Below are 72089 nucleotides of genomic sequence, written 5' to 3' on the forward strand. Positions count from 1 at the left end.
GGTTTTTAGCAAAAAATTGTTTTAAGACTAAAGAACAAAACGGCACCGTTTGGTGTGGGTTGGGGTCTGCGCGTTTTCACCCTAAATGGGTAATTTCTGCGATTTCCCCTTGGTGTTTTCACATTGTTCCAAAATTTATTTTTTTATTTTTTGATTTTTCCCGGTTTAATTTGAATTTGTTCACTTTAGTCTATGCCAATACACAGTGTTTTGGGAAGTTGGGTTATTGCCAATCTGGTCCCCCATGTCATTCGCGTGTGGCATTTTCGTCCCTAATTTTGCTTTTAATCCCATTTGCTACCTGCTAACTCTATTTCAATCATAATGTGACCCTTTTTTTTACTCAATTTATCACCTTTTTGTATTATTATTTTATTATTACTATTTTTGTTTTATTCCCGTTATTAATATGTACATTAATTCTCATTTGTCTTCTTACATACGTATATTACTTTGCAATATATATATTTTTTATATGCTGCCAATTTCCACATGAAATTCACCTTTATAAATAGACACATTTTTACAATATTTTATATTTTAATTTCAAAAACATATTTTTTTTGTAAATATATTCCTATTTCTTTATAGAGTATATATATTCTTGAAATTTATAAATGCATGCATATATTTTACATGCGTGTTCATATATATTTTTTTCTTTTTATCTTTTAACTTTTATATACTTTATATTTTATATATATACTTAATACATTTTTATTCTGTAAATATATACACACATACATACTTTTATACTTTTATTTTATTTTCATGATTTTCAAACACATATATACATGCATTTTTTATTAGTTTTTTGTTGGATATATTCCAGTCCTTCTTTTTATATGTATACTTGTATATGTGTATTAAATATATGCTTACACAGATTCTCAAATTTATTTATATATTGTGCTTGTATATATATTTTGTAAATACATGTACATATATATTTTAAATTAAGGTATTTGTTTCATGTCATCATACATTAACTTTTTAACATGCCTTTTAGAGAATATATATTGTGGTTGCGTCAAAGCATTAAAATCACCATATTTTACAAATTTCCAAAATATTTGGCATTCATGATTCTCGAGAAAGATCGTGTCCTAACTTACTGGATTGCGATTATTTTTCGATGAATTTAGAAAGCCAAGTATTTGTTTTGGAATAAATCCACAAATTTCAAATAAAAGCTTATTCTCGGGAATTCAAAAATGTTGGGTCCTAACTTACTAGTCATGACATTTAATTATCTCGAAATAAGAATTTCAAAAACAAAAGACAATATTCGGTATTTTGAAAATTTAAAAATATTGTGCCCTAACTTATTGGGTGTGATGTTTTATTTCTTTGAAATAAGAATATTTTATTATTTTGATTCGTTTGCGAGTTAAAAGTTCTCTTTTAAAATCTTTTCAAATTTTCGACACCAAGATATTAAATAATCAATTTGGTACCAATTTTGGGCGTTACGAGGGTGCTAACCTTTCCTCGTACGTAACTGACTCCTGAACCCGTTTTCTTGAATTTCGTAGACCAAAATTGTTTTTAAGGTGAGCCGATCACACCTCAATAAAGGATCGATGGTGAATCCATTTTGTTTTTTTTCTAAAGTCGACAACTAAAAATTTTGCTTTTAAAAGACGGTTTCGACAACATGTATCAAAAAGACATATATAACGACAACCTTTGAATTCCACTGAGTCGACACATTATAGCTCACTTTTTCCTGATTCTTAAAAATTATGTCCTTCCATACTTTCAGAACTAAAGTGAAATGGAGCTAGCATTATCATCCAACCCTTCTCAAATATTTCAAAGAAATCATTGGCAATCAACTAGGTTGTTTCAAATTTGAAAGGATGTTTATCTTTAGGTGGCATACAACTAATAGTAGTGTTAAAAAGCATATGATGATGATCAAAATAGAGACGCGGATGTTGAATACATTTAATTTACGAAAATCACTCAAAGCTAGAGTATTAATAAGTACTCAATCAAGTCGTTCTTGTAGTGTAATTTTGCTATTAATCCTCCCTACCCACATGAATCATGAACACATACAACTTGCATCTAGAAAATTACATTAATTCCACCTCTTCTAAAATTGAATCATATGATCCAAACAATCTCCATTACCGCCACAATATTTATCAAGGGTCGCGAAGTTATTAAAACCTCCTAACACCATCCATGGAAATGATACACGTGAAGAAAATTCTACGAGGCTACCCTATAATCTCCTTTTAGCTTCATTAGTTGGTTACACTTAAATAAAAGAGGTTACACAATCCTTTGAATCCTTCTTCATTAGACATTGCATAGCTTGTTTGGTTGACGTCATATCCTCCACTTCAATTAAATGCACATAATTTCCTCTTCAATAATATACAAGTACATGAATTCGCTTTAGTGTCAAGCAAGTAAAGCACATTCAGATTCTCACAGCTTAACAGATCTTTATAATTCTACAAAAAAATCATTATAACCAACTTCTCTATAAGTCCACACTATGGCTTTTATTTATGACTAGCATGAATTACAATGTTTTCCAAGTTAACGAGCTCTGAATTTTGTATTTTTTCCTCGATATTTTTGCATGTAAAGCAAAATATAAGTAAATATTGGCTCACTGATTATCTTACATTTAACTAATAATAAGCAGAATTACGTGGTAAGATTAGTTCCTTATGCTTCAGTAATAAAAAGTCTCATGTATGTTATGTTATGCACACATATAAGTATCTGTTTCCCAATAGGTTTGGTGATCGATATCAAGTGAATCCTAGTCCAAGATTCTAACTTCCAAACATGTCCAGATTCAAGAAAATCAACATCAGGCTGTGTCTTTATCTTGGGTGTTAGGTTCATAGTATGGAGAAGTGTCAAGCAAAGTTATACAGTTGAATCCATTATGGAAGTCGAATATGTGGCTACTTCTGAGGCAACAAAAAAAAGCAATATGGCTTTGAACATTCCTTACGGATCTTGAAATCGTTCTTGGTATAGAAAAAACTATTACACTATATTGTGATAACATTGCAGCAATATCTAACACCAAGAAAACTTTAAACCATAAGAGGATAAAACACATTAATAGAAAGTATCACACAATAAGGGAGACAGTAGCAGATTGAATTATGGATGTAATCAAAGTTGCTTCTGAGGATAACCTTGCGAAGCAGTTTACTAAGATTCTAGTAGCTAGGTGTAACGACCGATTTATAGTGGTATTGGAATATGCGACTTCATAAACCCATTTTCATAAACTTAGTTCGTAAATATAAAATAGGAATGTTTACAAAATTAATATAGAAACATATTGAAGAATGGTCGAGAAATTTTATCCAATCGCTATAGAATTTAATTAACAAAAGGCTCAATGACCTAAATAGAAATTAACCAAATATCCAAAATGACAATTAAACCATTCTTTAAGTATAATTTAGTGGATGATGATGTGAGAAATCACTTGTGTTGATTAGCATTATAATTATGCTTGGCTTAAGCTTAATTAAGTTGAATTAAACAAGATTAATTAAGTCCTAATCATAGTATATAAGTTAAATTAGTTGAGAGAATAGTGTCATCTTCTCCATTTCATGTTTGTCCCATCCAATGAAGAAGAAAAATAAAAGAGAATAGCTATCAAACCCTTCAACCATTTGACTATTGCTTAAGCATGAAATCCAAGTTCTTTTCTTGTAATTTTTATAGATTTGTGGTAATAGGCGCGTGATAGATAGCTCATGTACCAATTTGATGTGCTTGTGACGTTCATAATGTGTTATAATTTAATCCTGAGTAAATGATGGACTTTGTATGTGTGACTCATATAATTTTATGTATGTAAAAGCCTGAGTTCAAATAGATAAGAAAACAAAAGCTGGTGCCTTTTATAGTATATAACATCATTCACTATATTGTAATTTATAGCCCAATTAATAGGTAAATGATATTCTCTCATCGGCACTACACGATAGATAAAAAGTAAACATGGTCATGGGTCGTTTGTCTTTGTGATAAATGACTTGATTACTATTTGATAGTAATTAACTTTTTGTTAAAGATGAAATGGTTACCATGAGAAAAAATAGGATCATATTAGGAGAATTTATTTATCCCAAAGAGATTAAAAAAATCTTATTAGGGTAACACACTTATTACAAGGTCATTGGACGAGCAATCATTAAGTCGCTTTCGTAATGGTATGTAATAAGGGAGAGCTTAGTCACAATACTATAGTGAAATGACTTCCTGACTAAATAAGTTTATGATTAATAAGCGAAAATTTGGATCTTAATTATAATTTATTTGAGTCCTAATTATATATGTCCAATCAGTCTCTCCACTAGCTCATTGAAACCATAAATGAATTCATATAGAACCAAATGAACATAAATGAATGTAAATGAAGAAATTGGAGAAATGAGGCACATTCACAAATGAATGCGTTTTTCTTTTTACTAAGTATAGAAAATGATTTAAGAATTAATTTAAGGTTTTCAAATTATTTATTTAATTATAATTAATTAAATAATTGAATTTTGAAAATAAAATCAAATTAATTAGTCATTATGACTCCATTGAATATAGAAATTAATTCTTTTAAGGTAAACACTACACCAGAACAGGTTTTTAGCGGCGTTTTTTTAGGCCTTTAGCGGCGCTTCTTAACGCCACTAAATCCATTTCCGGCGCTTGAAGAAGCGCCACAAAAAATGCCGCTAACGACAACGTCGCTAACTTTTGCGGCGCTTATAGAAAAAACGCCGCTAACGATCATTTTCTTTAGCGGCACTAAGGAAATACACGCCACTAAAGATCATGTTCTTTAGCGGCGCTTTAGAAGAAAACGCCTCTAAAAGTAGTGTTCTTTAGCGGCGCTTGTTCAAAAACGCCGCTAAAAGTAGTGTTCTTTAGCGGCGCTTGTTTCACAAATGCCACTATTTTGATATGACTTTTAGCGGCGTTTTTTTAAAAAACGCCACTAATTTTGGGATTTTTTTAAAATAAAATATTTTATTTTTTCAGCCCTCCTGCAATAACAAATCAAAAGCAACCAGACCTAAACTAACCAAAAACAATAAATTTATATAATATTTCAAATTAAATGAATAAAATAATATTAATTGATATAAATAAAAGTGAATTTCAGACTTTTCTTTACAAAAATGTTAAAAGTATTTATGCAACATACACTATGACGGCGGAAGTTGCGACTGCTGAAATATCTTCATCATAATCTGAAGCTGCTATTGAAGTTCGTCGTACTTTTTGCTCTGCTCTGCTTCTCTCGATGCCGCATCTTTTTGAAGTCGTAGCTGTAGTTCTTCATATTTCTTTTGAACCTCTGTTTCTATCGTTGCTTCTCTCGCTGCTTCTCTCGCTGCGGCCTCTGCTTCTCTCACTGTAGCCTCTGCTTCCCTCGCTGCCGCCTGTGCTTTAAGTTGTTGCTGAAGTTCTTCATATTTCCTTTGAACCTCAAATGTGGTCGCTTGCATCTGAGTCATCTGGTCTTTTAACCTCTGAACTTCAGCTTGAGATTGACTTCCCGAAGCCATGTATTGGTGCGAGTTGGATCCAAAATATTGGGTTGGGCTGATAAAAGATCCTTGAAATCAAACCCGACCATACTTTTCAGGACCCAAAACTTCAGTAATAATCCGGTTATCAATGTCTTCAAGATGAACAGAACTATCACTAGAAGCAATCGCTTCGTACTCCGTCTTTTTTTCCTTTAGTTTTTCCTAATAAATAAATCACATAGTTAGGTATGCAATATATAGTAAAAAAACAAATGCAATATAACAATAGTCGTATTACAAGCAATGAATTAAACCATTAGAAAATAAACACTATAAATAACTAAAACAAGTGAAATCGTATTAAGTAAACGTACCATAATTTCACCAGCTTCAGGAGTCATAGCAGATCCATCTTTCTTCTTATGTGTAAATTCAAAAAGTTGAAGGCGTCCAACTTTTTGACCGGATGACCGTTCCTACAATATAGTAGTAAAAATATTATTTAATAGAAAGTTATACATATTTGAGAATTAAAAAATTAAAAATACCTCCGCCTCAGCTACACATGCAAAACTTCTCGACCCGGCAGTGTGAGTGAATTTTTGTTGCTGCTGGCTGCTTTTTCCAACTCGTTCACGATCCTACGTTATAAAATTTTTAGTACGTAAATAGTAAATACTATAAACCAAAATAATTACAATAGTTTGGAAGTATGTCGTACCTCACCTTTCTGAGAATGCCAAAATCTAACCGCATCTTCCCATTGGTACCTCAACATACTCGGCGGGACATTTTGCAATTTCTCATCGAGGGTTGTTTTTGTCTTATAATAATTTTTCTTCAAAGTACTTTTATTGTCTCTCCATCTTTTTCCTAATGCCTTCTTTACATAAGTATCCGAGACCTCTAAAGCAAACCTCGCCTACAAAAAACACAAGTTAATAAAGTAAATATAAATGAAACTATTTCCCAAGCATTACAGATGACATTAACATTTTGTTACCTTAATATTATCGAGGGCTTGGTTTTTGTTGCTATCGGGCATTTGACGCCATGACTCGTAGTTGATAGGCAACATATTCCCATTTCGTGCTAAAATGCCCATGTATCCTACTAGAAGCCGAGCTTCTGATCCAACAGGCTAACCAAAATTGTTTCTGCATACCTTGACACGTTTGACTGGATCTAACTCGTATAACTCTCTAAGTATCGTACGTCCTCGACCTCTATGCGTCCCACCATTTTCAGCTACAAATGGTATATTATAATATAAGAATTTGAAAAAATAAATCAATTATAAGTCAACACACATGTAATTAATGTAAGTTACTTTGAACTTCCGTAGGATCCTCGTGTGTAATCGGAACATTCAAAGATCCAATTGCTGTCTGTTGTTCAGTACTATTTGTTTCTGTCGAGTTTGGATTATTTTGAACAATGCTTTCCCTTATAATTTTTCTTCTAGGCATTTTATCTGCAATACACATAAAATGTAATTAAACTTAATAACTAATTACAACAATAACAGCACATATAAAATAGTTGAAATATATAATAAGACCAAGATTTAATACTAATGTAAGTTACATATAATTAAACAATCGTAAAATCTTACTACATCATTATTCGTAAATATTTTCATCCGTATCCTGACGAACCCATTGAAATTGTGCACTAGTACTAGGGATATTATCGTTTAAGTTTTGTTCTGGAAATGGCAAAGTTTCTGATCTGTCGTCGATGTTATCTCTACTACCACTGGCCATGTCAAACAAGTCTCTAGGGATGTTACGGAGTACAACGTACCAACCCTCATCAGTTGGATCTTTTGAGTAAAAAACTTGTTTGACTTGACTTGAGAATACATACAGCTCATCTATCAGTTGTTGTCCTGTGTGAATCAATCGGTCAAAGTTCACCATTGTAAAACCAAATTGATCTTGCTTGATTCCACGAGCTGTATTAACATCGGCCCAATCACCTCAAAATAAGACAACTTTCCATTTGCCGTAGTAATTCAACTCAATTATGTCAGTAAGCTGTCCGAAATATTCCACATTTCCCTCGACAGGATTATTGTCCCTAGCGCTAGCATAACTTGTAATTGCAGAATTAACAACTATTCCACAATTTTGCGTTCTCCTCAGCCTCTCGCGATATTTTGTATGAAATCTGAATCCGTTGATGAGGAACGCACTATATCTTTTAACCACTCGATTTGGACCTTGGGAGAGCCATTTAACTTCGTCGTTTATGCTCTTCCCATTCCAAACCTATTGAATGGAAAGTAAACTAAGTAATTAAAAATGTTATGAGAAAGCATTATAATTTGTAAGCGACAGCTCCAACTACAAACTGTTTGGCTTAACCATTCATAAAAAGATTCTGTAAACAACTTATTGATATCTCGATGTTGTGTTCTTCGGTTGCGCGAACGAGATCTCAATATTTGTTTGTACTCACTATGTTAAAAAAATGTGATCTTTGTTAGAAGATAAACAATTTTTAGTTTGATAAATATTTATAAAATTTGTTGAACTTACTTCCGTAAAGGTTCCAATGATTCGTGGTGAAACAGAACATATCGATGTGCTTGTACCCACGATAAATTATCTAATTCCGCAATTTCAACTTTGCCAATTGGTTGTCCAAAACTTTGGAACAAATAAGTATCGGCTAAGTTATAGTCCGTGAGTCCAGCATTCCTATTTGGTCTATTCAACCTTGTTTTGACATCTTCCAAATATCTTGAGCAGAAGGTCATACATTCCTCTGCCAAGTAGCCTTCAGCAATCGATCCTTCTGGATATCGCTTGTTGCGGCAGTAAGACTTTAATTTGGATAGGAACCTAAACACAATATACAACATTATCAAAAGTTGTAACTAAAGGCATAGAGGTGAATGAAGGAAAATTTTAAAAATATTTCTTTAACACCTTTCTATGGGATACATCCATCGATAGAAAACGGGTCCGCCAAGAATTGCTTCGTACGGGAGATGAATTATCAAGTGAACCATAATGGTGAAAAAGGAAGGTGGGAAGATTTTCTCCATGTTGCATAAAGTCAAAGCGGCTCGATCCTTTACCTTCTAAAGTTCTTGAACATCCAAAACTTTGCCACAAATGGCTTTCATTATGTTGGATAGTTCAATGATACAAGACGTCACCTTCTTGGACATACAACATCGTAGAGCAACTGGCATTAAATCTTGCATCAAGATGTAATAGTCATGTGATTTTAGTGAATATAATCTTCGATCTTTAACACTAACACATCGAGATATATTTGATGCATACGCATCCGAAACCTTTATATCCTTCAACACCATGCAAAACAGTTCTTTCTCCGCCTTGGATATTGAGAAAATAGAAGGCGGCAACAGATATTTCCCATTCGGAAGTGGATTGGGATGAAGATCAGGTCGAATTCCCATTTGGACTAAATCAAGTCGACTCTGAAGATTGTCTTTTGATTTTCTGTCGACGTTCAAAATTGTACCCACAATGTTCTCGCAGACATTTTTCTCAATGTGCTTAACATCAAGATTGTTTCGTAAAAGGTGATGCTCCCAATAAGGCAACTCAAAAAAAATACTTCTTTTTTTTCCACAAGTTCGCCTCATTAGGATCGTCCTCTTCGTCAGAGCTTTCATCGGCTTCATCATTTGATCTTCTGTTTCTCTGCTTGTTTGGCGGTCGGTTCATCTTCCCATAAATGAAATTCATATCTTCCAACATGAACAAGATTTCAGAGCCACTAGTCTGGGAAGGAGCTTCTCTGAACTCTTCAGTGCCGTCAAATACAGAACTCTGAAATCTAAATCTATGATTTTTCGGTAACCAACGACGATGCCCCATATAAGAGAACTTCTTCCCATTGTACAACCATTGCGAGCATGTTTGTGCAGCACAACAAGGACACGCATAACGACCCTTAGTACTCCAACCGGATAAATTGGCATAAGCGGGAAAGTCATTAATGGTCCACATCAAAGCTGCACGTAAATTAAAGTTCTCCTTTCTCAACACATCGTATGTCTCAACACCAGCCCATAATTGTTTTAACTCTTCAATAAGTGGCTGTAAATAAATGTCGATATCATTCTCAGGCCCTTTCTCTCCACGGATAATCATAGATACGATAAGGGAAGATTGCTTCATGCAAATCCACGGAGGCAGATTGTAAAGAACAAGCACTACTGGCCAAGTACTATAGTCAGTGCTCATGATCTTGAAAGGATTAAATCCATCAGATGCTAGCCCAAGCCTCACACTCCTAAGATCGCTTGCAAAGCTTGGAAATTTATTGTCAAATGCTTTCCAAGCTAAAGAATCTGCCGGATGCCTTAGTAATCCATCATCGGTTCGTCCATCATGGTGCCACGTCATTGACTCTGCCGTCTTCGACGACATGAAAAGCCTTTGAAGCCTTGGTATCAACAGAAAATACCGCAAAATCTTAACTGACTTCTTCCTCGACTGTGCATCATTTTCATCGTCGTTCCCATCTTCTGTGTTTCTATTTATCCAACGAGATTGGCCGCTTACATGACAGCACTGTTGGTTTTTCCGATCGCCCCAATACAACATGCAGTCATTTGGGCAACTATGGATTTTGTTGTACCCAATGCCTAAATATTTTATCATTTTCTTGATATCTTTGCATGACTGAGGGATTTTTGCAAACGGAAACATTTGTCTCAAAAACTCTAATAGCATTGTCAACGAGTTTCTGGTCCACCCTCCCAAACACTTTAATTGAAAAAGACGAACACAAAAGGACATTTTTGAAAATTTTGATCCCTCATATAGCTCTTCGTTCATGTTATTAAGTAGCGCGTAGAAATTTGCCGCTTCTCCATTCGGCGCTTCATGACGTACACTACTTCCCTGTTCGGTACAAGCATTTCCACCAATATTACAATCATCAGAGGTCACAAAGTCCGCTGGGAACGACTGCACACCATGATTGTGCATATTAAATGCATCCCGCAACATACCTTCCATGTCATCCCCTCTATCAGACTGATTGTAAGTAGTATCAGGATAGGTTACATCCATCCTTGAAGAGGAAGTACTAGGCGGGCATTCTCCATGAAATAACCATTGTTTATAACCCCGAACAAACCCATCAACAATTAGATGCTCATAAACAACCTCACGATAATGCCAGTTTATGTTGACACAATTTTTACAAGGGCAAAGAATCATGTTCTCTTGGCTTGCATATTGAAATGCAAAATTCAAAAACGTCTGTACTCCATTTCGATAGCCGTTGCTTACCCTTGACAAATTCATCCAAGAACGGTCCATTTCTTAATTCTTGAAGTCTGACATTGACAATAAATTGCACGGGTTTAGGATTTAGGAATAAGTTATTTATTATGTAAGTTATGTAAGTTGTGTAAGTTATGTAAGCTGTGTAAGTTGTGTATTATGAAACTTATGTAAGTTGTGTATTATGTAAGTTATGTCAGTTGTGTATTATGAAACTTATGTAAGTTATGTCTTATGTAAGTTATGTAAATTATGTATTATGTAAGTTATGTCAGTTGTGTATTATGTAAATTATGTATTATGTAAGTTATGTAATTTGTGTATTATGTAACTTATTTAATTTATGTAAGTATGTATTATTATGTAATTTATTATGTAGGATATTATCTAAGTTATGTAAGTTTTTTTTTTGGTGTATCATGTAACTTATTTAATTTATGTACGGTATGTGTTATTATGTAAGTTCTTTATTATGTTTGTTATGTAGTTATGTATTATGTAGGATATATAAGCTTATATATAATTATTTAGAAAACTTAAAAATTTAATACTAATAAATTTAATATTTAAACAATATTTATAATTATTTAGAAAACTTTTAAATTTTATAGGTTATATTAAAGCAATATTTATAATAGTAATATAGATATTAAAACAATATTTATAATTATTTATAAATTTAATAGTAATAAATTTAATACTAATATAGAAACCTTATAAATTTAGAAAACTTATATAGATATTAAAACAATATTTATAATTATTTAGAAAATGTTATCATTACAAAAAATTGAAATATAGGTTATACGTCCATATTAATATATGTAATATATAAAAAGAATTTAAATTTACTGCGTTTTTGGCATGAATGATTTCGTTTTTTGCACGAACGGTCCAAATCATATTCCTTTCAAAGTTGCTGCTGGAAAATATTAACATGCTAAATGGACTATGACAATTATGTGTTCATTTTCTAAGCATTGCAAATTGTTACCAATTAATTAAAATATTTCATTTCAAATATTAAAACTGAATTCATAAATGAATCAGATTACAAACCATAAATGAGTAGTTTATAAACCAAATTCATAGTTTACAAACCACAAACCGAATAGATAGTAATTGGTAACACGAATTCTAGAACACATTGACCCATTTTCAATCGGCTAATTAAATTTTAGGTTTTTTTACTAATGTGTCACTTATATAATCACAAATTGCAATAAGAATTTGCCGGAAAAACAATTTTAACAAACAAACAAAGATGATATATTTTCGGGTTACAATCAGACTAAAAAACAACATGGCCTAATAAATTTCAACTTAAAAATCATCTTCATTACCTGGACATGTTTAAAGCAAAATTATAAATTACGAGAACAGTTATATAATCACCAACCAATATCAAATAAAAAAAAATCTAACAAATACGAGAACACCCAATCTATAAAATACGCAGCATTGATTTAAATACCCAGATGCAATTGCCGATTGCCAAGTTTAAAGCAAAATTAAAAATCCCCTAATCTTCTTGTCTATGAATTCAATAGTTTAACGCAAATCAAATTTTGAACCCCCAAATCAGTAACTTACCCTTGCAGCAGATGAACAACTCCCCAAGCCTTAATCCTCCACTAGAATAGTTGCTCTGTGACCTTGAACAAAATAATCCAAAATATTAATATCGAAAACATGCACCCGATTCAAAAAGGTAACAAATATTGCGGAATAATGGGCTTTAATCCGAAGAAATATAACCTTAATCGAATAGAAGAAACACTGAATAGAAGAAGTAGATGATTGCAAAAGCGGGTTATAGAGCAACCGCTAGAGTGGAGCCGACTGCAATGACAGCGGGTTTTCTGAAAAAACGCCACTAACATAACTCCTTTTGCGGCGTTTTTACTAAAACGCCACTAAAAAATCAGACAAAACGACACAGTTTTACTATCTTTCAATAAATATTTGTGGCGTTTTCACGCAAAACGCCACTACTGGTTAAACTTATTTTCAAATTATTTAAAATAATACTATTTCACTTTTTTCTATTTTTAACATATATTTTCCAATGTTTTTAGCATATCCCTTAAATGTGGAAAAAGAAATTTAAACCCTAAACCATAGGCCCCTAACTTTAACCCGTAACCTTTAAACTTTAAACTCTTAAACCCTAAACTACAAACTTACACTCTAAACCCGTAACCTTACACTCAAAACCATGCATTGTAAGCCTTAAATTATAAACTACAACCCGTTAACCAGAAGCATCAAGCCTTAAAATACTAATTAATCCCAAACCCCAAAACTTAAACCCCAAACTACTAACCATAAACCCAAGACACCAAAACCTACATCATAAACCCTAAACTCAAAACTCTAATATTCACAAAATAATAAACTTTATACAATGATTAACCTTAAAACCCTAAACTATATACGATAAACTTTTTAACTTATAATAATCACTAAACCTTAATCATCAAACTCTCAAACCCTAAACTGAAAATACTAAACCTATATCGTAGACCTTAAACCCTAAACTATAATCTAAAAATACTAAACATTATATAATGAACTTTAATAACCTAAACCTAAACCAAATATGATAAACTAAATATATAATAACCTACATTATATAATACATGGTTAAGACCAAATTACTGTTAACATATTTTGCGGCGCTTTCAGGAAAGCGCCACTAATTTTAGTATACATCACGACAAAAACGTTGCGTTTTGTTTAAGATATTTTGCTTTTTTGCGGCGTTTTAACGTCAGCGCCACTAATTGAAGTATATATCGAGACCAAAACGGTGCATTTTGGTTCAGATATTTTGCGGCGTTTTCCTATAAGCGCCACTAAATGTAACATAGCTTAAGACAAAACACTGCGTTTTGTTAAGATACGTTGCGGCGCTTTGGATCAAGCGCCGCTGAAGCTATTCTTTAACGACGTTTTCTAGTAAGCGCCACTAATATAAGTATACATCAAAATTAAAACTACGCGTTTTAGTTAAGATATTTTTGCGGCGTTTTAACGTCAGCGCCACTAATTGAAGTATACATCGAGACCAAAACGGTGCGTTTTGGTTCAGATATTTTGCGGCGTTTTCCTATAAGCGCCACTAAATGTAACATAGCTTGAGACCAAACACTGCGTTTTGTTAAGATACGTTACGGCGCTAAAGCTATTCTTTAACGGCGTTTTCTAGTAAGCGCCACTAATATAATCAAAATTAAAACTACGCGTTTTAGTTAAGATATTTTTGCGGCGTTTTAACGTCAGCGCCACTAATTGAAGTATACATCGAGACCAAAACGATGCGTTTTGGTTCAGATTTTTGCGGCGTTTTCCTATAAGCGCCACTAAATGTAACATAGCTTAAGACCAAACACTGCGTTTTGTTAAGATACGTTGCCGCGCTTTGGCTCAAGCGCCGCTAAAGCTATTCTTTAACGGCGTTTTCTAGTAAGCGCCAGTAATATAAATATACATCAAAATTAAAACTACGCGTTTTAGTAAAGATATTTTACGGCGCTTTTTACGAAACGCCGCTAATACGGTGCTTTAGCGGCGCATATCACAAAGCGCCACTAAATCTAGGATACATCAACACCAAAAACGATGCGTTTTGGTTAAGATATTTTGCGGCGCATATCGTAAAACGCCGCTAAGACGCTTTCGGGGCCTTTTTTTTAGAAGCGCCACTAATTCTAGGATACATCAACACTAAAAACGATGCGTTTTGGTTAGGAGAAATTACGGCGCGTTGTTGTAAAGCGCCGCTAAGACACTTTAGCGGCGTGTTTTTTGAAGCGCCACTAATTCTTGCATACATAAAGACGAAAACGTTGCGTTTTGGATAGGAAATTTTGCGGCGCGTGGTTGTAAACGCCGCTAATGATGTTCTTTTACGGTGTTTAGTTCACTGCGCCGCTAATACTCGATTTTTAGCGGCATTTGTCATGCAAACGCCACAAAATATGCCGCTAAAAGCATATTTTAGTGTAGTGAAAGTTGTCATGACTTCTACGGAATTAGAATTGGGTTGAGAAAATTATTTAATTGAGAAATTAATTTAGTTAATTAAATTAATCAAATAAATTATATTTATTTTGGGAAATGGGAAACAAATCTTGGGTTTGATTAAATTATAAAGTACTAGGTCAAAAGTATAGAAAATACGTATAAATTGGACCCAATACATGAGAGGCCCAACCCATCTCTCAGTTAAACAGGGAAAGTGTTTTCTATTTAAATCATATTATTTGTTTAAACTTTATTCAAATGGTATTCTCTTATCTCTCTCTATAAATAGATACCTTTGGTATAGGAAAATATGTTTGATTGATACATTATTATTCTACTGAAAAACAGGGTAAATTTATTCCTAAGCATAAATTCTATTTTTCAGAATAACAAACTTTTTCAGTTTATAGAGAGAAATTACTTCCCCATTGAAAGTAATAATTCAATTTCTTGTTCTATGTTTGGTTCGTGTTGCTTAAGTCCACATTCGACGCAATTCAAGAAACGAGGATAGTGGAGAAGATCATTTAGTTGAAAGCTGAGAATGATTCAAATCCGTCTTGCACAAAGCACATGTATATTTCGGTAAAATTTTATTGCTATAAATATCTCAAACCATCTCAGCTTAAAATTTTTTTTAAACTTCTGTTGTTTTAAAAATCATTTTCTTAATTGACTTTTTCAATAGTTTGTGGGTCATGCCGGGTTAGGTATGAGTCATATTTATGTATGATATTAATACACATTAAACTTGTTCAAGTTTGGGCGCCTTGAAATATGAGCCTCAAATTTTCCCAAGTTCATCCATTTTTGTAAATGGCTAACCCAAGCACATTTTAGGTCTGTCCTTCAATTTTTTTAAATATTTGTACTATTTTGAATTATTAAATATTAAATATAAACAACTTAATATTTTTTTATACTTATATTAAATCTTTTATTGAGTTAATGTTGGTGTCACAGGTCAATCGGGCATCGACTTAGTTATGAAATCACTAAATTAGTGTCATATATTCAAATTAAGTATAATTTTATGAGAGCATTTTTGTCTTTTTTTTTTATAATAAGTCAATAAAATTTTGATCACATAAAGATTTGAACCCGAAACATCATGCATAAAAAGCAATTATTTTTACCATTGTAACCAAAGCTTTAATTAATTTTGAGATAATACCACATTCGGCACCTATACTTTCATAAAATGCCTAATATGATACCTATACTTTGAAAATGTATAATGTTGTACTTAAACTATTAATGTGTTATTTATTATAGTATATGTACTTTCATAAAAAAATCTAATGTGGTACATATACTTTGAAAAGGTCAAATGTGATTCTGGAACTACCACATATGTTTTATTATGGTAATGGTATAAACACCGTTAGTAAATTGCTAAACCAACCAATTAAAATTTGATACGCAATTTGTTTTTCAAATCATCAATTCTATATGAATAATATAACATTATGTAAAAAACTAAATAAAATAAATAAATTTATTAAAATAACTAAACATATTGTTAATAATAAAAAGAAGTAAATACTAAATTTATATAAGTAAAAATATCATATTCTCCATGTAAGTAAATGTCCATCTTCTCCAAAGAGTTTTCCATTAAAAATAATATTTTTATTTGATTTGTAAATAATGTATTTTATTATCCATGAAGATAAGTACTTTCCCTATTCTTTCATGTAAGTTTAATATTTAATTTTGTTTTATTTAATTTTCACATAATGTTATATTATCTGTATGAACTTGATGGTTTGAAAAAAAAATTCTACGTGTCAAGCTTCATTTGTTGTTTAACAATTCATTAACAATGTTAACATCATATACCATAAGAAAACACATTAATAATTCTAGTACCACATCCTGAGGCGAATCTAAGGGGGTGGTATGGGCCCCGGTCCCCTTAAAATGGGAAATTATAATTTAGGCCCTCTAAAATTTTTAAATAGTTTAAATTAGTAAAGGTAAAATCACACTTTGGCCTCCCTAAAATTATAAAAATTAAATTAAATTTTTTAAAAATTATAAAGATATAGACTATAAAAAATTAAAATTTTATTCGGCCCCTAAAAGATTATTCTGGCTTCGCTCCTGACCACATAAGATATTTTATGAGAGTACAAGTACCATGATTCGGATACCATATTTAACATTATGTTACATAAATTATTTTCACTCAAATACGGGTATATCATAAACTAATAAAATTATAAATTATTTTATGTGTTATAAATTTAGAAAACGAGTTGGACTCAAACTTATTTATTTTAAATCAACTTAATATTTTTTATTAAAATTTTAGACAAACTTTGAAGGGTTGAACATCACAACTAACAAGCATGCATGTGTATGTTGTCATAAATCATGCCCAGCACTACAACAACTTGTGTTTAAAATTTCATGTCACAACCTATGCTTAGTGGGAAGTCTGGTAACCTGGAAATAAATGAGGGCTTTGGAATTGACAGTTGACACCCAACTACCTTAACCCACCAGCTGATCTCCTGCAGCTCCTGTTTAATTACTACTCATTTTTTTTCTTTATTTCTTATTTTATTTTTAATTAATTTTCAACTGAAAAAAGAGAAACCTACGGTTGAGCGCTTCACAGTGAAGAGAAGGGAGCGAGTCAAAAGTAACCCCAAGGCAACCACATCAAACTCGAATCAGTCACCGCCAATCACATACTGCCACGCCTTGTTTTCTCCCGATCTTATTCGGCCTTCTTTACATTCCCCTCACAGCCCAGTTAATTCGTACAGCCGTTATCAATTTTCCCTCGATTTTTTTTTTTGCTTTTTTACTTTCCATTTCTTCAAACAAAATCCCCCGTCTCTCTCTGAATCTCTCTCCTGAAAAGCAAATTAGGCCAAAAGAAAGCCGTTCTAAGAAACGATGTCGTCTTCGTCGTCGTTCAGGAAGTCCTCGTGCCTTTCACGGAGATTCTCGGGATCGAGATCATTGGCCAAAACGGCAGCGCTAGCAACGGTCTCGCCAACGGTGAACCAGTCGGAGATTTCTTCTTCTTCGTCGTCGTCGTCGCAGCCTACGCCGCTGGCGGAGGCGGAGGCGGAGGCGGAGGAGGAAGGGCAATCGTGGTCGACGATGCTGCCGGAGTTGCTAGGTGAGATCATGGAGCGCGTGGAGGCGAGTGAAGATCGGTGGCCTCAGAGGCAAAACGTCGTCACATGCGCCTGCGTTTGTAAGAAATGGAGAGAAGCTATGAGAGAGATCGTTAGGGCTTCTTCCCCCGGAAGCGGCAAAATCACTTTTCCTTCATGTCTTAAACAGGTAATTTAAAATTTTCTTTTATTCTTTTTCCAATTTTTGTTTTAGTTCTTTTTTAATTGAATTTTATATATAATCTCGTAACATGTTAAAAGTTTAAAATTTAAATTTTATATATTTAAACTTTGTAGCCACTACCTCTCATTAATAAGAATCAAGCATTACAAACTCATGGATATCGCAAGGATACTCCATGTCGAAAGGATAGAGTACACTTTTTGTTTTAAATGTTCAGAATTGGTGAAAATTTTGTTTTCTTTTGCTCATTTGTTTGGATTTTAATATTTGCGGGTGAAGTTTCTTACATTTGGATATTTCTGATTGATGCATTTTGTTCATATAATTTAATTTAGGAATTCATTTTTTTGCTTCTTCTGTGTATTGGGAAATTTCAGGGAAATGTAAGTTACTTTGGGGGGGGAGGGGGGTGTACAAATTTGATACAAATGACATTCCTAACATCTATTGGTGATTGGGAACTAAAATTCGGTGAAATTTTAGTCATGTATTGTCATTTTTTAGCTTTTAACATGATTTGCTTCTAATAGAAAGGAAATTTTCTTTTCTGTTATGAGAAAATTATCCTTTTGAGGGCAAGGATTGTTTTCTGGGCAGTTCAGAATTCTGGGATTGTCACTCCCAATCATGAGAATGTGACTTGTTTTCAATTACACAAATGAAATTTGAAAACAAAACAAATCATTTAGAATTTATCTCCTTGTGATCTTTAAGTGTGTTTCTTCGCTTATTGCTGTTAGTTTGAGCTGTAGTTTTTAGAAATCAAGTTGCTTCGAGGGTGCCGGTAATGGCGCTAAAATGTATTCAGAATTTAGCTCTGTCAGTCGACTAATTTGTTACATCTTTTGTGATTGATGGTTCTTTTCCCTTCTGCTTATGCAGCCTGGTCCAAGTGATTTTCCAAACCATTGTATTATAAAGCGGTGCAAAAAGAACTCAACATTCTACCTTTTTCTTTCTCTTACGCCATGTAAGTGATCTTTTCTTTTTTCTTTCACAAAGAAAATAGGATGGCAACATGTTGATTAATTGGTTTGCTGAATTATTCATACGCCAATAATAAAGTTGAAAAAGAAAAGTGGACTAAAAGTTGAAAGGGGCATAATCTACTTTGCCTAAACTTCTAAATTGACTTTTGACTTTTATCTAGGTAGTGCATTTCTGTCTTCTGACCTTTTACCTTTGCCTAAGTCAGCATGACTTGTTCTTAAACTTGAAAATCTCCAGAAATTTGAACAAAGACCATCCATCTGCTTAATTGTTATTGTTTTATTACTTAGTTTGATATCTGGTGTCTTTTCTTTTTAAAGCTTTACGCCTTACCATAGCTTTGGCCGAACTGAATACGCCAACCTTAAGTCTGCAAGCAATTGTTTTTCCTCAAAAATATTGTTGGCAGTTGAAAAGCTATCTAAGTTTGTTGCCATCTGCATAGAAACTATGGCACATCTTTTCCTTGTGATATTAGTTCTTGAGACCATGTAGAAGGGTTCTATTGTTTTAAGCCAATCTATTTCCTTATTTGTGGTCATCACGCAACTGGATTACGTTAGTGGTTGAAATCTGCCTTATTGAATATTTTTCCTGATTTTTGGCAGCCTTCACCGACAAGGGGAAATTTCTATTGGCAGCAAGAAGATATCGACATGGTGTTCATATTGAGTATATTATATCCCTTGATGCAGATGACTTATCTCAAAGCAGTAATGCCTATGTCGGGAAGTTAAGGTAGGAGACTCGTATGATGTTTTGGTCAGGTATTTTATGTTTTGATCCTTCACTTTCTGGAACTCTGTTGACAGAATCTGCACTTTGAATTTTGGGTATATCTTTTAAGGTTCTTAAGAATACAGCTATTAAGTGTCACCAGAGCAATTTAGAAAATGATCTGAAGAGAGAAGCTGTAGTATTTGGTTTTTAGGTTAGATACAGTCGAATTTGAGAGGGCATGTAGAAGACTGCTTATTTGGTGGGAATAGCAGTCTTATCTTATGATGCGATTACTGTTTCCTTTGTCATGTTATAGTAAAAATAGAATACTTCAGAGTTCCTTTTATAGCTTTTAGCTGACACTCACATGCAAATTTAAAATCTTTGCAGTTCGGATTTTCTAGGCACCAACTTTACGATCTATGATAGTCAACCCCCGCACAGTGGTGCCAAGCCTTCAAGCAGCAGAACAAGTCGCAGATTTGCAAGTAAGCGAATCAGCCCCCAAGTTCCAGCTGGCAATTTTGAGGTGGGAAAAGTGTCTTACAAGTTCAATCTCTTGAAATCAAGAGGTCCAAGGAGGATGGTTTGCTCAGTGAAATGCGCTTTGCCAGAAGAAAGGGCTTACAAGCATTTAGATGACTCCAAAGCGAAAATAGCTGAGGGAGCTGCACCTGGTCTTGCAATTTTGAAGAACAAAGCTCCAAGATGGCATGAACATTTACAGTGCTGGTGTTTGAATTTCCACGGTCGGGTTACAGTTGCATCTGTGAAAAACTTTCAGCTGGCTGCAACTGTAGATCCAAGTCAACCAGGAGGGAAAGGAGATGAAGAAAAGGTTCTCCTCCAGTTTGGTAAAGTTGGGGATGATACATTCACCATGGATTACAGGTCACCCTTGTCCCCCTATCTTGCATTTGCCATCTGCCTTACAAGCTTTGGTACAAAGTTGGCTTGCGAATGAGTTTATTTTGATGCGTTTATATCTATATCAAGTTGTATTACATGTTTAATATAATTATTTCTGCATGATTTCTACTTGCAAAAGGTTTGGACAACCTTTGTTCAGTGATACAAAGCAAATGATGTACATGTTCCCATTGTATCTATATCATTTTCTGAAATTATTGGCTGCAAAACGCATCTTATGTTAGCACTGTGTAGTTTACATAAAGAGCAGTTTATTTTGTCTTGAAATCATCCTACAATATATTTCCATGCATAAAATTCCAATTGCAACAAGTTAAAATGTCATTTGCTGGTGTTTTTAAGTTTGCTGAAATCTTCATCTGTTTATTGTTGGAGTGTTTTAGAAATAATACGAAATTGACCAAAAGCAAACACAAGCAGCACAGAGAATCCCATGTTACAGTCGAGAACACACACAAACTTCATTTCATAAGCAGTGGCAGACAAAGTCATCACACAAAGTCAAAAACAGTGTTCTTACAAGCGACCCATAATAACGGCATAAAACATTCATTTACATCACCAAGTTTTAGGACTCAAGATTCTGGGCGATATTCAAGTTCTGTTTGCTCTTTCTACGAGACTCTCGCTCACTCACTTCTTCCCTCGCAGCTTTGCACCAAGAGCCCTCTCCAGTTTACCAATTATTTGTTGATTAGGGATGGCTTTTCCGGATTCATACTCCTGTATAATCTGGGGCTTCTCATTGATCATCTGTGGGATGACAAAATGACATAGTTAAAGAACTGAAAATATATAAGTCAAGACTCATCATACTCTTTAGTCTTGGGGAATACGCATGAAAATATATACACATGAATACAAGGAGGAGACCTGAGCAAGTTGAGCCTGGGTAAGTTTCTTATCCATTCGAGCTTGCATGATGGCTTTCTTTAGCTCAGTTGGCACTCGGTCATCTGTTCATGAGTTTAAACATCAATGAAAATTTACAATGGAATTATCCTCGAAGACCAAGTACCATACAAGTTGAAAACTGGTGAAATCATAAGCAGTAAGAGCTGCAGGTAGGATTATTATACATCAAAGATATAAGTTTTCCAAATGATCGAAAACCAGGTTTGGGGGTATATCATAATAGCCAATTATGTAAACATAAATGCATCTTGCTTGATATGGAAGAGATCACCAAATTGTGTAATCAGGTAAACCAAGGTTGCTGTAAAGGAGAATTACAAAAGCAATATGTAGATACAATCATAGAAACCACAATTGATCTTCCATGGTAAAGGAGAGCATAGGTTATTCAACTTGCAAATGACCAAAAAAATCCAACACTTGTCACAGAAGAGATGACTGAAATGTGTAATCAGGTAAACCAAGGTTTCCATACAGGCAAATTACAAAAACAATACTAAGCATAATTGATCTACCATAGTAAGGGAGATATGGTGCATAGGTGATTCAACTTCCATATGACAAAAACAATCCAACATGCTCTGACGTTGTTTGATACAAAGGACATATTAGAGAGAGGACCATTCTCAGGGATGATGAAAGGGAGAATATGTATGTACAAGCAAAGCCATTTCTTTAGTTACTATACCAGCCCAATGCCATCCATTTTTAAACAGAAAAGAAAAAAATTGAAAAGTGGAAGTCATCCAGTCGTTCTAACAGTATACATAGGTGCATATGAACTTGTATAACCTCCTAACCCCACAAAGAAAGAATAAATCAAAACACACACAGACAAACCTAAGCAATAAAAATAAACTCATACAACCCCCTCAATTCATATTGCAAAACCATTTGTTAAATCCCTTAGGCCGAAAAATTAATGCAAAAACTACTAGTCATACAGTATTACACAATCTAAAACCAGCTTTAAATCAACAATCAGTTCGCACCAGAAGCATGCATATCATCAAAATCAATCCCAACATATAAATTCCCAGAAAATGACAGTATTACTTCTATACATAAATTTCTTACAAATACTTTCATTCTAAACTGTTTTTCTCTTTTGAGCAATAAATTGGGAATTTTAATCAAACATAAAAAAAGGATAAAACATTTCTTACGAGCAAGATTCTCAGTGTCTTCATCGAGCTTCCTTGTGTTCAAAGAAGTACTACTTGAAGCCGCCCTATTCGTCCCAGCATTTGCTGCAAATTCGCATTTACAAAAATAAGTATTTTTTCATTATCCTTTCATTTCACACACAAGAAAACCCTAATTGAAGAAATCGTCATTATATGACTAAATCTGTGGTGTTTTTCAAAAGAAAAAGAGGGTGGTACATTTTTTGATGGACTCGATCTCGGCACCGGCACGGCGGGCGGCGTTAACGACTTTCTCATCCTTCTTGGCGGCGGCGGTAGGGGCTTTTTTACGAATAACGACGGGCTCCCAATCTTGAGTCAAAGGTCCGATTCCGGCCATTAGTTTAATCTACTCTTGACTTTTGGGTATTTGGATGAACGAGAGAACAGATATTTTTGAGATGTTGGTAATAATAAATGGATTGATGAAAGCGAAGGGTTTGCTCAGCATTTATAGTAAGGGATGACGTGGCAGTAAAATCCCTAATAGTAGACGGGTTGGGTTGGGCGTCTAATTTCGACAATGCCCGTAATCCAACCTACACTCATTTACGAGACTTTCCAACTCAGCCTTCACCTTCTACACTTTTTTTTTTCAAAAATACTTCTACTTATATCTATATTTGAATTTGAGATATAAAAATATGATAGTGTTAATTGAATTGGATTCAATCGGTTGGTCGAATCAATTGGACTGAAAATTAGTCGAAAGATCGGTTTAAAAAGTTGACTTTAAATTAGTTAGATCAAAAATCAGTACCAACTAGTGGTTGAATCGATTGAACCGACTAAAAATTAATTGAATCGACAGTTGAATCTTTTAAACCAAGATTTTTATTTTTTTTTGAATTCTTTAATTAAACCGATTGAATTAAACAAATCGATAAATCGATAGTCTAATCGGGTCAACCACTGATTCAGTTTAAAAAACATTAATGATACCTCAATATGAAAAAAAGGAATTAAGAGATTTTCCATTCATCATTTAGGACTTCATTTTTTAAAATATTTTAGCTTGACAATTGTTACACATTGGAAAATAGGATATAGCAAAATAATCTTTTAAATATATATTATAAGGACATTTAAAATATAAATACAAATTTATATTCAAGACATCACAATTGTTAAATTATTATAGCACAAATTCTGAAAAATTATAAAATAGAATCAAACATTCACAACACAACCGAAATAAGAACCGGTATAAAATTTCGTAGACTAAAACTCACCCATAGTGAGACTCAAAGAGGATCTCGAACTTAGATACTTAAGGTTCATTTACAAATTTATAATAAAAAAATAAATATAAAAGATTGAATACATATTTATTTCTACACTCGTCATTAGTAAAATTCACATTATTTACAATAATGTTCAAATTATCCCCTTGGCCTGGAGGAGGAGGAGGAGCTGTCAGCTTGCATTGCTAACTGTTCGTTGTAGAACTCCGTAGTTACCTCAACACTTCGTTTCACAAGCTTTTCCATCCTATCGGAGCTACTTAATGCCTTTTGAAACTCTTCCTGCCAATAGTTTTCATCCTCTTCTTCTTCTTCGGTCCCTAATTCTTCATTATCTTCAATGTCCAAAACTACATTATCTTGATCCTCTGCTTCCTCTCCATCATCATCATCATCATCATCATCACGACCACCATAATCATCCTCAACCCAATCTGTGAACTGCATCTCACCCGACTCTCGATGTTACCAACATCCTCATCATCATCTGGGGCATCACAGCCGAGTTCCATCTCCTCCAACTTAGCCTTCCATTCCTTTGTATAAGGATGCAAAAGAGGCAAAGGATGATTCCCTAATAAAAACCCCAAACACCTAGACTTCCCTTCTTCACTCAACTTTTCAAACCCTTTCACCACATCATCCACAAACGACTTTTGATTCACCTTCACAATCTTACACAATCCTTCAAAATAACTACACATTTCCACACTCCCATACTCTTTTTAACCTCAAACAAAAAATCCCTTTCTGTTTTCGAATCGAGAAACGGTATCAATGCATTAAAGAACTCATCTTGACCCTCAAATCTACACTGATACACAGGCTTCTTAACATAAATGATATCTGGTCTCATCCAAGCTGCACATTGTGTAATCAACGATCTAGCTTTGTTTCCTAATCTTCCCATCAAACTCCATTTATCTAACCTCTCAGTTTTCTTAGCTTCAAGGAATACTTCACTAACCAAAGTCCATTGTTCCCAAGGCAATTCATTGATCCTCCATTTTGGGTGCCTAACAAATACCCAGCAATACCTAAAACCAACATTTCTATCCATCATTTCCGGTCTTTTACCAAACTCTGAAGCCATCTCGAACTGTTCTATCTTCTCCCATTCTTCATGGTTCTTCACTTCCCCTATCATTGTGACCCTTTCATCCCAGAACCACCCTCGAATTGGTTCCCCAACAACAACCCCACGCCATGAGTAGGGAACAAATTCACCATACTTGTATTAATCAAAAGGGTGTTTCAAATTCTGGTCGTCTTTTTCCATGAACCGGACCATCCGGTCATAACCGAGCCCGATTGCTTCCAACTCTTCTTCGGTGAAGTTATCGGCATGGATGCTTTTTCCCAGGTATTTCAACCGGTTGAAGAGTTGTTTGGCTCGGTTCTTCTGTTTCCGACGCGTGTTTTGCCCCGCCACGCGCCTTATCTCTGAATTTCCTTCGAGTCGACCCGAAGATTGGCCTCCCGGTTTCTTCTTGCTCCGGCCGGAAAATGCACGGATGTCTCGATGGTGAACTGAAAGGATGGGAGGATATTGGCACAAAAATGGGCGGTTCTGGCGGGGAAATGAAGCGAAGAGGCAAGGTTTAGGGGAAGGAAAGAGAAGGAAGGGAGGGTTTAGGGTTTTAGAGAAGGAGAGATTCTGAGTCTGCATTTTGTGCTGCGAAAATCAAAGAAAAACTTCGAATTATTTTTGAGCTAATAAGCCAAAACGCTGCGTTTTAGGGAGGGAAATTCAGTTTGTTTTCGTTCATGGAGACAAGGAATTTCTTTGAGATGATTTTAAGGCCCATTTAGCTTTTTCTTTCTCGGCCCAATAACAAAAGAAAACCCGATTTGTTTTTATGAATATATATAAATTGGCATTTAAATTATTTCCATTTCTTATTTTGGTATTTAAAATTCTCTTTACTTCAACTATTTTTTCCTCCCAAGTTCAAAATAGGCTTAACCCACAAGTTGGTACCTAAACTATGTTTTTTTTTTCTATTTTGATACTTGTTAACTCAATAAATCAATCCGAAATCGTTAAGAGGGGGTGAATTGGCTTTTAAAAAAATTGTGGAAGTTTGAGCGAAATGATAAGAACATCTAACACAACAATTTAGAATGGTTCAGCCCCAATTGCCTACTCCACTACTTTAATTTTTCACAACTAAAGATTTTTTCCAAATTTACTAATTTGATCAACCTACAATGTTTAAACTTTCAACTTACTTAAGATTTCTACACAAATCTTAAGACTCAAATCCTCTAAAAAAGAAACAAATAAGCAAACAAAGAAATAACCCTAACAAGATTATTTGCCAATTAAACACAATTACAAAGAAAAACTCTTGAGTTGATAGAAAAACAATGGAAGCTCACAAGTGTATAAAAGAAAAATACGAAAACTTTAAGCACAAAGGTTGATTGATTGAAAATTTTGCTTTGATGATCTCTCTTTATTTTTGTAAGACTTTTAGAAGTTATTATTTATACCCTCCAATTGATTTCCAACTATTGTGGTTGTTGAAATATTGAGTAAAGTCATTGGGGATGAAAATACCAGTGCATTTATGTCACCTAAAATAACAGATACCGATACTTTTCCTACGAGTATCGATACCAATAGCATTTAATGTCCAATTTAGTGACCGTTGGACCATCAATATCGATACCAAGGAAATTCTATCGGTACCAAATAAAATGTATCGATATTTAATGAATCATTTGGAGGTCAGAATGCCAATTTCGCATTGATACTGAAAAATGTATCGATAAAAGTATATCATTATTGAGACTTGAAGAAATTTAACAATATCAAGCAAACGGTATCGATACTTGGTAAATACTTTGAAAAGTAGGATGTCATTTTGATATCGATACTGAAAAATGTATTCTATCGATGCTCAATAAAATACTAGATTGATACTTTTTGGCCTGTAGCAGTTTTAACATGTATGAAAAATGTTTGAACGTTAGTTTAACAACTTGGCCTCACAAATATTTTCTAAGTATGAATTAACAATTTTTTCTTTTTAGATGTCATTTGAAATTAAATATTTTTGTCGAGTTTAATTTAAAATGATTTTTATTCATAATATTTGTTATATCAAAATAATCTGCAAGTTAAGCTTGGTTCAACAACACCTAAATTATTTTTTTGTCACAAGTGGTCCGTAACTTTTATTTTTCAAATCAGTATCACTGCTAGTTCAATCGTTAGTTAAATCGTTAAGTATATTTTAAAAAATAACCAATTAAAAATTGTAATGTGACAAAAAAAAAAGACAGTATTATTTTCTGTTATATATATTTATTTTATTTTATTTTTATTTCTTTAGAACTAAACCGATAGTTGAACTAGTTAAGCCACCAATTTCTGATTTGATCAGTTTTCTGATTTGATAAAATAAATTATTTAAAAAATTCATAAAAATATTTTTTTTAAAATAGATAAAATTGGTTCAATTGGTTGTTTGGCTTTGGTTTAATTAATCTGTATCAATTGGCAAGTCAATCGGTTCAACTCTTATCTTTAGACCAATACCTTGATCGATTCTCGGTCTAGTTCTAAAGTTATTGATTTTGATAAGTGAAATAATTTTTTCAATCTCATCATGTAGAACAAGCAGGAGATAAAGTTTGAAAATAGAATTAATTGTCAGTATCTCGACCTTGGGAGGGCAAATTTTGATCATTGCTATTATTATCTGACATTATAAAGGAAGAAGAAAAATAGAAAAAAAAAAGAAAGATAAATAATATAAAATAAAAAAAATAAAATAAAAGAATTAAAAAATATTTTTTAAAGTTTATATGATGTGGCGGTTTAATATTGGTTGAATTTTTTTTAATGAATATAACATTTTGGTGTAAATATTGTAACATAAGATTAGTTTGGGTATCACTAGTGACAAAAAAAAGAAAAGAAAAAAAAGATACCAACTTAGGAAAAATGGTGTAATTTAAATATATATGAAAGATTGAAAGAAAGCAAATACTATTACACGGTTTGACATACAAGAATAGAAAGAGAGTAGAAAGGACTTGTTAATAAAATTTGGATTTAACCGAAAAGACTTCTCATTATATAAATAAAGATTTCAACTCAATTTATCTTTAGTACACTCAGCATGAACTCTCTCTCACTCGCAGAAAATAAATAACACAAAAGTGAAAATACAAAGCTCTCGGATAATCCTCTCCTAAATGAAACAAATGGTACAATCAGTCTCTCAATATTTAGAGATCACAAGGCTTCGACATTAAGCAAGAGGGATAAATATCATATTTACTCACATATCCTTGTATCCATGTTTGGATTTCCACCATATACGAGTATTTTAACAAAAACGAAGACACTAAGCATGCTTTTATGGCAAATTGTTGTTTTTAAGCACTAGGCAAGTTGGGCAAAGATCTCATCCATGAGATAATGATAGTGGGACCTCATTTCAAGGAAGCCAACAACTGCTTTTGGCCATTTAAGCTCAAGGCACCATTGGGTGGCCTGAAGAAGAAGAGGAATCATTACGTTGAAGGTGGAGATGTCTGTAACCGTGAGAATTACACCAATGAGCTAATTAGGAGAATGAATTTTGTTTTAAAAAGTGTACAGCCCAAATTTAGCTCGGGCCTCACCAAATCAAACCAGGCCCACTAACCTAAAATCAAACCCAAACTCACCTAGACCCAACATGACTCAAGCCCAACCAGGCCCAACATCCAAATCAAACCCAAATTTCAAACTAGGGTTTCAGAAAACTGAAACCCTAGCCTAGCCTAGTGCCGCCGCCATCATCACATCAGCAGGGCAAGTGGTATGCCGCCGCCTCTGCCACCGCTGCCAACGTCACGTCGGACACCCCACTTGCGCTGTCACCTACAAAGAAGAAAACAAAGAAGCAAGCAACAACAACAAACAGAACCAAAAAAAATCGGCTATAAAAGCCAAGGAAAATATAATTTTTGGGGGCTTTTTGGTTTTTGATTTTCGGTATATAAAACCGATTATATACAGATTGTAAAGGGGGGATTTCTGAAAAAAAAAAGAATCGATTCAAAAAAAAAAAGAAGACAAGGATTCAAGAAGAATGAAAAAGTACCTTTTTTTCTTATTTTGTTTTTTTTTTCATTAATCTATTCTTATTTTTTTTTTCTATTTGTTCTAAAAACGACGGCGGAGCCTCACCGGACCCAGGGCCGGAGTTCAGAAAGGGGAGAGGAAACTAGAGGGTTTTTTTTGTTGGTTTTTTTTTTGAAGAAAGGCTGAAAATGGGGTTTTAATAAATTTTTTTGGCTTTATAATACTATTAAAACGGCGCCGTTTTGCTGTTAAGGGTCAGGTGCCAAAACGACGTCGTTTTGGCCTTGACCCGCGCGGTCACCCGACTCTGGGGGAGGATCCGCGTGTTTTCAACGGAAGGGCTAATTTCACCTTTAGCCCTTCCGCTTTTTTTTATGATTTGCAATCAAGGTTGTTTTATTTTTCGATTTCCCTCCGATATTTTTCTGCGATTACGGTTTGGTCCCCGTTGGAACGACGTCATTTTGGAGGAAAGGTTAAATTTCCTTTTTAGTCCCTCCATGTTACATGCGCGTTTAGAACAGTCCTTCCCCTTTAATTTATTTATGATTTAACCCCGAATTTCGTTTTAAATTTTTAATTTAGTCCTTTTGTTATTTTATTTATTTTCTTATTCTTATTCTTATTCTTATTATTATTATTATTATTATTATTATTATTATTATTATTATTATTATTATTATTATTGCTAACATTGTTATATTCCTATTTATACTCATTTATGTAAACTTCAAATATATTTTAATTACTTATATAAACACGCATATATATATATTTAAACTTTAGATTATTTTATTATTCTATTAGTAATATTATTATTATCCTTATTTCATTTATGTTTTCTTTCATTTTTATTTTTATTATTTATTTATTTATTTTATTTTTTCTTTCTTTTCTAAAAGTTTGTTATATATTACATACATGCGCATATTTTTGCAACATATATATGTATACCTTTAAAGGTTATTAAATTTATCTTTATATTTTATTTTTTTTATATATAGACATATTTATGTTTTTTTATATTACATAATTTATTTACCTACACAATTATATATATATGTATATTTTTAATCTTCATAAGTACGTGTATACATATTTATATGCTTATACGTTTATAGTATGTAATTTGTATACATACCCATGTACATACCTTTTAATTTTCATAAATATATGCATGCATGCTTATTTACATTGCTTATTATGTCTTATAATATATATACATACACGTGTACATCCATACATTTCTTGCATTTTTTATAATTTTATTTGCTTGATTTATTTATTTACTTATTTATTTATCCATTATATTCATTTTTACTCAGATTCTTGAAAAGGAAAATTTTAAAAATAAAAGTAATACTCGATATTTGGGATCTTTGAAAGAATCGAACCCTAACGTACTGGGTTCCGATTTTCTTCGTTGAATCTAAATAATCGAGATTGCTCTTTTTAAAATAATAAAAAGCTTATTATCGGAAATTTAATACTTTGTGTCCTAACGCGTTGGATATGACACATTGTTTTCCCGAGATGAGGATTTTTCTAGAAAATAATAAAGGCAGTATTTTGCATTTAGATTTGAGGAAGTCGTGCCCTAACTCACTGAGTTTCGATTTTCACAATAAATCTAAATGCACGAATTTTTTCAAAATCAAGTTTTAAATGATCTTGGGAATTAAAAAATAGCGTCCTAACGTACTGGTCGTGATCTTTTTTTTTTAAATCCGAGATAGTTAAAATATCTTTTAAATAAGTATTTTTTTACGTATTGGGGAATTCGAGACATTGTGTCCTAACTTACCAGACATGATTCTCTTTCTTGAATAACGTGAAATATGCCCATTTTTCCTGAAAATTTTCAACGTTTTAATACAAGGATCGTATTTTTAAAATTCTTCCAAGTTCTCAATTTTCGACATCATGACATTAGCTAATCAACTAGGTACCAATTTTTGGGCGTTACGAGGGTGCTAATCCTTCCTCGTACGTAACCGACTCTCGAACCCGTTTTCTGAATTTCGTGGACCAAACTCGTTGTTTTAATAAAATTAAATTGTTTATTAAAAACAATAATTTTTACGAGGTAATCCAATCACACCTCATTAAAAAGGATTAGTGGCGACTCCCGTTTCATTTTTCACAACCCAAGTCGATCTCATTTTCATCAAAAAAATGGTGTCAACAAAAAGCTAGTGGTTGATGTCTTTTTTTTTGGTTTATTTTGTAATTTTAATTTATGCTGGAAGTTAGATTCACTTTTTTGTTTTAAAAGACATGGATATTTTTGCCATTCTTATACTTTGACCCAGACCTTTCTCAAAGTTCTTTTCCTTTACAATTTATTACTAATATTATATATTATATATTTTTATTAATTTCTATTTTAATAATAATTACATTAAGAATGTTATTAAAGTATATATATTTATTTTTATTAAATTATATTTAATAATAATCTTATTATAATTTAATAACAATAACAATAATCATCTATTTAAAAAAAATTTCTATTATAGAGTACTCTGATGATTTAAGCCTTTTTCTTTATGTTATTCAATATCTATTCCATTCAACCAAATATAAAAATATTATTCCAGCTCTATTCCATTTAATCAAACAATTGAATTACTGATTACAGTTCTATTATATTACAGTTTTATTACTATCAAAATTGTCACTTTTGTTTGCCTTATGTTACATTTTAGTCAGTTGTGTTATCATTTTGTTACGAAATGGTCACTCTGTTGTTAGGATCATTACCTCCCAAATGGCAGTCCAAACAGGACTGTTAAAATGAATTTTAAATGCCGACGTGGATGTCCAACCAAGTAAATTAATTATTTTTTAATTAAATAAATTTAATTAATTGAATTTTCTAAATTAATTAAAGGAAAATGTTAAATTGGTTTCCCGAAATAATCAAAACCAATCTAATCCCTAAATGCATCAGATTAATCCTTGAACTGGAAAAAAGAACCCTTAGTCTTTTTTTCTTTTAGTTTTTGTTTCCATTTTGACTAAAAAAACCATCCATTTTCATAGTCATCTTTATCGAATCAAAACAGTGGAAATCAAATTGAGTGCTCCATCAATAGATTGGATTTTTTATTCAAAATGGAAGAATAAAGGATCAATTCAATAGTGGGTCCAAGCATGAATTACAATCAAAATTGAGTGCAAAAATAGCGTAACAAAAGTGACTATTTTGTAATAAAATAATAATGTAAGTAACTAAAATATAACTTGAGGCAAACAAAAGTGACTATTGATAGATTACCTTATTTTTTAACTAATAATTATAAATTAAATTTTAGTATTTTTTAAATATATAATAATTACACAACTTCGATTAAATTATACATATTTTTAAATATATAATTATCATAACTTTTTTTTACTTCAATTTTTTTTATTTTAAAATATGAATTTAGTAATATATTGGAAATAAAAACATTCTCATGAATTCAAAAAGGATTTTAAACTCGTGTTTTTATACATATTATAAATCAATACGGGAAAAAGATGTACCAACACCTGAACACCAGAAAATATATTGCAGAAGATGATCAACGACTTGATTCGAATTTAATTATGTTGATTATAACAAAGTAAAATGGAACAAATGTTTAAATGCCAACAATGGTAATTGTTTCATCTATTTCAACATTAGGCCTAATTGTTTGGTTAGAGAATATAAATCAAATGAAGACATGCATTGGCTTTATCCTTCTCACCTTTGACCACTGCTTTTGACGCCATTTATACTAAATTAACTTATTTTAAGGAAACCTTATGAGTGATAATGCCAAATGGAGTCAATAAGTATAGATGTCCGGCCATTGCTGGATGAGCCCAAGCAAAATAGAAACAAAAAAAAAAAAAGGGTAGTCAATGAATTGACGAATGGCATAAATTGGTAGTGGAATTGTTTCAATTGGAAACTTATATAAGCGACTCCACAACCAAATTCTTTGTTCATCTTGTTTCTATTGAGTTCATAAGAGAAAGATGTTATATTTAATCCTATGCTTCCTTTTGGGCTTCTTCGGCTCTTCATTGCTATCCCTTTCTTTGTCTCTTCCTCCAACACATTTATGTCGTCCCGAACAGAGTTCTGCATTGCTGCAATTCAAGAGCAACCTTTCCCTTTCCATTATTAATTATTCACAAGAAGTTCACATTGTTTCTGTTCATAAGATGGATTCTTGGGATGAAGGTACTGACTGTTGCAAATGGGAGGGTGTGGTGTGTGATAACAAGAAAGGCAATGTGATCGGCCCTGATCTCAGTTGTAGTGGACTAATTGGTTCTCTCCAATCAAATAGTTCCATCTTCTCACTTAAAAACCTTCGACGGCTCAACCTTGCCGGCAATGACTTCGGCAACTCTGAAATCCCATCCGAGTTTGGTAAGTTGAGGAGTCTAACTTATCTCAATCTCTCTGCCACTTGACTTGTCTAAGATTTGCAATTTGAGTCTTCTTTCTGTACTTGACTTGTCTAAGAACAAGTTGGGTGGAACTATTCCAGATTGTCTTGGGCCTTTTAGCGACCAGCTCTCAGTGGAACATTTTCCTTCAGCAGCCTTCGAATGATTGATCTGTCTCGAAATGAGTTCACTGGTCACATTCCACCTGAGCTATTTGAAAATTTTCAAATCAATGAAAGATATTCCGGTAGACAAAAGTGGTCCAAAGTACATGGGAGGAGATTATTATCAAGACTCTGTAATTATAACATTGAAAGGGTTGGATTTCAAACTTGAGAGAATTTTAACTTCGTTCACAGTTATTGATTTTTCAAGCAACCATTTCAAGGGGTCGATTCCTAAAGAAGTTGGAGAACTGAAGTCACTCATAGTGCTCAACTTCTCGCACAATAGCTTAGCAGGTAATATCCCACCATCACTTGGGAAAATGGCAGCACTTGAATCATTGGATCTCTCGTCAAACAAGCTTCAAGGAAGAATCCCAGTGCAGTTAACTGACTTGACATATCTTGGAGCATTGAATCTTTCTCATAACAATCTTGAGGGGCAGATACCGTTAGCTAATCAATTCGATACTTTCGAACGATTGCTTCGATGGCAACTCTGGACTATGTGGATTTCCATTGTCAAAGAAATGTGGCAACGATCAGGAACCAGAATCACCTCCATCAACAATTGCTAATGACTTTTGGAAAATTGCAGCAATGGGTTAGCATTGAGCATGGGATACATTGTTTTCACAACTAGGAGACCTCGTTGGCTAGTGGAAATGATGAAGCGAAACCCAGAAAAGAGAATGAGAAGGAGGATCCATCGAAATGGAAGGAGAAAGAATTCGCAATGGATCCACAATATTTTGCGTGTGTTCTAGTTATAAGCATGATTTTCAATAAAAAATTTGAACATGCCATGTTTCTCCACAGTAATATTAAATTGGATGATTTTAGTTATTGCGGGAAATATATATTCATTCCAAAGTCATAGAATCTCGATTACAAATAAAATTGAATTGTTTTAATTAGTATTTCTAGAGAACCACTTGAGTCATCGCTCAACATATAAGAATAGTATAATGGTATCAAGGGTTTCATTTGTCCTTAATAATAAAGTCAAATTGTTACTCATTTTTATATTAAAATATACCAAAAATCTTAATTTCTAGAAACCAATAAAATAATAATATATTTAATATATTCTCTATCCCCTGAAATTATATAAATCTCATTTTTCTTCTTCCTTTATAGGATTTGGTTTCCCTTGCAACTCTTTCTCTCTATTCGCAAACAGTATATATATGGTACATAGCAGCAGCCAATCATATATATAACATAAGCACAATCTTTTATTTTATTTTTAAAAATATATTTTCTAATTCAATTTATTTAATATATTCTCTAATTCAACTTAATTTTAGTTAAAAAAAATTAAAAACAAGTAATCCAAATTACTAAAAAATGTTGAATGTATTGGAAAAGAAGCCATTAGTAGCCTTGCGTTACAACACTATGATGCTGGAGGCAATGAAGCCATTTCTGGATCATACCCAAGGGATTGCAATTTGGAGAAAACTGCTATCAAATCAGTAGCTAAAGATAATTATTAATCCACTTGAGTCATGGATTAATAATGTTAATACGAAAGCAAGGTGATAATCATATTAATAAACTAAATAAATTGAAATAAACCTAAATCTACTCCTAAGTTCATGTATCGACTTCTCCTATCCCTTGTTTCGACTACTCGGGTTCCTTTAATCTAGACCCAATTGTTTTACTTAAGACTCTAATCAATCAACTAATCATTACCCTAGTATGATCACTCGATCTTCCACTAAACTAACGAGTTGGCAAGAACTACTTATCTCTTGACCTCACAGTCCAGATCGGTTTGGGGCTAAGGTGTTCATGGATAGACCATACCAGTTTTGGTTTAATTTCCACCTAAATGACTTCCTAGGGTTGTCAAGCCTAGGGTTTAAGTTCATCCTTTCCCGAGCATCTGATCAGCCAAGAAAAACCTAATTTTCAATCAATTGATTAGGTTAATACAGTTGAAACACACAAAATATGTATAAAGCATAAATTGATTCTAATCTTTACATAAACATTCAATTAAAATGTTAAAGAAAAATATATAAAGAATAGAATAAAGGAAAGAGATGCTCATGGATTTATCGATGAAAGTGTGGCTCCGGAACAATCTCGACTCGCAAAAGTCTCACTTTAGAATAGGATCTTCTGATTACAAGAATATAAAATCACTACACCAAAACAGGTTTTTAGCGGCGCTTTTTTATGCCTTTAGCGGCGTTTTTTAGCGCCGCTAAAAGTATTTGCGGCGTTTTTGAAAGCGTCGCAAAAAACGTCGCCATTGTCAACGCCGCTATAGATCAGGACCTTTAGCGGCACTTTTTCCACAAACGCCGCTATAGATCATGACCTTTAGCGGCACTTTTACACAAACGCCGCTATAAATCATGACCTTTAGCGGCGCTTTTTACACAAACGCCGCTATAGATCAAGATCTTTAGCGGTGCTTTTTTCACAAACGCCGCTATAGATCAAGACCTTTAGCGGCGCTTTTCCCACAAACGCCGCTATAAATCATGATCTTTAGCGACGCTTTTTCCACAAACGCCGCTAAAAATACCATTCTTTGGCGACATTTATGGAAAAACGCCACTAACTTTTAAAACACATTTAAAAATATTAAATATTAAAATCAAATATTATTAATATAAAAAATTAATTAGTATTAAATATATACTTTTAGTCAAAAAAGACGGTATTTAATCATATAAATAAATTAAATTTTTTAGTCAAAATATTGAAAAATATGTTAATAATTAAATAGAAAAATTACAAGTTCAAATAATGCAACTAATTAATTGCAAAAAAAATAAAATAAAAATGCAGAAGTTCAAAATGTACAATAATAAACTTGAAAATTTATAGACTAAAATGGAAATTCAAAAACCCTTTGAAATTAGACTGAAACGGGTTTACTACATCCACTGTTTACTACATGAGTTTATTGCTTCTATAAACTCAAATTAGACATTGTTGAGGAAATCTAACACATTCTGATAAAATAACAGGCTAATGGATATTTTACTTCTGAGTAGTGACTAAATTGATTTAATTCACTCACTGCCACTGAAGGTGGTCTCTCCTCTTCAACAGGTCTTTCATGCAAGAACCTACCTTTGAGTCGTGACTGCAAAATTAAGATAAGAGTGCTAGTTTAGCATGACAACATGTGAAAACAAAAGGATTTTCATAGAGCAAAACCATATATATATATTAACATCAATCATCAAAACATGTGATCACACAATAGTCCAGAAGTGATTTATAAAAGCTAATTCCATCACCGGCATACTTTTAATATTTTACTTTCAGGTACAAATTCAGTGCATGACTATCCACCAAAACACTATTAGAATAAGGGAAATTTAAAAAACACTATTAGAATACCTATTTTCTTATTCTGTCAGCTAATTTCACTTTGATTCAAAGACACTTAGTAGCAAATTTCACAAAATTTCTTAATTTCTCTCTAAAGCTTTCTATTCGTTTGATTCAAAGTAGCTTACCAGTTTTGGAGACTAAAACCCAACCTTCCTACTAATTACGACATAAAAGTGCAAAAAAGAAAAGCCCTTTAGTGCCAAAACACCATTACAATCAAGTTTCTCTATTAAGTTTTGCATTGTAAAAGCGAAGGATGGGTAAAGAAAATACAGTTTTGGAGATTTTGGAGTAGTCGTCGGTGAGGATATTGTGACCGGTAGACATTCAAGTATCAGCTGTTATAACACAGTAATCAGTCCCAGCGATAGCAGCTCAATATCTGTAATTTAGGAAAGCAATAGCATATCTGCAATTTGATATTAAGTTGTTAACAAATTGGGGTATCGTGTCTTATAGAATATAAATTCAAGTGGCAATTAAGTACAAAAAAATGGAACAAAGTACCTTACAACTAGGCTTGTAATGGTATGCAAATAAGCTTACCTATATGACTATCAAACTACCAGGTTCTCTGTAGAACTAGTTGAACCAGCTGGTCTGGTTTGGTTTTATCATCCATTATAAAATGTTTTTCACCCAAGCATAAAAGATTTGAAAGTGGGAAGTCAACTACACACCGTGGAGAAAGAGACGGCTTAGCTTTATTTTGTCCAGAATGGTAATGTAAGGTAGCCTCCTCCATTGATTCTGCCATTACCGCTCTTTTCTCCATTTCAGTAAGCGCAGCAATGGCCTTTTCATACTTTTCCTGCATTAACATAAATGTTGAAGCTAATAGCAGTGATGGGACCGGGAAAATTACATATAACATTTGCTTACTTTTCACAAGAAAAAAAATTTTAAGTGCCTCAATAAGGTATGTTTGAGGGGAAAATTTATAAACAAAAAAACAAGAAATTTGAACACGATGAGTACCTGAAGCACTTCAACAGAATATCTTTTGTTACCTTTTGATCTTGCTCAAATTGCATTAGGATCTATGAAATATTTAACAGACATCATTATCATAAAGACATACATATCGATAGAAGAAAATAATCTTCAACTGCTAAGAAAACTAGCAACTTTCAATTCATGATTCATGAAAACCAGAAACACGGGTTTTTTAGCAAGTTCTGGTAATGCATATTAACATTAAATTTCGTGAAGAAGCCTAAGGTGCCAGGTAAAAGCAAGCAAAATGAGTCGCATGATAGGAATTACATAGTTTTATAATTATCTTTAAAAACAAGTCGGCAATTGACTGTAAATTTTGGCAAATTGAATAACATATTCCAGTTTAAATAACAGATAAGTTCCTCCTTGAAATGCAAAGATTAAATAGTCACTTATATCCAATTTATAAAACATTATGACATAGCAGAGGTAAAGAGCAACCTGTAACCAAGAAAATAAATTACATTTCCTCTACAGTCTATAGAGAACTGACAATCGAAGAACCAAAAGTAATAGACATAATATAAATTATTAACCTGAGAACAGCTGATCTTTTCTCTTTTATTATAACATTGCTTTTTAATGAAGCACGAATGAAAGATCTTACAGTTGTTGACTGTAAAAAAAAAACTACGAAAGCTGTTCACATGCAGTCAACTAAGCCGTTGGTATGACAACATGCACAAAGTAGATCATAAACTCTAGGCCAAACGTAATCAATCTCTCCACAAAACTAATCCATTAGAGTGTAAAATTTCAAGATAAAATCATGTTTGAACTTTGACACCTAGTCCCATGTTCACTTATGGATAAAATATTGAAACTTTTTCCCAGGTAAAACTTGTCGACACATATGCTTGAAACATTTACAAAATCATTTTATTTTCCAGTTATTTCAGAAGACTACAGATCAATCTCATGATTTCAGCAATAATAAATGTAATCCACATCATACTATAACTTAAAACCCCAAAATCATAATTTCTTAATCCTAAATTCATCATAAACATCATCTTGGAAGATTACCCAAAAGTTTGTCTTACACTACTTAGGGGGAAAACAAACTAAGAAATCAATATTAAGTGTTGTGTGAAGTTACATAATTCATCAGCATACCTTCCTACTGTTCACCTTTTTTCCCGCATTAAGTTCTTCAGGTTTCCTTCGGTTTCTCTGCCAATTTGCAAATATAACTTTATCTCTTAAAGCAGATGGATCTACAGATGATTTTAAATGTACAAATATGATGTCTAAAAATTAAAAAGAACAAAAGCACATTAACAGATCAGTTGAGTCACACTTGCTGCAGTCAATGCCAAAACTAATAATTGAACACTTACACCAGTATATCAAAACTAATAATTTGCAGACCAATTTTTCATACACAGTAAATCATGTGATGCTAACCTACTCAATTTTACAAGCCTTTTATCCAACCATAAGGGGATTTACCCTATTAAGCCCCATCCAAGACTAAGTACAGTTAAATCCTTTGTTGCTCAGGCTATTTTCTTTTACTTCATTTGTGAAGTCCCTCTGTTTGACATGTACAATGGGCATGGCATTCCAACCAGACATACACCCGAGAAACATAGAACAATAACAGTTCTAGAAATTTTTAACTCTTAAAAATAATATAATAAAATTGGTGATGGCAGGCAGTCATAGTGTCATACCGTGCACTTATTGATTTGTACATCTGCTGAGCTCCATAAAAATTGTTGACACCATTTTTTTGGATGAAGACGGGGTCAACTTGGGTTTTGGAAAATGAAAACAAAAAATGGGAGTCGCCACCAATCCTTTTTTATGAGGTGTGATTGGATTACCTCAAAAAATGGTTGTTATAATAAACGGTTTGATTTTATTAAAACAACGGTTTTGGTCCACAAAATTTAGAAAACGGGTTCGGGAGTCGGTTACGCACGAGGAAGGATTAGCACCCTCGATACGCCCAAAATTGGTACCTAGTTGATTACTTAATGTCTTAATGTCGAAAATTGAGAATTTAAAAGAATTTTAAAAATACGATCCTTGTATTAAAGTGTTGAAAATTTTGGGGAAAAGAGGGGCACGTTCCACGTTGATCGAGAAAGAAAGCATCATATCCAGTAAGTTAGGACACAATATCTCGAATTCCCGATATGCGAATGAATGTCAAAATTTACTTATTTAAGAGATGTTTAATTATCTTGGATTAAAAAGGGGATTATGTCCAGTGAGTTAAGACACGATCCTTTTTTATTTCCGAGATCATTTAAAACTTATGTTTGAAAAGATTCGTGTAATAAAGTTTAAAAGAATATTCAATTGTTTAAACCAAATGAAGAAATCGCAACCCAATACGTTAGGGCACAATTTCTCAAAATATTAAACATTGAATATTACATGTATTTCAAAAAATCAACATCTCGAGAAAACAACGTGTCACATCCAATGCGTTAGGATACAACATATTGAATTCTCGATAACGAGCTTTTTATCGTTTTTTTTTAAGAATAATCTCGATTATTTGGGTTCAACGAAGAAAATCGGAACCCAATACGTTAGGGCTTGATTCTCTCGAAGATCTAAAACCGAATATTACTTATTTTTAAAATTTCTTTTTTGAAGTCTAAATAAAAAAATTTAGTGCAATGGAAATGATGATGATATAAGCAAAATAATATAAACAAAGGCTACTAGGTAAAAATAAATACAGAGACGAACTAATATAATACATAATTATAAGCATATTAAAACATTCATTCTAAATAATGAAAATGTAAATGAAGAAATAAACAAAGAAAATGTATATAACTATAAAAATATAAAATATATATGTGTTATAGAATATGAAAACGTGAGTATTTACATATACATAAGTAGATTATAAAACATAAAAATATATAATAAAAGTATGTACATTACAAGAACGTATATATGTACATAAATATGAAAATTTAAGATGGAATAATGTGCATATATATACTTATAAATTAAAAAAATGTACATACATATATTATAAAAATTTATTCACATATACATACATGCTTGAAATTGTAAAATAATAACAAGAATATGTATATAAACATATATGAAACATGAGATGTACGAATGTATGTATATATACGGATGGTAGAAATATAGGCATATAAATATAAATACTTAAAATGTATATATAAATACATACATAAATTATAAAATAGATAATATAATCATGTATAGATATTATTAAATATTAGACATATATATGTATATATATATAGTAAGATTTAAAGTAAGAAGACAATAATAAAACATCACATTCAAATGACAAAATAACCAAAAATAAAGAAAAGGGATTAAAATACAACTTAAACTAAATTGACAGGATAAATAAAAAATAAACCAAACGTAGGGACTAATTTCAAAGGCGCGAAAGAAGCTAAGGATTAACTGGGGAAATATCCCGCATCAACCAAACGGCGCCGTTCCAAGGAAGTGCACATACATGGTCTGAGGATCGAAATAAAACAAAAGGAAATTTTAAGGCCGAAATTGCGAATAATAAAAGAATTGCATTGAAAACGCCATAAAGGCAGAGGGGCTTATTTCGCAAATATCCCCTCAAGCCTAAACACGCGGATCCTTGGGGCCCGACGGGTCAACACGCGGGTCATGCTCAATACGGCGCCGTTTTGGAGCCACTGATCAGACTCCAAACGGCGTCGTTTCACACATCACATAAGGGTCCAAAGAACCCTAATCTGGCAGCCACCCATTCACTTTCAAAAAAGAAAAAAGAAACAATAATAAAATAGAGAGCCCGACGCTCTCCCCTCGGTCTTGAGGCTTAGACCTCCGTCTCCGCCTCCATGGCCAGTGGCCGGAGTCGCGCGAGAACGGTCTCCCTCTTTGCGGCGTCCTTGAAGGCTAAGCCTTCTCAACCGCGATATCAAAAGGAAAAGGGGTGACACGCCTCTCTCGGCCCAACTCCTACGGCGGCAAGGGTGGGGGCTTCGACGCTAGCCCATCGGAGCAAAAGGTACCTCCTTTCCCTTTTAGTTCCGTTTCTTTTGTTGAACAATTGCAGAAAAAAGCAATAAGTAAAGATTAATAAAACAAGAACAAAAAACGGGAGTCAACCTTTTTGATCTGCCTTTTTTTTGAATGTGAAATGCCGTTTTTTTTTACAGAGATGTTGCTTTTCTTTTATATCCCATTTACATTGTATTTTAGTTGTGTTCTTTGTATTATCTATTGTGTGCTCCGACTTTCTCTGCCATTTTGCAGGTGTTGATGAGGCTAGGCACGGTGGGTGGCGATGGGACATGGCAGACGGCAGAGGGAGGGATGCGGCGCTAGGTTTGGCTAGGGTTTCATTTTTCTGAAACCCTAGCTGGGTTTTTAGGGGGAATTGGGCTCGTTTTAGGCTGGTGGTTTAGGTTTAGCTGGGCCTTGGGTGTTTTATTTGGGTTGGTTTTGGGTAGCGGGCCACCGGGTAAATGGGCCTGCAACAAAAATTACCCTCATTTATAGCTTTTTCTAATTTATCAATATTCTGCATTTCATACCAAAAGCAAAAACCAAAGCAATTAGAAATCATTCTTCACCAAAAAAATAAACTCATACTTCGATATAAAACTACAGTATTTATTGGTCTAATTAGAAACCATTCCTCAACATAAAAATAGAGTAAAATCATACTTAAATCTAAAGCTACACTCTTAATTGGTTTTCTCTTGAATTAAAGAAAAAAAGAGCTCGTTTTTTCAAAGAACAGAACTTTCCACATGCAAATACTACAAACCCAAGATTAAAATAACAAAAAGGTTTAAAAGCTCCTCCTTTTGAATGAAACTTTCCATCCTTCCAACCTCCTACACTTCTATTTTCTTACCAACCAAACAAAAGCTTAGGGAACAAGTACATAAATGTAAAACATACAAAATTATCAGTTTGTTTCTATTTTTTTTTCCAGTTTTCCACGAAAAAAATATGATGGGTTATTTCCAAAATTTTTTCTTTCACTGAAAATAATCTCAAAAAAAATACTGAAAGCAATAGAAATAAAAAAGAACACCTCTTGAACAGGAGGAAGTGCGGCTCTTCTTAGTTTTTCTGTTGACATTTTCCCTTGATATCCTCTTTCACTTCTTGTTCTTCAATGGAAAGAAAGTACTGATTTTTCTTCTTCTTATTCAGAAAGATCTGATTTCTTTTTCCTTCTATTGATTTCTTATTCAATGGGAAGTTTCAGTCTCTCTTTCACCTCCTCTTCCTCCGGTTTCTTCTCATCAAGGGTTTCCGTCTCCATAGAAATCACCAGTAAAATTAAAAGGAAATCGTATGTTTCCCTTGAAAGCCTAAAATTAAAAGAAACCCTAACAAATCGAGAGAAAATGAGTAGCTCTGATTTTCTTATTCAGTGCAGTGAAATGAAAAGGAAAAAAAAGTGTGATTGGTGTTGCTGAAAATGGGAAATTTGGGGGCAAATTTTGAGATTAAAAGGGAAAAAGAATTAAGTAGAAACTTTTATTTGGGAGATCAGAAGCGGGTAACCAAAAAACTGAGCGGATTTTGATTACCTTTTGCGGCGTTTTTTTATAAAAACACCGCTATTGCTCTTTACTCACAAAAAATGATTTCATTTTGAACAAACAAAACGAGGCCGTTTTTGTGAAGTAAAATTATTCTTTGCGGCGTTTATTATAAAAACGCCGCTATTGCTAATTTTTTGTGGCGTTTTTTTGAAAACGCTACAAAAAAATTATTTCATTTTAAACAAAATGACATTGTTTTGCTCTGCTAAAATTTTTTTATTTTGTCTACTAAAAATTATTAGTTAAGTAATTTTATAAAACATTTTTATTACTATTTTTTATAAATTGATTTTTTATAAAATAAAAAAACTAAGTACTCTCAAAATAAATATTTTATATTTTAATAAGAAAACAAATGATAAAATTACTGTAATTACTTATTAAGTTAGAATTATCTAATGTAAGCAATTAATCTCTCACATATCAGATTTCTATTAAAGATTGAGACGTTAATCATGATTTTAAATTATTCTTTTCCAATCTAATCTCCATTTTATTAGAGATATTTTTTTCTAACTAAAATATAATTACTATTATTTTGCTAGATGTTCGACGTGGAATGATTTTAGTACTTGTATTTCATTTTTATTTGTTATAATTTGGTCCTATCCAAAATAGATAGTTACCTATTCGCATCAATATGTTACTTTTTTTATTTATTTATCAATTTTTTTAAAATCTAATATTTAAATATATCAACGGTTTAGATTAAATATTTTTTAAATATAAATGCATTAATTATTGATTGTATAAAATTTCATCATTTAACAAATCTCAAGTAAACATTAAATCCTAAACCATTTAATATATATAAAGTTTATCGATTATCTCTTAAATAATTTAAACTATCATCGTAATTTTAATATATTAAAATTAATATTATCTCTTTCACACTTATATAAAAAATTATTTAATATATGAATTAAAAAATACTAGTTAATCTAAACCCTAAACCCTATCCCCTAAACCATAAATCATAAAACATAACCTCGAAACCCTAAACCCCTAACCCCTAAAATTTAAATCTCAACCCTTAAACAATAAACCATAAACCATAATACTATCTCTTTTACGATTATATAAATTAAAAAACAATTAGTCATGTACCAAGAACACTATAATCATTATTTTAATATATTAAATTATTTAATATATAAATTATTTATAAATAATTTAAACTATAATCATAATTTTAATATATCAATTTAATATTATCTCTTTTACAGTTATACAATAAATTATTTAATATATAAATTAAAAAATTAATTAATCTAAACCCTAAATCCTAAACCCCTAACTCTTAACCCTCAACCCCTAACCACTAAACCTTAAACCCCAACCTTTAATCTATAACCTTAAACCATAAACTGTAACCCCTAAACCCTAAACTGTAAACCATAACCCCTAAACCCATAATCCATAAACCTTAAACTCTATACCATATACCCTAAACCAAAAACCTTAAACTATAGAGATAATTAATTCAATATTTTAAAATTAATATTCTCTTATACTATTATATAAGAAATCATTTAATATGTAAATTAAAAAACACTCAGTAATATTGTACAAACTTTAAAATTATTTTAAATAATAATATTTTAATATTTCCATTTTTAACAAATATTTTTTATGTTTTTTTATTTCAAATTATTTCTACGTGTCATTGTTTCAAATTTATCTATTTTTAACAAATATTCAATTAAAAATAAATTGAATTTTAATTAATAAAAATAAACAAATTAAATAGTAATTAGACAATAAAATGTTTTTGCGGCGCTTTTACAAAAACGTCGCTAAAGCCTGAGCATTAGCGGCGCTTTTTCAAAAACGCCGCTAAAGCCCTGAGCATTAGCGGCGCTTTTCCAAAAACGCCGCTAAAGCCCTGAGCATTAGCGGCGCTTCTACAAAAACGCCGCTAAAGCCCTGAAAGGTAAGAAAACGATACCGTTGGGATCAGGCTTTTTGCGGCGTTTTTTGTAAAAACGCCGCTAATACTCATTATTAGCAGCGTTTTCCTTAAAGCGCCACTAATACTCGATCTTTAGTGGCATTTTATATAAAGCGCCGCTAATGCTCGATTTTTAGCGGCGTTTTTTATGCAAACGCCACTAAAAATGCCGCTAAAAGCCTGTTTTGGTGTAGTGAATACACTAAGTAAAAACTAGAAATGAAAGAAAAACTTAAGAATCAAAACCCTAAAATTGTGTGTTTAAATTGATTGCAATGACTTTTATATAGGCTAAACTCGTAATATTAAAGTGTTTAAGTTATCCTTGAAGTCCTTAGAGTTTGACTAGGGCAAATACATTTCATTTCTCTCCAAAACGTAATTATCATGTGCAGGACTTTTGGGTTGCGCAGGACTAGTGTTGCGACATAAGCCTACGTTGTTGCAACACAGGAGGTGTATCGTGACAAAGCAAGGGCGTGTCATAACATCGAAGTCAGTTTCGCTCCAATACTGATTTTTGACTTTTGTCTTCTATGTTGAGACATCAGTGTCTTAGTAACTCCGGACTATGTGGATTTCTATTGTCAAAGACATGTGGCAACGATCAAGAACCAAAGTCACCTCCATCAACAGTTGCTAATGAATCTGAAATAGCACTTATTTGGAAAATTGCAGCAATGGGTTATGAAAGTGGATTAGTGCTAGGATTGAGCGGATACATTGTTTTCACAATTGGGAGACCTCGTTGGCTAGTGAAAATGATCAAGCGAAAGCCAAAAAAGAGAATGAGGAGGAGGATCCATCGAAATGGAAGGAGAAAGAATTAGCAATGGATCCACAATATTTTGCGTGTATTCTAGTTATAAGCAAAGTTTCATGCATGATTTTCAATAAAAAAACTTAGACATGTCATGTTTCTCCACAGTAATATAAAATTGGATTATTTTAATTATTTCAGGAAATATATATTCATTCCAAAGCCATAGAATCTTGATTACAAAAAAATTGAACTATTTTAATTATTATTTCTAAAAAACCACTTGAGACTCTTGTTGGGTAATAGTATGAAGTAGTCTATTGTCATCTCTTAATATAGTACTATAAAATTGGGATTGTAATTATTCTTTAAGACATATAAGAATATTATAATCGGATTAAAGGTTTTATTTATCTTTTATAATAAATTCTTTTTTATATTAAGGGAATAATTTATAAAAACTTAATTTTCTCATTAATTTTTAAGGACATAAAATTAATATTATACAATCATTCATATTTAATATATTATCTAATCACTAAAATAAAAAAAAATCAACTTATGCGGAAAAGATATTAAAGAAAATTTACATGCATAAAGCATATCCATTAAGTACCCTGATGGTTGTACGACCGTTAGATGTGAATCAAGATCAATTTTGTCTTTGCGAGGATGGTGAAAAGTTTCTTACTCCTAAAGTACCATATTTAATTGGAATAAGGACATTGATGTATATCTTGCAAACAATACAAGACCTGATATAACTTTTACTGTAAACTTATTAGCAAGATTTAGTTCTTCTCCAACACGTAGACATTGGAATGGAACTAAACAAGTATTTAGATATCTTAGAGGGACTATTAATATGGGGTTATTTTATTCAAATGATTCAAAATCCCTATTAGTTGGCTATGCTGATGCTAGATACTTATCGGATCCACATAAAGGTCGATCTCAAACATAATATTTATTTACATTTGGGGGTACTGCCATATCATGGCGTTCAACAAAGCAACCATTACCTACTGCTTATTCAAATCATGCAGAAATAATTGCAATGCGTGAGGCAAGTCGAGAGTGTGTTTGGCTAAAGTTATTGACCCAACATATATAGAAGATATGTAATTTACCTTTATATGAAAAGATGCCAACTGTCTTATACGAAGATAATGCAACATGTATAGCTCAATTAAAGGGTGGTTATATCAAAGGTGATAGAACGAAACATATTTCACCAAAATTTTTCTTCACCCATGATCTTGAGAAAAGAGGTGATATAAATGTTCAACAAATTCGTTCTAGTGATAATTTAACATACCTTTTTATTAAGGCATTGCCAACTTCAATATTTGAAAAACTACTACACAAGATTGGAATGTGTCGACTAAAAGATGTAATGTAATGTTGCCATTAGGGGGAGACTAAAAACAAGTTGCACTCTTTTTCTTTAACCAAGGTTTTGCCCCATTAGGTTTTCCTAATAAATGTTTTTAACGAGGTAGCTTGTAATAGAAGATTGTGTACTCTATTTGCTTCATTAGGTTTTTTATTCCATAGGGTTTTTTCTAATATGGTTTTAACGAGGCACATTATCTGCCAATGGACATTCAAGGGGGAGTATTATGAATATCTTATTAAGTGGATGTCCATCATGATCAAGATAAAGTTTTGATGTACTTTAAATTCTAATAGTTATTAGAATTAGATCTCTACTTCTTTTATACTTCTTATACCTATAAATAAAGGCTCTAATGAAACATTGTAATTAGGGGTGAGCAAAATCTGATTCGATTTGAAAAGCTTGATAAATTTTTTAAATTTTGAATTAAATAGTTAGAGTTATTTGAGTTAATCAAGTTATTTGGATCAACTCGAATAAAAAATTAAGTTTTTCTATTTAACTTGAATATGAATTACACAATTCGAGTTATCCGAAAATCCGAATAAGAAAAGGCAAAACTACACCGTTTTGATAAATGTTTACCTTTTCTAAAGTTAAAAGTCAAAACCATTAAGTTAAAAGACAAAATTACGTTGTTTGGATAAATGTTTACTCATTAATTTAAAAGGCAAAACCATTATATTGTTTATGTAGTTAAATAATTTTGTATTTTGTTTACTAGTTAAATAACCGGTTCATGTAAACGCAATATTGAGTATAAATAATAATATTTGTTAACTCGACTCAACTTGACTCGAAATTTTTTCACTCGATTTGATCCGATTCAAAAAAAATTCAATTTGAGTTCCGTCAACTTGACTAACTTGAAATTTTTTGACTCGATTCGACTCGACTCGATCAAATACTCACCTCTAATTATAATCATCCTTTTGATCAATAAAGTACATTCTTTATTGCTTTCATATTTTCTTTGTTCTTTATTCTCTCCATCTCTCTTTATTTTATAACAATTTTAATAGTTTAAATATATAATAATTATCACAACTTTGATTAAATTATATTATTTTTAAATGTATAATTTATCACAACTTCTATTTTATTTCAATTTTTTTTTATTTTGAATGGTGAATTCATTAATTCATTCAATGAATGGAACCATACAATTCAGGGAAAAAAAATGACAAACACTTGTTGTAGATGGGAAAGGACAACCTCCATCAACACAACAAAGGCTTTAGCCTCAGCATCAATAAAACATTGTAACATGTTGACAATTGGCTTTATCACAACTCAAGCACGACATATCTGGAGTGATTGCAAGCACTTAACACGATAAGGATATCAACCCCGGATGGTCCAAAGCGGCAAGCGAAAATCGAAAAAAGAATTGAGCATTCACTAAACTATAGAGGATGGCAACAAAACCATCCCTAAAATCACTTGTAAGACTAAGATTACATGCATAAGCAAGACTAAAAACCGCGCTACAAGAGCAGACGGAAACTTCTAAAATTAAAGACTTATTAAACCATGGTAAAACAAATAAAAAAATATAAAACTTAAGACAACATGAGTCCAAATCGACTAATGAAATCATTTATTATTCTGAAATATTTTCAAAATAGGAACAGATTAAGAAGCTGACGAAGAGTCACCCACTTTTCAAGAAAAACTACTGGTGGCCGGTGGAGTTTTAGCGAACGACAGACATCGCCATCTGTCCATCGCAACTTGTGAAGACAACAAAGATACCCACAAAATAGATCTGCAAACTGAAAAAGGGAGAAGATATGTGGAGTGAATGAGAAGAAGAAAGAAAGAAATAGTTGGTGGGAGAGAAAAAAATGGGCCTCCACTGAACAAAACAAAAGAGAAGAAACAAACGGCTTGAAAATAAAAGAGAAAAGTTTTAGGGTTTTTATTATAATTTTTTATTTAAAATGTAAATCTAGTAATATGTTAGAAAAATAAGAAGCATTCTCATTAATTCAAAATTTTTTTTCTAAAATCGTATTTTCATATATATTATAAATAATAAGGAAAGAGATGTACCAACACTTCAACACTAGAAACCATATTACAATGCACATTACATAAGATTGTCAACTATTTAATTCGAATTTAATTATGTTGGTTGATTATATCTACTTAACCAAGTAAAATCCAACAAATGTTTAAATCCCAACAATGGTAACCGTTTCATCTATTTCAACATTAGGCCTAATTATTTGGTTCAAATATAAGTCATGGCAAAATACTAATGCATTTATAATATATAATTTAATACATAGTATTAAATATTAATTCAGAACTTAAAATTGGACTGTAACTGTGCCGTGCAAGTAATTTTATTCTTCACCTTATTTTAAGGAAAGCTTAAGGATATATGTGTCTAATCAAAAGAGAAACAAACCAAAAAGGGTACTCAATGAGTTGACGAATTGGCATAAATTGGTAGAGGAATTGTTTCCATTTCAAACTTATATAATCAACTCCACAACCAAATTCTTAGTTCATCTTTTTTCTATTGGGTTCATAAGAGAACGATGCTATATTTAATCCTATGCTTCCTTTTGGGCTTCTTCAACTCTTCATTGCTATCACTTTCTTTGTCTCTTCCTCCAACACATTTATGTCGTCCCGAACAGAGTTCTGCATTGCTGAATTTTAAGAGCAACCTTTCCCCTTCCATTAGTTATGTGTACAAGAACATCACATTGTTCCTATTGCTAATATGGATTCTTGGATGATGGTACTGACTGTTGCAAATGGGAGGGTGTGGTGTGTGATAACAAGAAAGGCAATGTGATCGGCCTTGATCTCAGTTGTAGTGGACTAAGTGGTTCTCTCCTATCAAACAGTTCCCTCTTCTCACTTCAAAACCTTCGATGGCTCAACCTTGCCGGTAATTATTTCCGCAACTCTGAAATCCCGTCCGAGTTTGGTAAGTTGAGGAGTCTAACTTATCTCAATCTCTCTGACACTGGACTCACTGGTCTTGTCCCTGTTGTTCCAATAGGGTCGGAAGCGTGTAAATTATTGTACTAAAAAATCACCCAAAGTTCAATTCCCAGGGAAGAGAGGTGGATCACATGGATCTCTTAAATACCAAGTCTTTCCTTAGACAGAATATCCCTTCTATAGTAATTTAATAGCACAATTAAATACTACTATTATACCCTCAAATATTGAAAGAAAAATAGGACAAGAAAGAACACAAGAGATTTAACGAGGTTCGGTAAATTATACCTACGTCCCCGGCACTAACACCAGATGATAACTTTACTATCTCCAAAATATTACAAACAAATAGAATTCCTTAAGAATTCTCAAATGGGAGAAGAGAGAAAACTAAGAGAGAAAGATTGGTTGGGATGGTTGAAATGAGAAATGGTTAGGCCTATTTATAGTTGAGGTTCAGGGACTAACTTGCAAATGGCCTAAAAAATTAGGGACCAAAATTGCAATTATACCATTCAACTTTAAACTCAACTTGCCAACCACTTTTTACTTTCTTCTTTCGGTGCCAATTGCACCTCCCACCATTTTTGACTTTTCAACAATCTCCACCTTGAAGATTTGATTAGGATAATCACATCTTCACACACTTCCTTCAACTCCCCAAATTTGATAAAGCTATCTTTTGTAGTGCCTCCAAATGCGCTCTCGAGCGCCATACACCTAAAGGTGCTCAAATTCTCAGGATGTTAATCAAGTTCAAACAATGATTAAACTTGATTGTTGTTACCACCTTGGTCATCATATCTGCGGGATTATCTGCTGTCGAAATCTTCTGAAGTAGAATTTTTCCTTTTTCAAAGACTTCCCGCACAAAGTGATATCTTACGTCGATATGCTTGGTTCTTGAATGATAGACTTGATTTTTCGCTAAATGAATAGCACTCTGACTGTCACAATATAGACTAATGTGACTTTGAACAACTCCCAAGTCTTTCAATAATCCATTAAGCCAAATAGCCTCCTTAACAACTTCTGTAACTGCCATATATTCTGCCTCTGTAGTAGACACAGCTACTGTAGACTGTAAGGTAGACTTCCAACTCACTGGGGCTTTCGCAAGAGTAAACAGATACCCCGTAGTTGAACGACGTTTATCTAAATCACCAGCAAAGTCGGAATCAACATATCCAACTACAAACTGACCAAGTGCTTCATCCTGTTCAAAAATTAAACCAACATCTACGGTTTTTCGAAGATACCGTAGAATCCATTTCACAGCTTGCCAATGTTCTTTTCCAGGATCATGCATATACCTGCTCACAACTCCAACAGCTTGTGAAATGTCAGGCCTCGTACACACCATCGCATACATCAAACTCCCAACTGCATTAGCATATGGGACTTTCGCCATATATTCTCTTTCATCTTCAGTCTTCGGAGATAATTGAGCACTAAGTTTCAAATGAGAAGCAAGTGGGGTACTTACATGTTTTATGTTTTCATTTACACCAAAACATTGTAATACCTTTTTCAGATATTGCTTCTGATTTAAACAGAGCTTGCCTCTCGGTCTATCTCTACTTATTCCATGCCGAGAATCTTCTTGGCCTCACCTAGATCTTTCATCTCGAACTCTTGATTCAACTAAGCCTTCAGCTTATCTATCTCATTTTGGCTCTTCGAAGCGATTAACATATCATCAACATACAAGAGTAGATAAATGAAAGATCCGTCATGCAGCTTCTACAAATATACACAATTGTCATATTTGCTTCTTGTGTACTTCTGCCTTCTCATAAAGCTATCAAATCGCTTGTACCACTGCCTCGGGGATTGCTTCAATCCATATAGCGATTTGTTCAGCTTACAAACCCAATTTCTACCACCAGCATCTGTGTATCCTTCGGGCTGAGTCATATAGATCTCCTCTTCTAACTCACCATGCAAGAAAGCCGTCTTAACATCAAGTTGAGCTAGCTCCAAATTCAACTGTGCTACCAAGGCCAACAAAATTCTAATGGAGGAATGCTTCACAACAGGGGAAAATACATCATTGTAGTCAATTCCCTCCTTCTGAGCGTAGCCTTTAGCTACCAATCTTGCCTTGTAGCGAATATCCTTCTTGCTAGGAGATCCATCTTTCTTTGCGAATACCCACTTGCATCCGATTGCCCTTTTATCTTTCGGTAATTGCGCTAACTCCCAAGTATTGTTCTTCCGGAGAGACTGCATTTCTTCATCCAAGGCGCTTTTCCATTTATCACTTTCTAAGCTTTGCATTGCTTCTTGATAAGTGATAGGAATATCATCAACAACGGGAAGGGCGTAGGCCACCATATCAGTAAATCGAGCAGGTTTACGAATTTCTCTCCGTGGCCTTGCAACTGCAACTGGTTCTGGTGTACTTAGTGGTTCTTGGGTCAGAACCTCTTCAACCTCTAATTCCTCCATTGTGGCTGGAGAATTAGACTTATTAACTGGGCAAATCCCCATCTGCTCAAACTCCACCTGTTTTGGAGTACACTCCACCTGCTGTGGAGTATTGCTCGTCTGAATATCTTTATCTGCTACCTTTTTCAATGTGGCAGATTCATCAAAGATAACATCTCTGCTACAAATCATTTTCTTTGTGCTTAAGCACCAAAGACGAAATCCCTTCACTCCAGAAGTGATTCCCATAAAGAGAGCTTTCTTTGCCCTCGGATCTAACTTTGACTCCTTCACATGGTAATATGCAGTGGATCCAAACACATGTAAGGAATCATAATCTGTAGCCGGTTTTCCAGACCATACCTCCATAGGAGTTTTTCTTTCTAATGCAGATGATGGCAAACGATTAACAAGATGGCCAGCGTATGTCACAGCCTCATCCCAAAATTGCTTGCCTAACCCAGCATTGGACAACATACATCGAACTTTCTCCAGCAATGTTCGATTCATACGCTCTGCCAATCCATTCTGCTGTGGTGTATCCCTAACTGTGAAGTGTCGAACAATACCAGACTCTTGGCACACATCGAAGAACGGATCACTTTTATATTCCCCTCCATTGTCCGTCCTAAGCCGCTTGATTTTCTTGCCAGTCTGGTTTTCAATCATAGTTTTCCATTTAAGAAAAACTCCAAGCACTTCATCTTTAGTTTTCATGGTATACACCCAAACTCTTCTGGAAAAGTATCAACAAAAGTAACAAAGTAGTGTTTTCCTCCCAACGAAGGTGTTTTGGAAGGCCCCCACACATCTGAGTGAATATATTCCAAAATACCTTTTGTATTATGGATAGCAGTGCCGAATTTCACTCTCTTTTGCTTTCCCAGAACACAGTGCTCACAAAATTTTAATTTGCAAGCCTTTGCACCTTTCAACAATCCTTGCTTTGCAAGAATTTGCAAGGATTTTTCGCTGGCATGTCCCAACTTCATATGCCACAACTGCATTGAGTCCAAGTCTTTGTTACCGGAAGCTGCAGCGACTGCTCCAATAACTGTACTACCTTGGTAGTAATACAAGTTATTTTTCCTGATGCCCTTCAATATCACAAGTGCGCCAGATGTCACTTTCAAAATCCCATCTCTCATAGTAACAACTGAACCATTGGATTCCAAGGCTCCCAATGAGATGAGATTTTTCTTCAAACTGGGCACGTACCGAACATCAGTCAGAACTCTGGTTGATCCATCTTGATTCTTTAATTGGATTGAACCTATCCCAACAGTTTTACAGGCATTGTCATTGCCCATATAAACAACTCCTCCATTTAGTTCTACTAAATCAGAGAACCACTTCCGGTTAGGGGACATATGATAGGTACAACCCGAATCCAATATCCACTCATCTGAATGGAACGACGATGATGATGCAACCAGTGATAGTTCAGAGTCACTAGTATCATGCTTAGCAACACAAGCATCTACAACAGCTTTTCCCTTATTCTTCAGCTTTGGACAATTTTTCTTCCAGTGGCCTTTCTCATGACAAAAAGCACATTCATCTTTCCCGAGTCTGGACTTTGACTTTGATCTCCCCTTTTGAGTTTTCTTCCGAGTGTATGAACGACCTCGGACTACTAAAGCTTCTGTATCTCTGATTGAGTTTTTCTGTTTGTCCTTCTTTCTCTGTTCATAACTGTATAAGGCCGCACAGACTTCGCTCAGAGATATATCACTCCTGCCATGAAGTAGAGTAGTTTCTAGGAACTCAAACTCCTCAGGAAGTGACCCCAACAGCATCAAAGCCAAATCTTCATCTTTGAATGTCTCATCCATATTCAGCAAATCAGTGACTAACTGATTAAATTTGGTGATGTGATCATTCATTGTGGTACTTGGGACGTATGTGAAACGAAACAGTCTTTTCTTCAAGTGGAGCTTATTTTGACTGTTTTTCTTCAAAAAATTTTCTTCAAGTGCCACCCACAACTTATTTGCAGAAGTCTCCTTTGAAAAAGCATACCTCTGCTCTCGAGAAAGGCATGATCGAATTGTGCCACATGCCAACCGATTGATCGCCTTCCAATCTTTCTCCTGTACATCATCTGGTTTCTCTTCATCAATGGCAATGTCTAGACCCTGCTGAAAAAGGGCATCTAGAACCTCACTTTGCCACATACCAAAATGGCCCGTGCCATCAAAGATCTCCACGGCCAATCTTGTATTTGCAATTGTCGGTCTTGTCCACATGGACGATGTTGAAGCTCCTACACCGACCGTTTTCTCCATAATCTTTCAATATACCTAAGGAAATCTTTTCTGATGTGGAAGATCAGTTTAAACTGCAACCACAGAGCATACTACGATTAACCTTCGGCTCTTGATACCACTTGTTGTTCCAATAGGGTCGGAAGCATGTAAATTATTGTACTAAAAAATCACACAAAGTTCAATTCCCAGGGAAGAGAGGTGGATCACATGGATCTCTTAAATACCAAGTCTTTCCTTAGACAGAATATCCCTTCTATAGTAATTTAATAGCACAATTAAATACTACTATTATACCCTTAAATATTGAAAGAAAAATAGGACAAGAAAGAACACAAGAGATTTAACGAGGTTCGGTAAATTATACCTACGTCCTCGGGCACTAACACCAGATGATAACTTTACTATCTCCAAAATATTACAAACAAATAGAATTCCTTAAGAATTCTCAAATGGGAGAAGAGAGAAAACTAAGAGAGAAAGATTGGTTGGGATGGTTGAAATGAGAAATGGTTAGGCCTATTTATAGTTGAGGTTCAGGGACTAACTTGCAAATGGCCTAAAAAATTAGGGACCAAAATTACAATTATACCATTCAACTTTAAACTCAACTTGCCAACCACTTTTTACTTTCTTCTTTCGGTGCCAATTGCACCTCCCATCATTTTTGACTTTTCAACAGTCCCACCTGAAATCTCTCTTTTGTCAGAACTAGTTTCGCTTGATCTCGGTCTGAATTTTCTTTTGGTTAGGAACCATGATTTTAACATGCTTGTCCACAACCTTACAAAATTAAAAAATATGATCCTTGACGGTATGAATTTGTCTCTGGTTGAACCTTATTATTTCCTTAACTTGACTGTCTCATTGAAGCATCTAAGTCTTTCTCACTGTTATTTGCAAGGAAATTTCCCAACCCAAGTTTTCCATCTTCCATATCTTCAAAACATCTTTTTAGGTAGTAATCCAAATCTCATTGGTTATCTACCAGAAACAAATTGGAGCAGTCCCCTTAGGTTATTAGATGTTTCCGAGACAAGCTTTTCAAAAGGGTTACCCGACTCAATTGGTAACCTTAAACACTTGAAAACACTCGACCTCTCTCATTGTGTTTTTATGGGGTCAATCCCTTCAGCACTTGGAAACCTCACAAAAATCACCTTCTTGGATATCTCAGGCAACATGTTCCAAGGCAAGTTCCTGATGTTTTTGGGAACTTAAACGATCTAAGTTTCATGGATTTTTTTTCCTCTAACAATTTCAGCGGTGTCTTCCCACCATCAGCATTTAACCTCACCATCCTTACCTTCATGGACTTCTCTTCCAATTTCCTTTAGGGTACCCTTCCCAACAACATAAGTGGACTTTCGTATCTACGACAACTCTACTTAAGTGCAAACTTGCTTAGTGGCAGAGTACCAGGTTGGTTGTTCAGTCTACCTTCTTTCGAGGATCTAGACCTCCACTCTAACAAACTTAATGGTCCCATTGACCCAATCCAAGAGCCTAATCTTGTCCTCCTCAACCTTACTTCTCTTGACCTTTCATTTAATAATTTGAGTGGCAATATCAAGTCATGCATGCTTGTGAAGCTTAGGAATCTAAGTTGGCCTGATCTTTCACATAACAGCTTACTATCATTAACTAGCTGCATTAATGGTGCCAATTCTTCACTACCCATGATAATTGAGTTTCATTTCTCTTCTTGCAACATGCAACGTTTCCCAAGCTTCTTGAATGCATCCAAGTACTTGCAATTTTTAGATCTTTCTAATAACCAAATTCATGGTTCTATTACAAAATGGGAAGCCGAAGGATGGGAGAACTTGGCCACTTTGAACCTTTCTATGAACTTCTTGACTAGCGTTGAGCAAATTCCAGGGAAGGATCTGCTTGTTCTGGACCTTCGCTCTAATTCACTTCGAGGACCACTTCCAACTCCACCACAGAATTTGAGTTATTTTTTAATCTCAAACAATGAGTTGGTTGGAGAAATCCCTTCCAAGATTTGCAATTTGAGTTATCTTTATGTACTTGACTTGTCCAAGAACAAGTTGGGCGGAACTATTCCAGATTGTTTTGGGACTTTTAGCGACCAGCTTTTAGTGGTTTTGAGAACACTTAATCTCAATGGTAACCAGCTTGAAGGAGCAGTTCCACAGTCATTAAAGAACTGCTACACTTTGGAAGTTTTAGATTTGGGCAACAACAACATAAATGATACATTTCCTTATTGGTTAGGTACGCTTACTTGTCTTGAAGTTCTTGTCCTTCGATCTAATAGATTCCATGGTGACATACAAAATTTCAATGGAACATTTTCCTTCAGCAGCCTTCAAGTGATTGATGTCTCTCGAAATGAGTTTACTGTCACTTGCCACTTGAACTCTTTGAAAATTTCAAAGCAATGAGAGATATTCAAGAAAACAAAACTGGTGGTCCAGAGTACATTGGTGGAGATTATTATCAAGACTCCGTAACTGTAACAATGAAAGGGTCAGATTTCAATCTTGAGAGAATTTTAACTATTTTCACAATCATTGATTTTTCAAGCAACCAGTTCAAGGGGCCGATTCCGAAAGCAATTGGAGAACTTAACTCACTCATAGTGCTTAACTTCTCACACAACAGCTTAACAGGTAATATCCCACCATCACTTGGAAAATTGGCGGCACTTGAATCATTGGATCTCTCATCAAACAAGCTTCAAGGAAGAATTCCAATGCAATTAACCAATTTGACATTTCTCGGAGCATTGAATCTTTCTCATAACAATCTTGAAGGGCCTATACCGTTAGCTAATCACTTCGATACTTTCTCAAATGATTCCTTCGCCGGCAACTCCGGGCTATGTGGATTCCCATTGTCAAAGACATGTGGCAATGACCAGGAACCAAAGTCACCTCCATCAACAGTTGGTGATGAATCTGAAATAGCACTTATATGGAAAATTGCAGCGATGGGTTATGGAAGTGGAGTAGTCTTAGGATTGAGCTTGGGATACATTGTTTTCACAACTGGGAGACCTCGTTGGCTAGTGAAAATGATGAAGCGAAACCCAGAAAAGAGAATGAGAAGGAGGATCCATCGAAATGGAAGGAGAAAGAATTAGCAATGGATGCTATAGGGTTTGTTTCTAGCATCTTTTCCACAATATTTTCCATGTAATCTAGTTATAACCAAAGTTTCATGCATGATTTTGAATAAAAAAATAATACATTCCATGTTTCTCCAGAGTAATATAAACTTGGATTATTTTAATTATTACGGAAATTAAATAAATCTCATTTTCTTCTTTTATACGCTTCGGTTTCCCTTGAATCTCTTTCTCTCTGTTTACAAACAGTATATATATATATAATCATAAGCAAAAAAAAATTATTTCCTTTTTTATTTTAAAAATTTTATTCTATTTATATATCCTTTAATTTAATTTAATTTAATTTAAGGTAAAAAATTAAAACCTTTGTTTTTATTTTAAGTTTTTTGATGGATTTTATAAATTTCTTGGTAATTAAAAGAATTTGAAAAAGAAAAATTGAAACCAAGTGGATTGAAATTGAAGTAGAAGAATTGAATCCCTTAGGAGCATTGTACTACTAATTTGAATTACTTGTTTCTAAATTTTTTAATTAAAATTAAATTGAATTAGAGATTATATTAAATATGGATGAATGTACAATATTAATTTCACTACAAACAATTTGCTATATACCGAGCTGTGGCTAAAAACAAAAATATAAGTCTAAAAGTTCTATACTGACGGCAAAATGGGGTATCCTGACAAAAATTTACCGCGATATAGACTTTTAGTGACAATAAATGTGACTGCTGAAATTCGCACAAAGGCTTATATAGACAGTTTAGGCGCTGCTAATGTATCAGCAGTCAATATGGATATCAAACATATAGTGACGCTCTCGGCCATCGGTAAAGGTTAAGAAGTGAAATTACAATTATATCCTTTAACATATAGCAATAGTGAAACCCTTCAGTAAGTAGAGTGCCTTATTCTTGCATCGGTAGAAATGAGCAAATTTCCAATTATATCCTTAAACATATACCAACAGTTCCAATTGCTACTGTTTTAATTTCATTTAATAATGTTATTTTCCGTTATAAGAATTAATGATTTTAATAAATTTAATTCATTCAAAGTACAAATATATGTGGTCCAAACATAGAACTAAACCAAATACATAATTCAGATATATAGTCCAAATATGGACCAAATACATAATCATGTTCTAATCACAGCCTACATATGTTCTTCTGGAACATCAGTATATATCTCAAAAATTGAAAAAGTTTTAAAAGCAATCACATAGTGAAATTAGTATAAAAACATGATAAGCAAAAACTGTTTGCCCTGCTAATTAGGGTGAGCAAAATTCTATTTAATTTGAAAAATCGGAAAGAGTTTGAATTTCAAATTATTTGAATCTAGTTAATTGAATCAATGTGAAATTTTTTTTCGAATTTCGAGTTCTAGGCGAGTTGAGTTTTTGAATTTAAATAACTCGAATAGACAAAATACCAAACTATATTATTTTAAATTTTAAATCTATTATAAAATAATAATGCAAAAAACACAAGAATAATAAATGAGAATAAAGAGAGATTTCTATTGCATTTTTCTCCTTTTCCATCATCATTACAAGTAGTATACTCCTATATATATAGGGAGATTAGACTCCTCATTTTCTAATACATAAATAAGAAAGGGGTTACAATAAGATAAAATGTGAAGAGTTAAGGAAGATGAAAGGTGAAATGTTAAGGGTTGATTATAATGAACATCCACTTAGGGTCTGTTTGTTTACATGTAAAAGGTTTTACGAAAAATATTTTCTGCATTTTCTTGTGTTTGTTTCACAGAAAACAGCTTGGTCAACGGAAAATGACTTATAGGTCAACGAAAAATAAGCCTTTTTCCTTGTAAAATTACTTACCCTTTTGAAAAGTGTAAGTCATTTTCCGAAAAAGAGCTCCTAAATAGATAATTTTACTTTTATATAAAAATTAACTTAAATCAAGTTTAATATTATTATATTGATAATAATTTTTATTTTTATTTTTAAAAATATTTAAAATATTAATATAAAATATTCTATTTTTTAATATTATTAAACATACGCATTTAATTATTTATATTTAGTCATATAATAAATTATTAATATAATTAATATAATTAATATAATTTATTTTTAATAAATTATTTAATATTTAAATTTTATTTTAATAGTAAATTTTAAAAATAATAATTTTAAATAATATTATTCAATACTAATATTTTAATACTAAATATTTATTACAATTATAAATATATTAATAATAAGTTTTTTGTAGTATAAATGTTAAAATATGTCATAAGTCTATATACTCTTCACAAATTTGCAATTTAGTTTCTGTACTTTTATTTTCAAGAATTTAGTCTCTCTACTTTCCAGATTTGAAAATCAAGTCCAACTGCTGATATTGTTGATTTTTTTTTGTTAATTTTATTAAAGTCACATTTTTAAATAAAAAAATACTTAGTTGGTAGTCATGTAACTAAAAAATAATCATTGCAATGAACCTAAATTTAACAAAATATTTTTAATATATGTAAAAATAATGTAAAATATAAAATTATAGATATAAAATAAACTCAATTAAACAATGAAAACGAATTCTATGAAATATTTTTAAAGAACCTGTCAAACAAAAGAAAATATTTTACACAGATTCATCCAAACACCAAAAAATATTAGCTTTTTCGGAAAAGTAAGTCATTTTCCAGAAATCATTTTCCGAAAGTCATTTTCAGTGAAACAAACAGAGCCTTAATAGCATTCATAACACTCCCACTTGAATGTTCATTGTATAAATGATATGCCTCATTAAAAATCTTACTACGAAAAATCCTGTAGGACAAAAACCTAGTGAAGGAAAAAAATAGTATATAATCCTTTAATATAGAGTATGTCACAACCTTAAAAGAAAAATGTAGATTGAATTTACTCCCCCTAATATAAGCATCACTTAAGATATTTAAAACGACGCAATCCAATGCTGAAAATTAACTTCTCAAATGTAGCTATAGAGAGTGTCAAATCACAAATTATTGATTTTATCAGCTTGTCAGGTTTGATAAAATAAATTATTAAAAATTCAAAAAAAAATAAATTATTTAAAAATTAAATAAAAAACCGGTTCAGTTGGTTGTTTAGCTTGGTTCAATTGGCCTATATCAATTCGCAAGTCAATTAGTTCACTCCTATATTTAGACCAGTACCCCGATCGATTCTTGGTCTAGTTCTAAAAATATTGATTTGATCAATGAAATAATTGTTTCAATCTGGTCAAGTAGAGCAAGCAGGCGATAAAGTTTAAAAATAGAATGAATCGTCAGTGTCTTGACCTCGAGGGGACAAATTTTGATCATTGCAAGTATTGCCAGACATTATAAAGGAAGAAGAAAAATAGAAAAAATAAAGAAAGATAAATAATGTAAAAGAAAAATAAAAGAAAATAATTTTTTTAAAAGTTTATATCATGTGGCGGTTTAATATTGGTTGGATTTTTTTAGCGAATATAACATTTTGATGTAAACTGGATAATATAAGATTAGTTTAGGTACCACTAGTAACAAAAAAAAGTTTAGGTACCAACTGGGGGAAAAGGGTATAGTTTAAGTACTAATTTGTGGGTTAAGCCCCTTTTAAAATAGATTTAACGGTTTGACTAACAGATGTACTAACTTGGGAAAAAAATAATTTAGGTACCGATTGTGAATCTTATAAGTCAATTGTTGAATTGTTGTTTGGATAGAATATAAGTTATGGCAAAATAATAATGCCATTTGTAATAAATAAGTATAGAACTCTGACTTAATTTTTTGTCTATAATAACAATGTCGTGCAAGTAAAAGACAAACAACTATTGTCAAGAAATGCATTAAATTTATTCTTCTCACCTTTGACCAGTGCTTTTGATGCCATTTATGCTAAATTAACTTATTTTAAGGAAACCTTAAGAGCGATAATGCCAAATGGAGTCAATACAACGATGGGTTGCTGTAATTAAGTATAGATGTCCGGCCATTGCTGGATGTGTCCAAGCAAGATAGAAACAAAAAAAAGGGTGCTCAATGAGTTGTTTAAAGGCATAAATTGGTAGTGGAAATGTTTCCATTTGAAACTTCTATAAGCAACTCTACAACCAAATTCTTTGTTCATCTTTTTTCTATTGGGTTCATAAGAGAAAGATGGTATATTTAATCCTATGCTTCCTTTTGGGCTTCTTCAACTCTTCATTGCTATCCCTTTCTTTGTCTCTTTCTCCAACACATTTATGTCGTCCTGAACACAGTTCTGCATTGCTGAAATTTAAGAGCAACCTTTCCATTTCCATTTCCATTTATAAAACTCATTGTTTAGGAGAAGTTCACATTCCTTCTCACAAGATGGATCCTTGGGATGAAGGTACTAACTGTTGCAAATGGGAAGGTGTGATGTGTGATAACAAGAAAGGCAATGTGATCGGCCTTGATCTCAGTTGTAGTGGACTAATTGGTTCTCTCCAACCAAACAGTTCCCTCTTCTTACTTCAAAACCTTGTCGGCAATGATCTTGGCATCTCTGAAATCCCATCTGAGTTTGGTAAGTTGAGGAGTCTAACTTATCTCAATCTCTCTGGCGCTGGATTCACTGGTTTTATCCCACCTGAAATCTCTCTTTTGTCAGATCTAGTTTCGCTTGACCTCAGTCTGAATTTTGGTTTGTTTTTTAGGAACCATGATTTTAACATGCTTGTCCATAACCTTACAAAATTAGAAAATATTGTCCTCGACGGTATGAATTTGTCTCTAGTTGTACCTTATTCTTTCCTTAACTTGACCGTCTCATTGAAGCATCTAAGTCTTTCTGTTGAAAGCTGGACTGCAATGCAACATGGAACCAGAACCTTGCCACTGTCGAGACCAGCAGCTATCAAGCTCAGCTCATTTTGCTTGGTGCGCACGAATGGTTTTTGAACCGAATGAAGCAACCAACTTTGCTGTTTTGTTTTGATGTAATTTGGTTCAGTTCAATTTTAGTTTGTTTGTAATACTAGTTAAACTTAAGTTAGTGATAAGATCTTTTGATGTAATGGCTGATTGGTCAGCTATATTTGATTATTTTTGGCTAGTAATTAGGTTTGTATTAGTTGGGGCAGTTAAATACATTAGGTAACTGTCAATGTACATTGTAACTCTTTTTATATTTCAAATTTGAATGGAAAATGATGAATGTTCAGTCACAATCTTGCTGAGTATTCAATTTTGATCAAACTTTTGCTTTGCTTTGCTCTTTCTTTGCTTCGATTCTTCTTGCTTCAGTCTTGCAAACACTGTGTTGTAACTTTGTTTGATGTTTGCTGCTGCTATTGTTCCTACAAATGGTATCATGAGCCCGAGTCTTTGAGGGGCCTTTGTATGCAATCTGCTGTGTTCGAATCAAAACCAACAGCAAGTTCAAAATTTGGTAAGATTGAAGCACTTAAAATCAGTTTAGCAGAATGAGTTTCACTCCACCACCTCCACCAGTGTTCACTGGAGAAAACTATCACATTTGGATAGTTAAAATGAAGACTTATCTCCAGGCACATGATCTTTGGAGTGTGATCGAGAATGATGCTGAACCACCTCCATTGAGAGCCAATCCCACCATTGCACAAATGAGGCAACATACTGAGGAGCGAGCCAAGAAGCATAAGGCTATGGCCTGCTTGCAAAATGGAGTCTCTGATGTGATATTTACTCGCATCATGGCCTGTGACTCACCAAAGCAGGCTTGGGAGAAGCTGAAGGAGGAGTTCATGGGGACTGATAAGACAAGGCAACAACAAGTGATCAACCTCAGGAGAGACTTTGAAAATTTGAGGATGAAGGAGTCTGAGACCATCAAGCAGTACTCAGACAGGATAATGGCCATTGTCAACAGCATTAGGCTTCTGGGAGTGGACTTCACAGAGAGCAGAGTTGTTGAAAAGGTTATTACAACTCTCCCTGAGAAATTTGAGTCTAAAATCTCTTCACTTGAGGACTCGAGGGACTTGTCAGCCATTTCATTGTCTGAGCTGATAAACTCCCTGTATGCACTTGAGCAAAGGAGGGCAAATAGGCAGGAGGAGAATCCTGAAGCTGCTTTCCAGGCTAAAGCCAGTGAAGGCTCGAGTGTGAGTGCAAAAGGCAAGAAGCCTTGGCACAATAGAAGGGTCAAGTCAGGAAGAGATGAAGCAAAAAGGGTGTTCCCACCATGTGTTCATTGCAAGAAGACAACACATTCAGAAAAGTATTGCTGGTTTAGGCCAGATATTCAGTGTAGAAAATGCAAGCAGTTTGGCCATGTGGAGAAGGTGTGCAAGGGCAAACCAAGGGAGGCTGCTCTGCAACAAGCTAGACCTACTGAGGACATTCAAGCTCAGGAGGAGCAAGTGTTCACAGCAACTTGTTTTGTTGGCACAACCAAGGCCAGCAATGATTGGCTACTAGGCAGTGGCTGCTCACACCATATGGCAGCAGATGAGAAGCTGTTCAAAAGCCTAGACAGAAGCTTCCACTCGAAGATTAGAATTGGAGATGGTAGGCTGATTGAGGCTAAAGGCAAGGGCAGTGTGTTGATTAGCACTGGTTCAGGTAACAAGCTGATCTCAGATGTGTTTTTTGTACCTGACTTAGACCAGAATTTGCTTAGTGTAGGCCAATTAGTTGAAAAGGGCTATACATTGCTTTTTAAGGATGGTTGCTGTATTGTTCAAGACATGAATGGTCTGGAGTTAGTCACAGTCTCTATGACTGATAGGTGCTTCATGCTGGATGTTAGCCAAATAGAAAGAAAGGCATACACCAGCCTTGTTGAAAGCACTGACTTGTGGCATAGGAGACTAGGCCATGCAAATTTTAGATCTATCGATCTGTTACATAGGCTGAATTTGGTTGATGACATTTCAAAAATTGAAGTTAGTGGGAATGTTTGTGAGGTTTGTCAGCTTGGTAAGCAGGCTAGACTGCCTTTTCCTTCTGACAGTGCTTGGAGAGCTCAAAACAAGCTCGAATTGGTGCACTCTGATGTTTGTGGCCCTATGAGAACACCTTCAATCAGTGAGAACAGGTACTTTGCCCTGTTTATAGATGATTTAACAAGGTTGTGCTGGGTCTACTTCTTGAAGCAAAAGTCAGAAGTGTTTGAAGCCTTCTGCAAATTCAAGGCTTATGCTGAAAATCAGTCAGGCTGCAAAATTAGAGCCTTGAGGACTGATAATGGCTCAGAATATGTGTCTGAAAGATTTCAGAAGCTTTGTGACAGTGCTGGGATTCACCATCAGCTCACAACAGTCTATACTCCTCAACAGAATGGAGTCTGTGAGAGAAAGAATAGGACTGTACTGAACATGGCCAGGTGCCTCTTGTTCCAAGGCAAGCTTCCAAGTCAGTTTTGGGCTGAGGCAGTCAACACCTCAGTGTATCTGCTCAACAGACTGCCAACTAGAGCAGTCAAGGATAAGACTCCTTTTGAGGCTTGGCATGGAGTCAAACCTGTGGTAACACACTTAAAAGTGTTTGGCTGTGTATGTTATGCACTTATTCTAGTAGAGAAAAGGACCAAGCTTGAGAGCAGAGCAACTCTAGGAATCTTTGTTGGCTACAACAGCAACAAGAAGGGCTATAGAGTGTATGATCCTACAGCAAAGAAGGTTTTAGTCAGCAGGGATGTAAAGTTTGATGAGGAAAAGGTGTGGAATTGGAATGGTGTTGAGGCTGACTTGTCTGAATTGGACCAGTTAGACTTGGTTGCTGAACCTGCAGAAGAAGGACCAAGTAATGATGCTGTCGATGATATACCAGTGAGGGGCACCAGAACTTTGGCTGATGTCTATCAGAGGTGCAATGTTGCTGTGATTGAGCCCTCAGACTTTGAAGAGGCTGCTAAGAACAGAAGCTGGATGAAAGCCATGGAAGCTGAGTTGGAAATGATTAACAAAAATCAGACTTGGGAGTTGGTGAGCAGACCAGAACACAAGAGGGTCATAGGAGTTAAATGGGTGTACCGGGCCAAGTGCAATGCTGATGGCTCACTGAACAAGCACAAGGCCAGGCTTGTGGTGAAGGGCTACAGTCAGCAATATGGTGTTGACTACCTAGAAACTTTTGCTCCAGTGGCAAGACTGGATACAATTAAGCTGCTGTTTGCTTTAGCAGCTCAGAAGCAATGGAGAGTTCACCAATTGGATGTCAAATCAGCATTCCTGAATGGTTTTCTCAAGGAGGAGATCTTCATCGAGCAACCTGAAGGTTTTGAAGTTGTTGGACATGAAGACAAAGTGTATAAGTTGAGAAAGGCCCTCTATGGCCTGAAACAGGCACCAAGGGCCTGGTATGACAGAGTTGATGCTTACCTGACCAAACTTGGATTTGTAAAGAGCCTTAGTGAGCCTACTCTGTATGTTAAAAGGTCAGAACATGAAACCTTGCTGATTGTCTCCTTGTATGTGGATGATTTGCTTGTGACAGGGAGCAAAATTGAGCTCATTGATCAGTTCAAGGTCCAAATGCAGCAAGTGTTTGAGATGACAGATTTGGGGATCATGACTTACTTCCTTGGCATGGAAGTGCACCAGTCTGATCGAGGTATCTTCATCAGCCAACACTCATTTGCTTTGAAGATCCTAGACAAATTTTGCATGCATAACTGTAAAGCAGTCAGCACACCTGTGGCTCAAGGAGAAAAGCTAACTAGCAGTGGTGATCAGCAGAGGGTTGATGAGAGGCACTATCGAAGCCTAGTTGGTTGTCTGTTGTATCTAACAGCAACCAGGCCAGACATCATGTTTGGTGTCAGCCTGTTATCGAGATTTATGCATTGTTGCAATGAGGCACATTTGAAGGCAGCAAAGAGGATCCTTAGATACATCAAGGGCACTGCTAGTTTTGGTGTAATGTTTGAAAGTCGGAACCAACTGAAACTAGAAGGCTACTCTGACAGTGACTGGGCAGGATCTCTCGATGACATGAAGAGTACCTCTGGATACTTCTTCACACTTGGATCGGGCATGTTTTGCTGGAGTTCAAAGAAGCAACAAACTGTTGCTCAGTCCACAGCTGAAGCAGAGTACATTGCTGCAGCAGGAGCAGTTAATCAGGCCATTTGGCTAAGGAAGCTACTTTATGACCTTAATGAAACTCAAGATGAAGCAACTGAAATTTGGGTGGATAATCAGTCTGCAGTTGCAATAGCCAAGAACCCTGTGTTCCATGGTAAGACTAAGCATTTTAAAATCAAACTGCATTTTGTTAGAGAGGCTGAACAAGCAAAGGAAGTCAGCCTTGTGCATTGCAGCTCAGGAGCACAATTGGCTGACATAATGACCAAGCCCTTAGGGGCTACTCGATTTGAATCTTTGAGAAGTGCAATTGGAATGTGTTGCATACAGTCCAAGGAGGAGTGTTGAAAGCTGGACTGCAATGCAACATGGAACCAGAACCTTGCCACTGTCGAGACCAGCAGCTATCGAGCTCAGCTCATTTTGCTTGGTGCGCACGAATGGTTTTTGAACCGAATGAAGCAACCAACTTTGCTGTTTTGTTTTGATGTAATTTGGTTCAGTTCAATTTTAGTTTGTTTGTAATACTAGTTAAACTTAAGTTAGTGATAAGATCTTTTGATGTAATGGCTGATTGGTCAGCTATATTTGATTATTTTTGGCTAGTGATTAGGTTTGTATTAGTTGGGGCAGTTAATTACATTAGGTAACTGTCAATGTACATTGTAACTCTTTTTATATTTCAAATTTGAATGGAAAATGATGAATGTTCAGTCACAATCTTGCTGAGTATTCAATTTTGATCAAACTTTTGCTTTGCTTTGCTCTTTCTTTGCTTCGATTCTTCTTGCTTCAGTCTTGCAAACACTGTGTTGTAACTTTGTTTGATGTTTGCTGCTGCCATTGTTCCTACACTTTCTTACTGTGATTTGCAAGGAAATTTCCCAACCCAAGTTTTCCATCTTCCATACCTTGAAAACATCATTTTAAGTAGTAATCCAAATCTCATTGGTTATCTACCAGAAACAAATTGGAGCAGTCCCCTTAGTTTGTTGGATGTTTCAGGGACAAGGTTTCCAAAAGGGTTACCCGGCTCAATTGGTAATCTTAAACACTTGAAAGCACTTCGCCTTTCTAGTTGTGTCTTTATAGGGTCAATCTCTTCAACACTTGGAAACCTCACAAAACTCACCTTCTTGGATATCTCAAACAACATGTTCCGAGGGCAAATTCCAGATGTTTTTGGGAACTTAAACGATCTAAGTTCCATGTATTTTTCCTCTAACAATTTCAGTGGTGTCTTCCCATCATCAGCATTTAAGCTCACCAGCTTTACTTTCATGGACTTCTCTTTCAATTTCCATCAGGGCACCCGATTAAGTAATGAACAAGTAAAAATAGCGGAAGAAATTGACCACACAAATTTAACGTAGAAAAACCCCTCCAAAAAGAATAAAAAATCACGGACAAAGACAATTTTACTATAATGACAAAAGAATGAATAATACAAAAGATGAAGACAAAAACTAACCCCGAAACCCAAAAACAAAGAACCCTCGAAACGTAAACGCAAAATTCTCCAAAAGTATTATGAGTTCTAATCTTTTTAAGGGGTGTGCTTCTAAGCTTGTAAAAGAGCCTATTTATAGGCTAAATTTGTAGGTGAAATAAATTATACAAATAAATGCTAAATATATTATAATAATAAATACTAAATCTTCTACAAAGAAAATATATTTTGTTTAACTTTACTTGCAAGCAATCTCTTATTTAATAAGAATTTGGGTCACATAACTCTAACAAATTCTTTAACTGGGATTGAATTCCCGATCAGTTGGTTAAGGGATGAGGTGAGTAACCACAACATCACATCTCATAGTTAGAATAAAAATAAATTTATAACAAAAATTCAAACGCAATATTGAGCATAAATAATAAGATTTGTTAACTCGACTCAACTTGACTCGAAATATTTTGACTCGATTCGATCCGATTCGAAAAAAATTCAAATTGAGTTCCGTCAACTTGACTAACTCGAAATTTTTTGACTCGATTCGATTCGACTCGATCAAATACTCACCTCTAATTGTAATTATCCCTTTGATCAATAAAGTACATTCTCTATGCTTCCATATTTTCTTTGTTCTTTATTCTCTCCATCTCTCTTTATTTTATAACAATTTTAACATTTTAAATATATAATAATTATCACTACTTTGATTAAATTATATTATTTTTAAATGTAAAACTTATCACAACTTTTATTTTATTTTAATTTTTTTTATTTTGAAAGGTGAATTCATTAATTCATTCAATGAATGGAACCATACAATTCAGGGGGGAAAAATAACAAACACTTGTTGTAGATGGGGAAGGATAAGCTCTATCAACACAAGAAAGGCTTTAGCATCAACATCAATAAAACATTGTAACACGTTAACAATTGACTTTATCACAACTCAAGCACGACATATATGGAGTGATTGCAAGCACTTAACACAATAAGGAAATCAGCCTCGGATGGTGCAAAGCGACGAGCAAAAATTGAAAAAAGAATTGAGCATTCACTAAACTATAGAGGATGGAAACAAAACCATCCCTATAATCACTTGTAAAACTAAGATTACATGCATAAGCAAGACTAAAAACCGTGCTACAAGAGCAGACAAAAACTTCTAAAACTAAAGGCATTAAACCATGGTAAAACAAATAAAAATAAATAAAACTTAAAACAACATGAGTCCAAATCGACTCGTGAAATCATTTATTATTCTGAAATATTTTCAAAACAGAAACAGATTAAGAAGCTGACGAAGAGCCACCCACTTACCAAGAAAAACTACTAGTGGCCGGTGGAGTTTTAGCGAACGACAGGCATCGTCATCTATACATCACAACTTGTGAAGACAACAAAGATAACCACAAAATAGATTTTCAAACTGAAAAGAGAGAAGGCATGTGGAGTGAATGAGAAGGAGAAAGAAAAAAAGAGTTGGTGGGAGGGAAAAGAAACGGGTGATAGCCAACCCTGGAGGCTGGCGTCGCCGCTAAACAAAACAAAAGAGAAGAAACAAATGGCTTGAAAAAAAAAGAGAAATTTTTTTAGGGTTTTTATTATATTTTTTTATTTAAAATGTAAATCTAGTAATATATTAGAAAAATAAAAAGCATTTTCATGAATTCAAATTTTTTTTCTAAATTCGTATTTTTATATATATTATAAATAAAAGGGAAAGAGATGTACCAACAGTTCAACACTAGAAACCATATTGCAATGCACATTACATAAGATTGTCAACTATTTAATTCGAATTTAATTATGTTGGTTGATTATATCTACTTAACCATGTAAAATCCAACAAATGTTTAAATCCCAACAATATGGTAACCGTTTCATTTATTTCAACATTAGGCCTAATTATTTGGTTTGAATATAAGTCATGGCAAAATACTAATGCATTTATAATATATAATTTAATACATAGTATTAAATATTAATTCAGAACTTAAAATTGGACTGTAACTGTGTCGTGCAAGTAAAAGACAAACAACTATTGTCAAGACATGCATTAATTTTATTCTTCTCACCTTTGACCAGTGCTTTTGACGCCATTTGTACTAAATTAATTTATTTTAAGGAAAGCTTAAGAGTGATAATGGCAAATGGAGTGATAATGTCCGGCCATTGCCGGATATGTGTCTAAGCAAAAGAGAAACAAAACAAAAAGGGTATTCAATGAGTTGACGAATTGGCATAAATTGGTAGGGGAATTGTTTCCATTTCAAACTTATCTAAGCAACTCCACAACCAAATTCTTAGTTCATCTTTTTTCTATTGGGTTCATAAGAGAAAGATGCTATATTTAATCCTATGCTTCCTTTGGGGCTTCTTCAACTCTTCATTGCTATCCCTTTCTTTGTCTCTTCCTCCAACACATTTATGTCGTCCCGAACAGAGTTCTGCATTGTTGAAATTCAAGAGAAGCCTTTCCCTTTCCATTAGTTATTGTGGACAAGAACATCAGATTGTTCCTGTTCCTAATATGGATTCTTGGGATGAAGGTACTGACTGTTGCAAATGGGAGGGTGTGGTGTGTGATAACAAGAAAGGCAATGTGATCGGCCTTGATCTCAGTTGTAGTGGACTACGTGGTTCTCTCCTATCAAACAGTTCCCTCTTCTCACTTCAAAACCTTCGATGGCTCAACCTTGCCGGTAATGGCTTCGGCAACTCTGAAATCCCATCTGAGTTTGGTAAGTTGAGGAGTCTAACTTATCTCAATCTCTCTCTCACTGGATTCACTGGTTTTGTCCCACCTGAAATCTCTCTTTTGTCAGATCTAGTTTCGCTTGACCTCAGTCTGAATCATGGTTTGTTGTTTAGGAACCATGATTTTAACATGCTTGTCCACAACCTTACAAAATTAGAAAATATGATCCTTGACGGTATGGATTTGTCTCTGGTTGTACCTTATTCTTTCCTTAACTTGACTGTCTCA

At 33.7% G+C, this 72089-nt stretch overlaps 6 protein-coding genes and 1 pseudogene across 6 annotated transcripts in view; 4 read left to right on the plus strand and 3 right to left on the minus strand.

Moving 5' to 3' along the window:
- The first annotated feature begins 17423 nt into the window (after window positions 1–17423).
- Window positions 17424–21020, plus strand: LOC107897253 (tubby-like F-box protein 7). The gene is made up of 4 exons (XM_016822634.2): window positions 17424–18142; window positions 19040–19127; window positions 19756–19885; window positions 20258–21020. Exons 1-4 carry the CDS (start codon window positions 17747–17749, stop codon window positions 20829–20831), a joined length of 1188 nt encoding a protein of 395 aa, XP_016678123.2. The 5' UTR covers window positions 17424–17746; the 3' UTR covers window positions 20832–21020.
- A 213-nt stretch (window positions 21021–21233) lies between these two features.
- On the minus strand, window positions 21234–23485 carry LOC107897254 (multiprotein-bridging factor 1b). The gene is made up of 4 exons (XM_016822635.2): window positions 23098–23485; window positions 22879–22962; window positions 21671–21753; window positions 21234–21550 (listed from the first exon to the last, which is right to left on the minus strand). Exons 1-4 carry the CDS (start codon window positions 23237–23239, stop codon window positions 21431–21433), a joined length of 429 nt encoding a protein of 142 aa, XP_016678124.1. The 5' UTR covers window positions 23240–23485; the 3' UTR covers window positions 21234–21430.
- Window positions 23486–24134: 649 nt separating this feature from the next.
- Window positions 24135–25812, minus strand: LOC107895693 (uncharacterized; annotated as a pseudogene).
- An 8080-nt stretch (window positions 25813–33892) lies between these two features.
- On the plus strand, window positions 33893–34402 carry LOC107895692 (receptor-like protein 43). The gene has a single exon (XM_016820928.1). It carries the CDS (start codon window positions 33893–33895, stop codon window positions 34400–34402), a length of 510 nt encoding a protein of 169 aa, XP_016676417.1.
- Window positions 34403–36683: 2281 nt separating this feature from the next.
- LOC107897252 (uncharacterized) lies at window positions 36684–39767 on the minus strand. The gene is made up of 5 exons (XM_041092749.1): window positions 39671–39767; window positions 39306–39439; window positions 37871–38001; window positions 37464–37599; window positions 36684–36936 (listed from the first exon to the last, which is right to left on the minus strand). Exons 1-4 carry the CDS (start codon window positions 39765–39767, stop codon window positions 37566–37568), a joined length of 396 nt encoding a protein of 131 aa, XP_040948683.1. The 3' UTR covers window positions 36684–36936; window positions 37464–37565.
- Window positions 39768–57931: 18164 nt separating this feature from the next.
- On the plus strand, window positions 57932–58636 carry LOC107895691 (putative receptor like protein 25). The gene has a single exon (XM_041092750.1). It carries the CDS (start codon window positions 57932–57934, stop codon window positions 58634–58636), a length of 705 nt encoding a protein of 234 aa, XP_040948684.1.
- A 12808-nt stretch (window positions 58637–71444) lies between these two features.
- LOC107895690 (receptor-like protein 6) overlaps window positions 71445–72089 on the plus strand; it is a 2886-nt gene continuing 2241 nt past the window's right edge. Inside the window, exon 1 of the mRNA XM_016820926.2 lies at window positions 71445–72089. This exon is cut by the window's right edge and continues 2241 nt beyond it. Coding sequence (XP_016676415.2) covers window positions 71445–72089 — 645 coding nt within the window.

This window comes from Gossypium hirsutum, chromosome D05, assembly GCF_007990345.1.
Source record: "Gossypium hirsutum isolate 1008001.06 chromosome D05, Gossypium_hirsutum_v2.1, whole genome shotgun sequence".
NCBI lineage: Eukaryota > Viridiplantae > Streptophyta > Magnoliopsida > Malvales > Malvaceae > Gossypium > Gossypium hirsutum.

Bases quoted from the DNA above. Each gene is read 5' to 3' on its own strand.
- LOC107897253 (XM_016822634.2), top strand. From the start codon at position 17,747: ATGTCGTCTTCGTCGTCGTTCAGGAAGTCCTCGTGCCTTTCACGGAGA. The intron at 19,128-19,755 runs GTAAGTGATCTT...GATTTTTGGCAG, and splicing joins TTTTCTTTCTCTTACGCCAT to CCTTCACCGACAAGGGGAAA. The intron at 19,886-20,257 runs GTAGGAGACTCG...AAATCTTTGCAG, and splicing joins GCCTATGTCGGGAAGTTAAG to TTCGGATTTTCTAGGCACCA.
- LOC107897254 (XM_016822635.2), bottom strand. From the start codon at position 23,239: ATGGCCGGAATCGGACCTTTGACTCAAGATTGGGAGCCCGTCGTTATT. The intron at 22,963-23,097 runs GTACCACCCTCT...GCGAATTTGCAG, and splicing joins GATCGAGTCCATCAAAAAAT to CAAATGCTGGGACGAATAGG. The intron at 21,551-21,670 runs GTCTCCTCCTTG...GTCATCCCACAG, and splicing joins CCCAGGCTCAACTTGCTCAG to ATGATCAATGAGAAGCCCCA.
- LOC107895692 (XM_016820928.1), top strand. From the start codon at position 33,893: ATGAAAGATATTCCGGTAGACAAAAGTGGTCCAAAGTACATGGGAGGA.
- LOC107897252 (XM_041092749.1), bottom strand. From the start codon at position 39,767: ATGTCTGGTTGGAATGCCATGCCCATTGTACATGTCAAACAGAGGGAC. The intron at 39,440-39,670 runs GTACTTAGTCTT...TTTAATTTTTAG, and splicing joins GAGCAACAAAGGATTTAACT to ACATCATATTTGTACATTTA. The intron at 37,600-37,870 runs GTGTGTAGTTGA...ATCAAATTGCAG, and splicing joins AAGCCGTCTCTTTCTCCACG to ATATGCTATTGCTTTCCTAA.
- LOC107895691 (XM_041092750.1), top strand. From the start codon at position 57,932: ATGAGAGATATTCAAGAAAACAAAACTGGTGGTCCAGAGTACATTGGT.